The sequence below is a fragment of the Carya illinoinensis genome, chromosome 1, assembly GCF_018687715.1.
Source record: "Carya illinoinensis cultivar Pawnee chromosome 1, C.illinoinensisPawnee_v1, whole genome shotgun sequence".
In the NCBI taxonomy this organism is placed as follows: Eukaryota; Viridiplantae; Streptophyta; class Magnoliopsida; order Fagales; family Juglandaceae; genus Carya; species Carya illinoinensis.
The window spans coordinates 16,991,251-17,063,339 of NC_056752.1; the positions used below are offsets into that span (position 1 = coordinate 16,991,251).

General features: G+C 36.1%; 2 protein-coding genes and 1 long non-coding RNA gene across 7 annotated transcripts; 2 read left to right on the forward strand and 1 right to left on the reverse strand.

The window, feature by feature from the left end:
- The first annotated feature begins 25,926 nt into the window (after positions 1-25,926).
- LOC122302002 lies at positions 25,927-29,891 on the forward strand. The gene is made up of 3 exons (XR_006240257.1): positions 25,927-26,133; positions 26,314-26,393; positions 29,518-29,891. It is a non-coding gene; the product is annotated as an uncharacterized LOC122302002 (long non-coding RNA).
- Positions 29,892-30,361: 470 nt separating this feature from the next.
- LOC122313244 lies at positions 30,362-30,850 on the forward strand. Its single transcript, XM_043128108.1, has one exon. The coding sequence runs from the start codon at positions 30,362-30,364 to the stop codon at positions 30,848-30,850; it is 489 nt and encodes a 162-aa protein (XP_042984042.1).
- Positions 30,851-39,699: 8,849 nt separating this feature from the next.
- LOC122312336 (ankyrin repeat-containing protein ITN1-like) lies at positions 39,700-44,196 on the reverse strand. 5 transcript variants are annotated; one of them, XM_043126924.1, is made up of 4 exons: positions 43,954-44,196; positions 42,771-43,484; positions 41,681-42,213; positions 39,700-40,389 (listed from the first exon to the last, which is right to left on the reverse strand). In XM_043126924.1, exons 2-4 carry the CDS (start codon positions 43,432-43,434, stop codon positions 39,772-39,774), a joined length of 1,815 nt encoding a protein of 604 aa, XP_042982858.1. In that variant the 5' UTR covers positions 43,435-43,484; positions 43,954-44,196; the 3' UTR covers positions 39,700-39,771. The 5 variants fall into 5 exon arrangements, with proteins under 5 accessions (XP_042982858.1, XP_042982851.1, XP_042982871.1 ...); XM_043126917.1 differs by having other exon boundaries at positions 43,949-44,196; XM_043126937.1 differs by having other exon boundaries at positions 42,771-43,236; positions 43,954-44,193.
- Positions 44,197-72,089: the final 27,893 nt, after the last annotated feature.

The following is a 72,089-nucleotide window of genomic DNA, read 5'->3' on the forward strand; positions in this document are numbered from 1 at the left end:
GCTGAAATGATGATGGGTGAGAGGGGAGAGGGATGAATGATGTGCCAAATTTTCATGTTTGGCACTTTGTTCAAATGTTGGGCTGTTCAACTGTAAGTCATAAGTTGTGTCACTTGTAACCCAGATTTGTTTTTTTTATTTTGTAGTACTTTTATTTATTTGTTTGTGCATGATTTTCTTTCTTCCTTGATCTTGGAAATGCAAAGTTTTATTCTTCTTGTTCAAATATATTGTCATTTGTATCTGGTTTATCCAAATTACAGTTCAAGCTCTGAGGAAGGAAAAAGAAATAGTGTTTCTGGGTATGATTTTTCTGTGTACTGGTTAGTTTGTAAATGTTGATGGAATTGTAGTATTGTAACAAGGAACTGATGAAATGTAAATGGAAGTCTCTGTGATGAAAGGAAAGTAATGCAATGAAGGTGTTTGATGAAAACCTTCAAAGAGTCATACGGCTCATACCCTTTGCTCACCTCCCTCTCATATACGCAGCTTCCCTATAACTAACTATAGAAGATCAAGGTGCATGAACTATCGCAGACTTCCCTCTTCAATTTCCATTTTTTGTGTTTTGGTTTTTTGGTAAAATCATCTAAGGAAAATACAAGAAGTCAAGTCTTCAACACAAGCATTTCTAAAGAAGCGCTCTCAGTCAACCAACCAACCATCAGAACCTATGGTAATGTTATATATGTCGTTCCGCTCATTTTTAACATTGCTATTATGGATGTTTTTGTTCTCTCTATCATCAGCTTTAGATAATGAAGTGAATGTTGTTTATTAAATGAATAATATATATATATATATATATATGTGTATATTTATTTTGACTTTTTTTTTCATTCTTCAGGATCAGATGCCAAATACACTTATGATCATTTCCCTCAAACATTAGAACAGAAGGGCAAGAAGAAAAGTGGAGGCAGATTCTTGCAGCAACAAGTGGAGCCTTTCAATACTCTTTGTTTGATATATCGTATACAGATCATCATATTTAAGATTGTAACATTAATATTATTACAATGTGTGTTTATCAAATTTGGGGTTGTTGGGATTTTAATTTCAATATATTTATTATTTAGATTGTAATTTTATATTTGTAGTTAAGTTTTATTTGATTTTTATAAGTATTATGATTTTAATATTTATATAAAATTAATCAGGTCAAATGGGTTAATGGGTCGTGTTCGTGTCCAAATGGGTCGTGTTCGTTTCAACATAAACGGGTTGAAACGGGTCGTGTCGTGTCAACCCATTATCTTAATGGGTCGTGTTAGGGTTTAGAATTTTGACACAAAACCCTTAACGGATCGTGTTCATGTTGACTGATTAAGTGTAATGTACATGCTTTGACACGACACGAACACGACCCGTTGACACGATTTGCCACCCTTAGAGAAAGTATTTGCTTGCCCTGTTGAATAATGAGGACAAAAGGTGTCTCTTAGATGTTGCACTAGAGCTTAAAGGGAAAGGATTAGTGGAAGATTTGAGTCTGTTCATTTTACTAGCATGAGGCTTCTAGTTTAGGAGAAACAAGATGATGCTTGATAAGATCAACCTTAGTCCTAAGCAGATTGTAGCTCATGCTTTGTCTATAAAGAAATATTCTCAAGATTAGATGACTTATTCCAAATCTAAGCTGAAGACTCAATGCAGTTGGCAACCCCCTCCTCCTAGTTTTCTCAAACTCAATGTTGATGGAGTCATGTTTTCTAACCAACAAAGGGCAGCGGTATTGGCAATACTAAGAGACCAGAAAGGGGAGGTGCTTCTAGCTGTTAGTAAAGCAGAACAAGATGCTGTAGAACCTAAAGCAGTGGAACTCTTGGCAATGTTCTAAGGTCTACAATTGAAACATGGAATTTATCATATTATCTTAGAGAGTGATTGCTTGATGATGATAAAGGTACTCAAAGAAGCAAAAACAACATTCTTCTCAATTTTACATCATCTGGTACAGGAAACACAAGGCTTAATGAGGATGTTTAATTTGTGTAATGTCTAACATGTCCATAGACTTGGTAATGAGGTTGTGCATGGCTTGGCTCGTTATGCTTGGCAAATAGATGATGTAGTTATGTGGGAGGCAGTTACTCCTATGCCCATCTCCCAAGTTGTTTGGGTGGACAAGAATTATTTGTAATTCTTAGTTCTTAATGAAGTTTTCCTATATATATATATATATAAACTATACTTCAATCACAATGCTCCATGGCACCCTTGGCCACCACACATATTCACAACTAGATTGCATGATTCACATTTTCATAGTTTTCCAATGGTAGTTATTTTAAAGGTTAGTTTGAGTAGGTAGGAATTTTGGATGATAGAGGCATCTTGAGCATTGTTGTTGGCTGTGGTCATTCTCGACAGTGGGTTAGGCCATGGTCTTTAGGGTGGTTATGTGGTTTCTTGGGTAGAAAGAGAAATAATGTGTGTGTGTGTGTTGCTGGATAGTGAGCTGGGAGTGAGATAGAGAGCACGGGAGTGGAGCCAGAAGATGGAAAGCCCATCATAGCAGCGCCAGACAGGGAGGAGCATGCTGGAGATGGCAATAAAAGCTAAGGTTTAAGCTTTGGGTTTTAGTGATGGACAACACATGGTGGTTGTTGTTAGGTGGTTTAGTCGTGTGTGAAGGGAAGGGGAAAAAGGGTTCAGCTTCATAATTTGTGACGACCCGCTTTTACGTGTATTTTCACTAAAGGGTTGTTTTTAATTTAATTAATATATTGGTTTATTTATTTTAAATTATTGCGTTTTAATTGGTTTTTAATTTATTGGATGTTGTGTTTTATTTATTTAGTCGTTTTACGGTTTTTAATATCGTTTTCGGCGGATCTGTTTTGGTTTCCGGAGTGAGGATTGGATCTCATTTCTTTTCTTCTCTCTTTTTCTTTTTCCCTTTTTCCTTTTCTTTTTCTTCTTTTCTTTCTTTTCTTTCTCTTTCTTCTTCTTTTCTTCCCGTTTTCTCTCTCCCCGCGAGCTACTCTCTTCTCCCTCTCCTTTCCGTCGCCCCCCTTTGACCGCCCAGTTCTCCGCCGTCCGGCCACCGTTTAGTGCACCACCACCACCATTCTCTTCCCCTCCCACCAGAGATCATCCCCACCAATTTTCAGAGCCATCGGACCAGCCGTTAGCCGCCACGAGCCCCTGGAAGTCACGGCACCTGCCCTGTTTTTCTCCCCTGTCGCCGGTTTCTTTCGCAGCCCAGAACCGCCGCTCGCAGGCGGCGTGGCCTACACCACCCACCCAGTTTTCTTCCCCTCTCACCGGTGAACATCCCCACCAAGTTTCACCTCCATCCGAGCTACCGTTAGCCACCACGAGCTCCTCCAAGCCACACGGTTTTTCACAGATTCCGGCGCCGTCGCACCACCTCCAGCCACCATCTCTTCACAGCTTCTTCCCCTACCTCTTGTCGACCTAACCCACCTAATTTCGGCCTCGATCCGTTGCCGGAGCAGCTCCCACGAGCTCAACTCCGTTCAGCCCATTTTTGGCCTTCGACCGCCGTATCCACCACCACCCACGGCCAAAACTCGTTTCCTTTAGCTTCATAAATATCTCAAGACCTTTCCCTATCAATTTCGTGCCTTGGTTTGTCCCCGTTCGAAAGTGGGTAATTTATTACCCACGGCCACAGTGTAAAATTACACTGTTACGTTGCTTTTCCTCCACCGTTTGCAACGCTGCGAGCTTTCGAAAAATACCATATAGCGCTGTAAGTATTTTCCAAACCCTACTTTCAGATTTAAATATATTTTGCTCATTCAATAAATATTTTCTGTTGGTTGGTTGATTCCGGACTGAGTCCGAGGAGTTCGGGGGTCGGATGGATGAGGACGGAGTTGCTTGGATTGTTGTTTTGTGCATTGTGGTTGCTTTTACATGGTTCATGCACGTGCATTTTATTTATTTGAGAAAATCCTGTTTTATTGGAGTAAATGGATTTTCGAGTGCGTGTGTATCACGAGCCCAAGCCGGGATGGGTTATTATCTCGGTGGAGCTCCTCTGGTCACTCGGGAGCGTAATATACTGAGTGACGTCCCCTGAGTTGTCGCTGGGCGACGACGGGAGCGGGACTAGAGGATGCTTGGCTACGAACGTGCCGGGCGCGGAACTGGGCATCGCTCTACTCATCGACTCCGTGGCCCTTCGCTGGCGAGGGCTAGAGGATGCTTGGCTACGAACGCGTGGGGCGCGAAACTGGGCATCGCTCGTTTAGGTGTCACATGCGTAGTTGTTACCTGCGGTGTGGCACTGGAGCCAGGGTGTGCGGATGACCCCTAGGGGAGGTCATGGTGCATACGGTTTAATTGGTTTGATTCAGAGGCACGTGTAGGGATGGTGGTAAGCAGGGATGGTGGTAGAGTCCCGCCTGGGATTCCCACCTACGGTGCACGCGGCGTAGGGATGGTGGTAAGCAGGGATGGTGGTAGAGTCCCGCCTGTGATTCCCGCCTACGGTGCACGCGTAGGGATGGTGGTAGAGTCCCGCCTGCGATTCCCGCCTACAGTGCTCTGATGGTTTGGTTAATGGTTTGAGTTGATTATGGGCCAAATGGTTTCTTTTGGCGTGATATTTGGAAAGGTTATGTTTTTGGGCCAAATGGGTTTTTTGGCGTGCGTGAAAAATTATGATTTTATGGGACATGTGCATTGCATTCTTTCATACATGTTGTGTGAGTTTTATATGTTTTTATCTGGTGGTGTTTGGATTTTACTTACCTGCGGCACCATTTTTGGTACCGTAGATTTTGATGCAGATTTCGAGGGAGAGGAGGAGGCTGAGCCCGGGGATGCGGCTCCGCCGGAGTTCTGAGTTGGAGTTATGCTTTATTGTTGGCTTTGAAACTATGTTTGTATCTTGTAATATTTTAATATGTATGTTTGAACAGCTTTGTATTTAAATTAAGAGAAATTCTGGTACTTAGTTGTGACTTTCGTTATCCGCTACGTTTTCTTCGTACACATTTGTTGCTTTTGCACACACTTGGCACACGTCGTTAGGGTGGTGACCCGTGATGTCATCATACGGACGTCTCGATTTTCCCGTGTCTGTGCGTGGGGATTAGGGGGCGTCACAGGTGGTATCAGAGCGGTTTGGCTCTGGGTAAAACCACATGTCCCGTAGGTAGTACCAGAATGTTTTTAAGGTTGTGTTTTGAAATTTATTTTAAGTATAATTTCTATTTGACATGTTTTATTTGTTTTATTTATTTGAGCTTGTTTGCTTGTTTTTATTTATTTAGTTATGTTATTGCATGCTGGTTTCTTTCGTTTCTTGCCATGTGGTTTTGGGTTTTTGATTTTATGTTGTTGGTTTTATTTTTTTTCTTAAAGGGGGTCAAAGGTTGTGTTGTGGCAGGAAGGCGGTATAATCGAGGATACTATTATTAGGCATGAACATTTAGTGTAGTAGGTTTGAATTTTTAGCAATGTGGTTTGCTTGTATGATGTTGAGGTCTGAAGGGACTATCATGGTTTAGGCAATCTTTGTAAGGTGGGAACTCACGTAGCAATGAGGAGAGGAATTAGCTTTAAGTCGCTTAAGATGATTGAGGTCAAGGTTTTGTAGAATTTATGTAACGGGGCTATAGTATAGGAGAGTGTAGGTTCAACGAACTTTAAGGATATGTTTAAGGGAATTTTATTTAAGGTTTGGGGTCTTTCTCGCTGTGACCTGGCAGCGCTTTAAGAAAGAGTTTAATGATCGCTTCTTTCCCGCTTCCGTGAGGCGGCAAAAAAGGCAAGAGAGTTCTCAAGCCTGGTCCAAGGGAGCATGACAGTGGAACAGTACGCCCGAAGATTTATAGAACTTGGGTGATTTGCTCCCCACCTCATCGCCTCGGAGGAAATGCAGGCCGAGCGTTTCCAGGAGGGTCTGCGTCCTGATATACGCAGAATGGTGGTTGGCCACAGGATTTCCACTTTTCAGGATTTAGTGGATTTGGCCACTCTAGCAGAGCGTGAGGTTAGTTTGAGTGTGGGCTCCCCTCTAGGACATGAGAGGCGGAGTTTTTCTGGTGAAGGAAGTAGTTCGGGTTCGCCTCAGAAATTTGTTCAGCGGATCGGGACCCGACCACAAGCAGCCTCAGGTGTATGTATGGGAGGACAGGTGCCAATTTGCAAAATATGTAATAGAGCTCACGGAGGCGAGTGTCGTCTGGGCAGTAACAAGTGTTTTGAATGCGGTCAGACTGGGCATTTTGCTTGTGAGTGCCCTAGTCGAGTTCAAGAAAGCCGTGGAGCTCGTCACAGTGGTAGAACTAACCAGAGGCATTTAGCTCGGGCTCGAATGTACGCAGTGACTCTTGGTACTGTTGGAGGCGAGGTTACGGAGACTCAGAATGCTGGAGTCATGGCAGGTGGGGTCTAATCTAATCTTTAGTGATGAACGCCTTGTGTGGTTTGTTTTTTTTTTATATTATCGAGGCTTAGAGAGAGTGGCATGATCTGGGTGATCTTTTAGGGAAGTAGAATAATTGAGTTCTTTGGTTCCGTGGAGTTTATGAAGTGGTCTATAACGTAGTAGGTTGTAAGTTCAACAAATTTCGATGTTAGATTTTATGAAATTTCAGCAAAGTTTTAAAGTTTGGGGCCTTATAGATTTTAGGAAAATAAGTTTATGGTAATTAAGGTGTTAGGTTCAACAAGCTTTGGGGGGAAATAATTCAATTTTGAGTTTTAGATTTCGTGATTTGGATGAGTAATTTGGTAGCAATTGGGGCTTTAAATTTTACAAGCTTTTAAGGTGAATGTTTTGGATTAAAGCCACCAATATTGAGAATTTCAAAAAATGATTTATTATCTAGTAATGTTTTAGAATTTGAAAGATTTGGGAGTCGATTGTCCTATTAAGGGATGTAAGTTCTTTGATCTTAGGAGTTCCGGAAGATGATTCCTATTTGATTTAAGGTTTTAGAATTGCAGAGTTGATGAACTGATTTATAATAAGAATTGAGTTCTTAGTTTTACAGACTTAGTGTTGTAGCTTGATCTACTCTAGTGAGTGATTAGTTTGTAACCTTTAAAATGGGGTTGATTGGAGTTGAGTTATTGATATGAGAATTTTTCTAGAGTAGATTTCTTTGAGGATTGGAGGTAATGATCTAGTTTGTGTATTTCTTTGAGGATTGAAGATATCGAGCTAGTTTAGAAAATAATTATTGTTAACTCGAGGTTGTAGTGGCAAATTTTAGGAAATGATTCTATCGATTCGAAATATATAGGTCCATTAGGGTGTTGGAAATAATAGATTTTGTGTTGGTATTGAATACGATTGAATTTGAGGCTATATGATCCGTAGACTTTTGGGAATGGATTCTTAGTAGGTTTAAGGTCATTCTCGGTACCAAACTTTAAGCAATGGCTAGTTGCTGATTTAAGGATATAAGTTGAGTAGATTCAGGAATGATTCTTGTTGAGTTGAGGATATAAGTCCAGGTGATGGAAATGTGATGATGGATCATTTGTACGTTTGAATGATTTGTGGTGTTGGCTAAGAGTACATGAGATTGATAAGTAGTAATGGGAAGTGCGTATGGATTCCGGGGAGTGCTGGTCCTAGTCTCATCTATTTTTGGCTTGGTAGGAGTTGAAGAGGAATCTGTGTAGTAATATTAAATTCAAGAGATTTTGGCTCTGAGTCGTTTGGTAAGTTGAACGGAATGTACAGTCGAATCGGGTTACCCATTGGGATGATGGTTTGAAACGACTGTTGTGTTTATCTTGAGAATTAATTGTAACTTGAAGTCATAGGAATTTAAATTGGTGAGGCTATACTTTTTTTTGGAGATCAAGTATCTAGTTGGGAGAATTGGGGATATGGTTATTTAACTTGAAAGGAGATCGTTAGTCACCATGTGTGGTGTATGAAGTAATAAATCTTGGAAGTTGAAACTTGTGCATCAACGGTGGGTAGCATAATCATATGTATGATGTAATAAAGCAATAGGATCCATGAGTGTTGTTTAATAGTTTTGATGGATTGAAGATTTAAACAGTGTGGCCTGTCTTGAGATTTATTTGTGAAGTGCTATTGAAGGAATTAGTTGTGCTAAAACTAGAGTTTTTGAGAGTATAAGTAGGTGGGTGAGTTACCAAGAGCGTTTCGATTATGTCTAGGTGAAGTCAATGGTAGTTTATAGTGAGTTTGTTATTGCAAGATTAGATGTTATTCAAAATATAGGTAATGAGCTTGAAGTGTGGGATATCAGATAGAGGTTATAGGCGCTCTCGTTGGTTGGCTGGGAAGGACTTGGGCCTTTTGGAGATGTTCCTTATCTTCAGGAGAGACAGGTGTATTTTGGGATGAAGCTATGTGTTTTTCAAATTGGGGCCTAGAGGTTGATTAGTACTGGTTTCCGTCATCAATCAATGGATGTATTTTTGGGAAATGTTGGTTTTCGTTTAGGGCAGCGATGGCCAACTGAGGAATGAGTGGAGATTTGTGGTTTTTTGGAGGTATATGATTTTCTATGGAAATGTGGTAAAATTTTTCTTGTGATTAGGTGTGGATTGAGCTTGTTCTTCATGATATTAATTTTTGAGGATATAGCCTTTATGTATTTTGGTGAGTTATCAGAGTGCGCGCGAAAGCATGGTTTTTGGAGATTCTTAGAAATTCAAATTTTGTGTTGATTTTGAGGAATTAGTAGTGATTCGAAGTTTTAATGGGAGATTAATCTTTTGGTCATGCAATTTGGTTTATGGATGGTTAACTTTGGAAGTGGCTGTTAGGTTACCAAAGCTGGAATGGGATGAAAGTTTGGAAGGAGCAACAGTTGAGGTCCAAGACGATACCTTTGGTTAAGGTGGCATGGGGAGATCCGTTAGCTCAAGATTTCTCTTGGGAGCGAGTTGCGGACATGAGGGACCAGTACCCATACTTGTTTGAGTAATGACGGTACGTTTCTTAATCTTGGTCACAGGTGGTTTTATGTGGAATTAAGTGGCTTGTTTCACGTTGGTGTTTGATCTTGCAAATTTCGAGAACGAAATTTGTTTTTAAGGGGGGAGGATGTGACGACCCGCTTTTACGTGTATTTTCACTAAAGGGTTGTTTTTAATTTAATTAATATATTGGTTTATTTATTTTAAATTATTGCGTTTTAATTGGTTTTTAATTTCTTGGATGTTGTGTTTTATTTATTTAGTCGTTTTATGGTTTTTAATATCGTTTTCGGCGGATCTGTTTTGGTTTCCGGAGTGAGGATTGGACCTCATTTCTTTTCTTCTCTCTTTTTCTTTTTCCCTTTTTCCTTTTCTTTTTCTTCTTTTCTTTCTTTTCTTTCTCTTTCTTCTTCTTTTCTTCCCGTTTTCTCTCTCCCCGCGAGCTGCTCTCTTCTCCCTCTCCTTTCCGTCGCCCCCCTTTGACCGCCCAGTTCTCCGCCGTCCAGCCACCGTTTAGTGCACCACCACCACCATTCTCTTCCCCTCCCACCAGAGATCATCCCCACCAATTTTCAGAGCCATCGGACCAGCCGTTAGCCGCCACGAGCCCCTGGAAGTCACGGCACCTGCCCTGTTTTTCTCCCCTGTCGCCGGTTTCTTTCGCAGCCCAGAACCGCCGCTCGCCGGCGGCGTGGCCTACACCACCCACCCAGTTTTCTTCCCCTCTCACCGGTAAACATCCCCACCAAGTTTCACCTCCATCCGAGCCACCGTTAGCCACCACGAGCTCCTCCAAGCCACACGGTTTTTCACCGATTCCGGCGCCGTCGCACCACCTCCGGCCACCATCTCTTCATAGCTTCTTCCCCTACCTCTTGCCGACGTAACCCACCTAATTTCGGCCTCGATCCATTGCCGGAGCAGCTCCCACGAGCTCAACTCCGTTCAGCCCATTTTTGGCCTTCGACCGCCGTATCCACCACCACCCACGGCCAAAACTCGTTTCCTTTAGTTTCATAAATATCTCAAGACCTTTCCCTATCAATTTCGTGCCTTGGTTTGTCCCCGTTCGAAAGTGGGTAATTTATTACCCACGGCCACAGTGTAAAATTACACTATTACGTTGCTTTTCCTCCGCCGTTTGCAACGCCGCGAGCTTTCGAAAAATACCATATAGCGCTGTAAGTATTTTCCAAACCATACTTTTAGATTTAAATATATTTTGCTCATTCAATAAATATTTTCTGTTGGTTGGTTGATTCCAGACTGAGTCCGAGGAGTTCGGGGGTCAGATGGATGAGGACGGAGTTGCTTGGATTGTTGTTTTGTGCATTGTGGTTGCTTTTACATGGTGCATGCACGTGCATTTTATTTATTTGAGAAAATCCTGTTTTATTGGCGTAAATGGATTTTCGAGTGCGTGTGTATCACGAGCCCAAGCCGGGATGGGTTATTATCTCGGTGGAGCTCCTCTGGTCACTCGGGAGCGTAATATACTGAGTGACGTCCCCTGAGTTGTCGCTGGGCGACGACGGGAGCGGGACTAGAGGATGCTTGGCTACGAACGCGCCGGGCGCGGAACTGGGCATCGCTCTACTCACCGACTCCGTGGCCCTTCGCTGGCGAGGGCTAGAAGATGCTTGGCTACGAACGCGTGGGGCGCGGAACTGGGCATTGCTCGTTTAGGTGTCACATGCGTAGTCGTTACCTGCGGTGTGGCACTGGAGCCAGGGTGTGCGGATGACCCCTAGGGGAGGTCATGGTGCATACGGTTTAATTGGTTTGATTCAGAGGCACGTGTAGGGATGGTGGTAAGCAGGGATGGTGGTAGAGTCCTGCCTGCGATTCCCGCCTACGGTGCACGCGGCGTAGGGATGGTGGTAAGCAGGGATGGTGGTAGAGTCCCGCCTGTGATTCCCGCCTACGGTGCACGCGTAGGGATGGTGGTGAGCAGGGATGGTGGTAGAGTCCCGCCTGCGATTCCCGCCTACAGTGCTCTGATGGTTTGGTTAATGGTTTGAGTTGGTTATGGGCCAAATGGTTTCTTTTGGCGTGATATTTGGAAAGGTTATGTTTTTGGGCCAAATGGGTTTTTTGGCGTGCGTGAAAAATTATGGTTTTATGGGACATGTGCATTGCATTCTTTCATACATGTTGTGTGAGTTTTATATGTTTTTATCTGGTGGTGTTTGGATTTTACTTACCTGCGGCACCATTTTTGGTACCGTAGATTTTGATGCAGATTTCGAGGGAGAGGAGGAGGCTGAACCCGGGGATGCGGTTCCGCCGGAGTTCTAAGTTGGAGTTATGCTTTATAGTTGGCTTTGAAACTATGTTTGTATCTTGTAATATTTTAATATGTATGTTTGAACAGCTTTGTATTTAAATTAAGAAAAATTCTGGTACTTAGTTGTGACTTTCGTTATCCGCTGCGTTTTCTTCGTACACATTTGTTGCTTTTGCACACACTTGGCACACGTCGTTAGGGTGGTGACCCGTGATGTCATCATCCGGACGTCTCGATTTCCCCGTGTCCGTGCGTGGGGATTTGGGGGCGTCACACAATTCATATGGTAGTGGGACTAGGTGGGTGGGGGTGGAGGTAGAGGTTGCTGTGGTTGTGGGCAGGTGCAGCTAGGGCTGATTCTCTTCTTGCCTTGGCTCGAGGCCATGCATGTGTGGTGGTTCTTGGCAGTAGACATGTAGAGGCTAGCCATGAGGTTTGGGTGCAGGGGCTTCCGATGGGTGGTGTTGTAGCTCATAGAGGAGCAATGGTGGTGTGGGCTTGGGTGCCCAAAAGTGTGAGAGAGAGAAAGGGGAGGTTGCGCGGTGGCGTGACACTAGAAATTAAAGCTAGGGCTAGGAGCTCATGTCAGGTCTCTTTCGGGCCTAAGTAAATATTGGATTAATAGCCCCAGTGCCCATATAGTTCTAAACTTTTTTTCTTAGAGGCTTATTACCCTACCTTTTGGAATCAATGGCCGACCAAGCCCATTAAGGTTTTAGGCCCTTGTGATCTTCAGACAACAAGTGTAAGGAGACACATGGCATTCATGCCACATATCCCATAGAGTCAATAAAGCAATTATGAGGTTGATGGAAGGGGACCCACAGGTGGCACAAGAAAACCCACCATATTAGAATTTCACCAAGCCCAATAAGTAATATAAGATGAAGTGAGGTTTGATTAAAGGGAAGGAGTAGAGGCACACAGATGACACACCCCCTTTACACGTCATGACACCATCCATGCCTTAAAGATGCCATGTGACACCCCCAGATCTCTGTTTGGGATCGGATGGACATCTGAACAGTCGGGACATGCAACACAAGGTTATCTACCCCCGTTCATGATATATAAGATGCAATATTCCTAACATGCATATAGCATTATGCAATATTCGCAGCGGATAATTTTTTTTTTCTTGAGCAATACTATGTACCAAACTTATAATATCTCAAATAGTTAAATCGTAATCCAAGCATATTTAACAAAATAAACATCCACGATTTCAGTACGAGTCTCAGAAGACTGTAATCTCAAAAACATGGGAGAGCAGACTCCATATTTACATTATCAAAGTACACTATTGAGGAAGTTCATCGAGTAACTCATGTAACTCGACTAAAGAGGCCAGAATATTGTCCAAAAACTAACTATGGAAGCTATAAGCTTCGCGTCATGTCTGTGGCGTCTAGTCAACCTCCTCCAGTCTACCAATGTCCACTCCCTGCTCTGATCCTAACACATCGCCTACCATTCGAGGGGAATGGTAGTTGGGACTACCACGGTAATATTTGATTACAAATCTCAGTAAGTTAACAGGAAACTCCCACACAGGTTAATGATGCATTCATGATAGTAAAAGCATGAATACATAATTAAAGTCGTAAGTAAGTGTAGCATAACTTGACATATAGCATGACATAACTGACATAACTTGAACTAAAACGGGAAGTGAACTTGACTTAACATGACATGAACTTGACCTTAAAACATAACATGGCCTAGCAACATAACATGAACGTGAACTTGAAACATAGAATGAACGTGAACATATATAACATAAACATGAACTTGAACTTAACATAAACCTGAGCATAACATGACATAAACGTGAACTTGAGACATAATGTGAATGTGAACATAACATAACATGAACGTGAACTTGAACATATCATGTACGTGAACATAACATGACATGAACGTAAACTTGAAACATAACATGTACGTGAACATAACATGACATGAATGTAAACTTGAAACATAACGTAACCGTGAATATAACATGATATGAACATAAACTTGAAACTTAACATGAACATGAACATAACATGTACGTGAGCATAACATAACATGAACTTGATCTGAAACTTGACTTAACATGGACTTGGTCTGAAACTTATTCTTATCTCATGGGGTCACCATGATTGCTTATTCTTATCTTATGGGGTCACCGTGATTGCTTATTCTTATCTGATGAGGTTGCCATGATGGTGTATTCTTATCTCATGGAGTTACCATAATTGCTTATTCTTATCTTTTTGACATGAACTTGGACTTGAATTCTTACAATAAAAAAGATTCCGCCAGTCGTTTTGTTAGGAATAGTGAACAATTAGAATGATTCTGCCCAACAAATTCTATTAGAGATACTCAGAAAATCAGAATGATTCCATCATGAGTATTGAAAAAAAAAACACGTACCCTAGCAATCAAAATGATTACACCAAGAGTACCTAGTAATACTCTAACAATCAGAATGATTATACCTGGAGTACCTAGTAATACTCTGACAATCAGAATGATTACATCATGAGTATTTTAAAAAAATCACGTACCCTAGCAATCAGAATGATTACACCTAGAGTACCTAGTAATACTCTGACAATCAGAATGATTACATCACAAGTATTTTAAATAAGATACCCTAACAATCAGAATGATTACGCTAGGAGTATCTGCATAATTGAACTTGAACTGCATTCTGACAATCAAAATGATTTAGTCAAAAGTACCTTGTGTGAATTACAAATGGAGATGCTCGGACAATCATAATGATTACATCAAGAGTATCCTAGACATAACTGACTTGAACGTAACTCGAAAGACATGACTTACTTAAGATGGAAACATTTCGTAACATGACTGAACATGTAACAGATATCATACTTAATATGACATACTTGAAACAGTGAATATTACATGATATGACATACATATAACATATGACATACTTAACTTGGCATACTTATAACATATAACAATACATGACAAAATAGATTGTGTAACAGATAAATATTTGTGGCAGAATAAATCATGCATAACAGATAAACATGTAATGACGTGGCATGGCATGGCATATATGGTAAAATACATATATAAACTTTAGTTCCCTTACCCATCTCACATACATAATAAACTGATAGTAAGTTAAGAGCTAACTTACTTCGATCGTCTCGATCTACGATAAAAAGCGCAAAACACGAGAAACTGTAAGAGGGTATTTTGAAAGTTAAAAATTTAATTACTAACAATTAAAAATGTGTAAAAGAGACAACTTAGAGTACAATTACCATTTTACCCTCTACATGTAGGAAAATGACTATTTTACCCATAACTTAAGGATTTCACATCCTAATTCTAAAAATTTTCAAAATTTACATTCCTCATGTAAATTTTGTCCTAAACTCAAATATCAACTCAGAAAAATTTAAAATAAATCACAACTATGGAAAACACACTATGACCGAAACATCCATAGGCCATTTCTCTTGATTTTTGTTGCAATTCCTTCCAACTTCAAAACTCATGCTTAAACCAAAATTGTTCAACAAAGATCTTCCTATCCTAAGTTTAAAACCATATTAAAAGCATCCATTTATAAAAATCCAATAATCAACGCCAAACTTTTTTTTGAAAAGATCCAAACACTTGAATCACAAGCTTTGACCCTAAATCAAAACATTTCCAAGAATTCCAAAAAATCAAATCTTACTTCTTACATATTCATAACATCATCCTAATTTCAACCATCCTTTAAATAATCAAACTAAAGTCACCAAAATCACAAAATAACACTTGGAGTTTTTGGTTTTACACTTAGTCCGAAAATAGAAACTTTTTTCTCAACTAGTTTTAATCAATTTCTTGATCCATGGCTTAAAAAGATGAGATCTTCAAGCTAAAACATCACATGGTTTAAAAATGTATCCTAAAGAATATCCAACCATAAAACTTAAAATCACATGGCTAAAAGTCAATAAAACATGGATCTAACCCAAAAATATCAAATCTTAGGCCTAACCGGAATCCTCTTGCATAGAAAAATCATATCTTTGAAACTAATACTAAATATCTTCAAAATAATATTCTAAAATGAAAAATAAGAGACTTAGGATCATCATATAAAGATATCAAAGTCTTTAGAGTAAGATCAAGCCACGAAATATTCAAACTTTCTCCAAATAAAAACTGTTTTTCCACATCTAGTTTTCAAGTTTCTAGATCTAAGAAAATCTATCATCGAAAGCTTTATTCATGCAACAAAACCTCAATTAAAACTCTTAAAAACATGCTAAAAACACTCCATAAAATTTTTGGACCAAGACATGTCCATTAGCTTGGTCAAAAATTTCAAAACATAACATACTCTCTAGTTTCTCGCCCAGAATGACCTTTCCATGGTTAAAAATAGTTTTGACTAACCAAATGACCATGGAATGATACGTATAATATATCTACAGAAACTATACTCCAAGAGAAACAACTTTTATGAAGGACTCATTGTGTGAAAAAACTTAAAATGGTTCAAACATCTCCATGCAAAGAGACCCAGAAATCTACCCGAGATAGCTCTTTTGGGTTTCTATCTAAGAATGGGGTGAAGAAGTGATTAAAGGGAAAGAAGTGTGTCTTGTACGACTCTAGACTTCTGGAGGGAGAAGATATGGGCTTGAATGACCCTTGATTGGAGGTGGCTATGTGACATAAAGTGGAGAATAATGAGGGGAAAGGACCTCTTGCCGAAACTGTGAGGTATGGAGGTTGATGATGTGGGTTTCTCCATCACATCAAGGCACTATTGGGTGCAACCAAGGGTAGTGGATGGTCTGCCATGTGGGGGAGGAAAATTCATCAAGAAGCTTTGCCAAGGTGGCCAAATTCGTGGGCCATGGTGGGCCTTAACCAGGTTGGCTTCAATTTGGGGTTTAAAGGGGGTTTGGTTAGGGTTTGAGATGGTATCAAGCCCAAATCCAATTTTTCAAGGCCCAATCAAATTTTAAAGGTTTAAAAGGTTGGATAATGATGTCATAACAAGGATTTTATGAATTAATAGCATGTGGAAGTGATTTAATCAAGTGATTAAACACAATGCTAGAAATCGGATCAAAAAGGGTTTGAATGCCAACTTTAGGGTTTGGGGAAACCGTTTAGGATTTTGGTTTCAACCAATCTTTTAGGGTTTCAATTGGATTTCAACCCTTTAGGGTTTCACTAGGGTTGAAATCCTCTTTGATTTGGCTCAATTTGGTTGATCAGATGAATAAAAGTTTTGCTTAGGTGGCATGATCTCACACATTGATTTCCTTCACAAATCCATCTAATGGTTCCTCTTTGTACTAAGTGTGTAATACTATTCACTATATGTGACTAAGATCTTGCCAAGTGTCCATATAAAAGTTCTCTAACCTAATTTGGATATTCCACAGTGTGATTTTGAAAATACTGCACTTAGTAACCTTATCGAGGTTACTATTCACTCCAAAAAAGCATAATAAACTTTGTATAGAAAAAATCTAAATATTCATATTAACCTACAATGAAAATCGTTTACCAAAACTCAACCTCAAAGTGCCCCTAAAAATTATTTCACAGTTTCGAACATGCATTTCATCTAAAATTATGAAAATTGATTATTGCGCTATAAAATCCCAAATAATCAATTGAGTCTAGTGGCGCAGATCATAACGTATTCTGACACTTCTAACTACATTTAACAATTAAAATCGCATTTCCGGCACCATCTCGAGTGATAACACTGACTATGTTGACATGCTAAAACCTTTGCGATTAGTCGATTCGTGAAAACTTGAGGAGTTTTCACAAGGTTTCTAAAGTCTGTAGAAATTCTACCATTGAATTTCTAGCGAGCTGTTACACGCCACTTAGCACTCATGCACAGATGGCTCAAGTGTCTCTTAGTTTTCCAAAGTTTTGAAATCATGAGGGATATCAAAAATAAGAATCTAAGCAATAATAAAGAAAGAGGATTTGAAGATTGGCCCCATGGGGATGGAGATACTTGGCCACAATAAGAAGGTGCCAATTGGCAACCATGCATGTGTCCCTTGAGTTTTCAAGAAGGATTTGATGATGGGAAGCATGGAAGGTCTGGCACCAAGAAAAGGTGCCACATGGCACCCATGAATGGATGTTTCTTACATTTTCAAGGAGGCAATGATGGAGTAAGAGAGAATTTTCAGTAATGGCAGAGCATGCCACTTGGTGCCATATGCATGTTAGACTCTTAGGTTTCCAATGAGAATAATCATAAAGAAGACATTGATGGGTTTCAACTAGTGCAACTTGGCACACATGCAAGGTGTTCTTGCGTTTCCAAGGAGAGCAATTATGTGGAAGATGAAAAGGAGTTTGTATTTCTAAGGACCAGCTCCACTTGGCAAAATGATTCTTTTCAAAAACACTCTTTCAGCTTGGTGTTTCACATACTATATCTAGGTGTGCCGCCCCTCTCCTCCAATGATGATCATTTTCTTTGTCCAATCATCCTAATCATTATTGATTAGATACTTGAAGGGGCTTTAGGGCATCCTTTTGGGTCGAGGGAGTTGAGGAAAAATCAAGTGAAAGAGTGACTTGAAAGCCATAGTCAAAGGGCCTCCATTTTCATAATTTTCTTGTCTTTCTTTTCTGCACAATGTCACCCATACACACAAGAATAGTGAGAACCAAGAGTTGTTGGTTAGAGTAGTGCAAACCGAGCCTCATCTTCAAGGTTTTCAACTTGGTGAGTAATATTCCTCTACATATTTTCTTAATAGATGTTAGAGGGTTGTGTTATTGTTCTAACAGAAATATTTTCTAGAAGAAAGAAGTCGATTTGTGGTGTTTATGATGGCTCTAAGTTTCGGCCGGCAGCAATGTGTTAAGTGTTGTTAGTTTGAGCTTAAGCTTGACAAAAGTTAGATTTCCATGAATTCAATGGTGTATTTAGATCTTTGTATAATCTTGGTAATTGAGTTGTTGTTTGGATGAAAGGTTCTTGCATGAAATTCAAGGTATTTGGGTTTATAATGCCACCTAGATTCAATACATGTCACAATTAGTATCTTGGTGATTGAATATTGTTGATTTAAGGTTGATCTCCTAAATGTTGAATTTTTATGAATAATATGTGGCTTAAGGAATCTGACTAGGCTTATAAATTATTTGCTTGGTCCAGACCTATGAGGAATTCAAGTATAGACATGTTATATGTTCAAAAGCATCAAGTGCATGTCTCGGGTTAGCCTTAGAGTGTATGGTTTTCTCTCTAAAGGTAATATGGCTTATTTGTAATTGTTACCCTTATGAAGTGATCTTGATCAAACTATCTAGTTTTTCTAAACATAATCATCATCAAACTACAAAGGAAGCAAGGCATATTAGATCAAGTCCCAATTTCAACGTTTGAGGTTCAAACATGTGCTGGATGATGTTCTCTCTTAAATCTGGTCATAAGTTGCATGAATCAAAAGGAAAAACTCATTTTTTGAGGTTTTGTTCTAGATTTAGAGTTCAAGTACTTAATTTCGGGTAAGGTGATTTCAAGTGTGACATTAGGCCCAATTACTTTTAGTGAATGATTGAGATCAAAGGTTTTTTATCTGCTATTTTCTTTGTTTTAATGTGTGAGGAAACATATTTTGAGGTCGTGCATGGGTCTAGAATAGAGACTACATGAAGTTTGTTAAGCTTGGAGAAATCTAGGGTCAAATTGCAATATTGAGAGTTTAGGACTTATGGTGCAATTTTTGAGAGTTAAGGGGTTAAAGTGTAACTTTCTCTAGATTTTAGAAGTTTAAAACTTTGTAATCCTTTTTGTTTCGATTGAGGACTTCTCTAAGATCAGTATACTCTTATTTTAGCCCATGGAGATTATAATTTTTGTAAGCAAGGAAAAGTTTGTAAGTTAGCCTCTAACTTACTCTTGGATAATATACTTATGTTTTTGTGTAAACTTTGCATCTGTATTGTTGATATTGTTTGATGAATTGGTTACTCTAAAAATATCACATGATATGATTGGTTTCCACCATGGTATAGTTAATTCTTCATGATATGTGTGAACGACGCTTGCTAGAATTTTTGTTAAAATGACATGCTCGGAGATTGTAAGTATTGTTATATGCCATATTAAATCATCATATGTTATGTCCATGTATATGTATTCGGATGTTCTAATTATTTCATGACATTCACATGTTGCATTAACTGCATACTGAGTACAAGTACATGCCATGATTGCATGAAAAGTTTACTTGATTTCATAAAAAGTTTACTTGATTTCATAAAAAGTTTACATGTCACATGCTTTTAGGTTATTCGTTACAAGAAAATGTTTTGTCACTATCCCAATGCTAGGATGGGGGAATATCCTAGTGGAACACAACTGTCTACTTTGGAGTGATTAAATTATAGTGGTAACCCTTAGGTTGATAAAATAAAGTCAACAAACTTTGAATAGGTCTTTTTAAATGATTCTAAAGCAGCACCTAGCACCAGTGAGTGCTACACATTGTAAATATGAAGGTGTTACGATTTGTCATATTATATTGTATACTTTTGTTGAAGGCAACTCAATATGCCAAAAGTTAAAATGAACTCATGGTGAAGGCATTCCGATTTGTCTTGCTTATTGTAAGCTTGTGGTGAAGGCATTTTGATCTGCTCAAGAATCTCTGTATATGACGTACTCACACCTGGTCAAAGGACAGGTAATGTGATGCGGTAACTAGCAACGAGCCCATGGTTCATAGGGGTATCCGTGATGTGTCCATATATTGTTATACAGAATAAGTGTATCAGTGATTGAGAAAGAAAAGGCACATTGTTACCTTGTTCCAAGTTCAGTGTTTTTGGAAAAGGAGTTTGGATGGAAGAAAAAAATGTGTTTTGGCAAAATTGCATATTCATCCTCATGCGTTCATGTTCATAATGACCTTATACATTCTTATGTTATCTCTGTGTACGTTTGTGGTATAACTTACTAATATTTCATAGAATCTCACTACGGTAGTGCCAACTACAATTCCCGTCTCCCTCCTCCCCGTAATGGTGGAACTTTCAACGGGGCTGGAAGTAGCTAGTGAGGATAATGATCAAGGCTAAGGACGACCCTGACCCAAAGAAGAGAATGGAGCTAGCCATGATTTAATTGGAGATTGTAAATATTTAGTATCAAAACTTCAAAAGAAGCTTAAATGATTTCCATTTTAGTTCAAGGCTTTTGAAGACAATAATTGTTGTTATGTTGAGGTGTATCAAGATGTTCAATACTACGTTATTATAATGTACAATTCAGTTTATGCCTTACTTGATAAATTTTGAATAAGTAAGGTGTGATTTAAAGTTATGATTTACTTGGAGATTACAAATATTCAGTATCAAAACTTCAAAAGAAGCTTAAATGATTTCCGTTTTAGTTCAAGGCTTTTGAAGACAACAATTGTTAAGTTGAGATGTATCAAGGTGTTCGATACTCTGTCACTACGATGTACAATTCAGTTTATGCCTTACTTGAAAAATTTTGAATAAGTAAGGTATGTTAAAGTTATTAATGAAGTTGAGTTAGTAATTTATTCTGGTATAACATTATATGAAATGATTTATTCTACTGCGATTATCTCATATTACTAGAATGCATGTTAGGTGCATTGTGTGTTAATCACCATGTACAGGGTATGTAACCCAGTGTTGCATGTCCTGATACTTCAATCACTGTTAAATCCCAAGTGGGGGGATTGGGGGTCTCACTGGTGGGGTGGGCTATGAAGTGAAGCCCTAACAAAGAGAAACAGAGAGTGAGACAAAGATGAGGGAAAGAGGGTGCATGAGAGCAAGAAATCAGAGTCAGGGAAGCAGCACTTAAGGCATGAGAGAGAAAGCTTTCTAGTGATGTGAGGTGGCAAGACATCGAGGAGGATGGCAGCGGTGGTTGCTAGAATAGCAATGAAACAGAGAGAAAAGGATAGAGGAGAGAGAGTGTGATGGGGTGACATGGAGAGAGAGAGAGAGAGAGAGAGAGAGAGAGAGAGAGAGAGAGAGAGAGAGAGAGAGACGAAGGAGCAAATGTACCAGAGAGAGGGGGAAAGAAATTAGGGTTTGGATTTTCCTAGCGTCCAAAACAACATCATTTTGATAAGGATGGGCTACTTTTTTTTGTTTCTAAATCTTTAGGCCTTCCTATTGGCTATGGCTGTGTTTCACAACAACCTGAAAATTTGAAGGTATAGATGGGATTGTTTATCAACAGTTATTGTTGTTCAAGCTTTCAGACCATAAGATCGCTCGTAATGTCATGGTCATGAGCCTAGAGAGGCACCAGTAGAATTTGCGACGAGTGAGTTGCCAGAGATTTTCATAATAGCTCAAGAAGCTATAAGGATTTTACTTTTTTTTTTAACTACTATTCTTTCATTATAAGGGAAGTTGTGAATTGGTTCATTTTTTTGAGCAGTGGGGAAAGTATGTAGTGATTTCACTTCCAATTTGTTGGTGCATTTTTCTATGAATGCATGATAGTACCAACTTACTAGCAGTATACAGATGTATACATGACAGTAAATGTGACATGACTTGGCAAATAGCATGACATGAATTGAACATGAACTTGGTATTTTGTTCAACATATACGTGGTTAATTCAACTAACATGAATTGAATACTAACAATAACTAAAAATGAACTTGGAATCTTGTTCAACATATACGTGGGTGATTCAACATGAATATGTGGATGCAACACAAGTCCCCTTAAGCCTTGTGCTCCTACCACTACCGCATCACAACACAGGCATCTGCGCAAGCTGTAAGTACATCAGGATAATTGAACTAATTAAAAATTGATAAACATGAGGTTTTCACCACCGTCATTGGGTGCCTGACTTCACTCCATCAACCAATTACTTAGGTCCCATTTGGAGTCTACTGACGCTACTTTGTCAACTTAGGGAATTTCACACTAATTTAAATATGCTAGCATAGACAATGGAGTTCCACTAGGATAATATTTCAAGATAAAAATAAGACTCCACTTACATGGTATTATTTTTCATGACATACTCTATGCATGAGACATGTCATGATGTGTAGCAATGACCTTGTAACAGATTACATGGCATAACATGCCATGTAACATACAAGCATGTACTTGAAATAATTGACATTGTAGGACATAATAGAACATTTATAATAATCATAAGTGACAATAATGACATTTATGGACTTACCACCGTACATACAAAATTACATCAGGAGTAAGTTAGAGGCTAACATATAACGATTGTTGCGTAACATATGTAAACAGACGTGAACTAAAATGTGATATTTTTCTAAAGCTAGAATATCTCACTAAAGCTCAAAAAAAAAAAAAAAAAAAAAAGACTCACTAACTTGGGTCTAAATTCTAAAGTTACTCCACTACATATGAGAAATTATAATTTTGCCCCTAAAATAAGGATTTTGCATTCTAACTCCAAGTCCCACCAAAATTTATATTTCTCATGTAAAGTTTTTCATAAATCCAAATATGCAATCAAAATAATTTAAATGAAAAAACAACTATACAAAATGCTTGGCCGAACCATATATAAGCCAAAAACAAGGTTTTTGTTGCATCCAGACCTAACCTCCATCTAACATGCTTAGACCAATTTTTGTAACATACAAAAATCACATCCTAGTTTTTAAAAGTATGCTAAGACATCAACCTATACAAACTATAACAATCCAACTCATTATAGAAACACAACGCCAAAAACATCAAGTTCCAAGTCAAATAGAACTATCTCTTGAGGTTTTAGGTCTAACATCTTCCAAACAATTCAAGGACTCCAAGAGTCCATAAATAACTCTCCTAACAAGTTTAACATTAAAACCTTAATCACAAAACATTACATAGCACAATCGGTTTACACTAAAACATCAAAATCGAGTATCACAAGCTTTTGATTTTGGAATAAAATATTAGATCCTTGATTTTCATGCAGTAAAACTACAAGAAATACGATCATATACTTAACATTCAAGTTATAACTTGTTTATAGCTTCAAACCTAGCATCACATGGCAAGAATCATATCAACACAACCGTCAACCCAAAAGCTTCAAGCTTGAGTTCCAATCAAAAGTTTGCACGTAAAACATGTTTCCAACAAAGATTTCAACCAAGTTTCTTCAAAGACAAACTCTTAACACAAATGAAAGCCTTTAGAAAAACATATTTGAATTTCATAGACATTGGACTAGGTTTCTAGAACCAACAAATATCACAACCATAAATCAGAAACTGTTTTGTGTGTTCCAGTTTCAACTTCGAAGAAATGTATAAACTCTTTAATAAAAATGCTAACATGCTTTGTATGAATGCATAACGTGTATAAAAATGTGTTACATTTTATCCTATCAATATCTACCCCTAACTTTAATAAAAACTTGATCTAAACACTAGCAGTGAAAAAACAACCAATAAACTGGACTGCACTGGTGGATTTGGTACGGTTTCGGGTTTGGTTCGGTTCAGTTCGGTACCAGATTCATTTTTCTTAAAATTGGTAAAAATCGGCCCAGTTCCAATTTTCTTTTTTCTAATACCGGACCGAACTGGTTCATATATATATATTTTAAATTTTTATATTGTATAAAATATTTCTATATGATTTTTTATATTATATATAATTTTTATATATAATATATAATTATATATAAAATAATTTTGTATTATATGATAAATTACTAATTAATATAATATTAAATTTTAAGATCCTATATTACTATAGTCTATTGTATTAATAGTTATATTAATACTATATCACTATATATTATAATATCCTATAATATATCACTATATTATATATTATAACATATCATTATAGTGTATAATACAATTATAATATATATTATAATATGCTACAATATATTATCACTATATTATTATATATACAATATAATATTCCAGAAAATCCAGATTGAAACTAGTAAAACTGGAGGTACCGATTTAGGGGTGTAAACAGTGCAGTATATACCAATACATACCGGTTTGGTTATTTGAATCTCAAAACCGGTATATACCGGTTTGGTTCTAAAACATATCCAAAATCGGACCAAACCAAACCAGTTACATCCCTACTAAACACCAAGATTTCACACCATCATCCAAATTGTTGCCCAACATGACCTTTGAATGTTCAAACTCAATTTTCACAAATCAATACTCCACAAATAATTACTCAAAATATAGCAATGAAGACTAGACTCAAATAGGAAAAACATATGAAGGAAGTTTCGTGAGAATATTCTTAAAAAGAGCTGGAAAATGAAATGAAAAAATTGCCAGGAAAATTGTCACCTCAGTTCTCTCCAAAAAAGTGAATGAAAAATGACCAAAGGGTGAAGGAAATGCATGGGACATCCTTTATAGAGAGAAAGGGTTGACATGAGGGGTTGAATAACATCTTGATGGGGGGTTTTACAGCCTAAAACAGTGAGCAAAACCAAGGGCTACTCAACCCATGGTATCGAGCTACTGTAGTCGAGAGGGGTGGGCAAATTTGGGTGGCTTTTTTGCCACCAATACATGCACTATCAGGGCTGACATGTTAGCAATAGGACTGCCGAATGGGCCTCAACTTAGGGCATATATGGAGTTTGGTTTAGGGTTTCGGTTGGATCAAGCCCAAATCTGATTTTTCTAGGCACAATGAAGTTACCAAGGTATAAAGGAATTAAATTAATCACTTAAACAAAACCTGGTCATTTAGGATTTGGGACACCATTTAGAATTTATGTTTCCTCCATGGATTTTGGGGTATCACTAGGGTTTAAACCCTCTTTTGGTTAGCCAAAAAGTGTTTGGTTGGCTAGAATAGTGTTTGGCTTAGGTGACATGATCACATAGCTTGATTTGCCTTCTATTCCCTCACATTTACATCTCATGGTTTCTCCTTGTGCCAAGTGCCCTACACTAATCACCAAGTGTGGCGAGGATCTTGCCAGGTATTCAACAAATACTTGTCAAGACTGTTTTGGACAATCCATATAGCGATTTCATAATCGTCTAAATCGGGTGCCACATGGTGCTATCCAAAGAGTTACTATTCATCCAAAAATTCCAATAATTAATATTGCACCATAAGGTAAATAATCATGCAAGATTAGTGGTGCATTTAGTTTCACAAAATTTGAGTCCTAAGTGCCTCGATTAAATCAAAAGACGTTCTTGAGTATTATTCACTCAGGAAACATGAAACGTAACGTTGCAACCTAAAATACTAAAGTTAAAGAGTGTCGGCTGTTAGATAGTTGGAATGTGGATCTTCTTGAGACCATAGTTGGCTAGGAAAATGTTGATGATATTTTAGTCTCTTTATCTGGGCATAATTCAGGTAAAGATGTACTGGTCTGGACTCAGACAGAGACAAGTATGTTCTCTACCAAATCTGCATGGCATTGTATTAGAATCAGAGGTTCCTCTCTTGATTGGCACTCTTGGATTTGGCATAAAAGTCTTCCTTTAAAAATGTATATTCATTTTTGGAAGGCTTGGCATATGGCCTTGAGTGCAGTGTTTTTGATACCGTACCGGTACGGCCGGTACATATCGTACCGGTATCTAGACCGGTACAGAAAAATATGTATTTCGTACCGGTCAAAATATCGGGTGTACCGGCCGGTATTCCGGATTTCGGCCGGAATAGGTGTTTCGGCCGGTACACAATTTTGAATTTCTGAAGAAAGTTTCAGCCGGTTTTGTTATTATGGCAATTTTGTAATTTATGTGAAAGGCCAAGGTTATTTATGTCATTTAGGCATTTAGGTTTACTTTTAGTTGCTTTTACTTTTAGTCTTTACTGATTCCTCTCCTCTTCCCCGTGAATTGCCTTCTCCTTTGCGCCGTGCAGCTGCAGCCCGTCCTCCTGGAGTCCATCTGCATCATCTCCAATTCTCCATTACAGGTAGCAATAGCATAGATAAAAAGATAATAAATTAATAATTACTACTCATTAAATTGATTAGTTGTTTTTTATATTTTGGCCTATTTCTTTTATTTATTTTTTTTTTTCTCTTCTCTGATGATCTGCTTGTTGCCGGCACTGTAATTTTTTTTTTTTTTTCCTTCTCTTCTTGGCATGCAGTACACTTGCTGGTTTGCTTATCCCATTTTACTTGCTGATTTGCTATTGTTTTGGTTGGCCATTCGGATTTGATGATGAAGGTATTTTACATTTTTTTTTTTTCAAGTTTTAACTTCTTGAATTTTTTTTTTAATCTTTATAAGAAATAAAAAAATAATATTTCATGATTTAGCAATAAGAATTAGCAATAAGTATATAAATTTGATATTTAAAAACAAATTATTTTTTAATGACAAATCTTTTTTTAAAAAAAAGAGTGCAAAATTTACATGTGTTAGAATTATAATTTATATCTAACATTATTCTTATAAAATATAATTTAAATATTAAATTTATTTCTAAAATCAATCGTTAATATCTCTATGATGGATCAAGCTAGCCTATTTTATATTTGCATGCAATGCCAATATATAAAAGAATGTTTATGAAAAGCTCTGTACGTGTTAAAAAAAGAAAGCATATATTATAGTTGACTAAACTACAGCAGACAAACAAAAAGAGTAGGTTTAATTTTGTTATTTAAATATCAAATAACAAAAAAAAATTATTGTTACTCTTTTAGGTTTTACAACTATATAAATCTATAAGTTATAACAGTTATATTGGTATTCATATGCAGAAATCATGATCATCACCACTCTCATGATCACAGTCATGATCCTAGCGTTTCTTCTATCAGCATAGTTTGTGAAGGGAGCTTAGACTTTGAAAAGGTTGGATCTCTCTCTCTCTCTCTCTCTCTCTCTCTCTCTCTCTCTCTCTCTCTCTCTCTCTCTCTCTCTCTCTCTCTCTCTCTCTCTCTCTCTCTCTCTCTCTCTCTCTCTCTCTCTCTATATATATATATATATATACGCATGCATGCATGTATAGAAACTTGAATTTATTGAGGCTAATTAATTTACAAATGACAGCAGTATTTTTTAATCCATTTGATAAATTATGTTAAGTTTCAATCTATTAAGTGTTGAACACTTAAATTTGAATAAGTGTTGAATTATGAGGTTGTTTTATAGGAGTATAAAAATGTCTAGTTGTCAATCAACCGGTGCTACATCTACAACACTTGCTCCTGTAAGATCAAAAGATCCAGCATGGGCCCATGCACGTGCAGTGCCAGGGGCAAGAAATAATACTGAATGTTTATACTGTAATAAAGTAATTAGAGGTGGCGGGATCACTCGATTGAAGTATCATCTAGCTGGGATTCCAGGCAATGTAGAGGCATGTAAAAAGGTCTCTGAAGATGTAAAATGGCAAATGAAGGAGTTGCTTGATGAAATGAAAAGAAGCAAAGAGAAGAAAAGAAAAATAAGCTCAGAGATTGGAGGTGATATAGATTTAACATCTAATGATATTGATGATAGTAATAGTATGGAGGGTCAATCTCAGCTTTCAAAAGGTAAGGGGAAGTCAGGAGAATCTGGAACTGGAAAGTCAGTGGGGGGATTAAGTAGATTTTTTGCTCCAAGAACAACTCCTGGGGCCCAACCTTCAATTAAGAGTTCTATGTGTTCGAATGAGATGCTTGTACAATCAAAGATGGCTGTAGCACGCTGATGGTATGATTCTAATCTGCCTTTCAATGCGGCTTAATCCAAGTTTTATCAATCAGCTATCGATGCCATGACTGCTATCGGGCCAGGATTTAAGTGCCCTTCTTTATATGAGTTGAGAGGAAATTTGTTAAAGATGGCTGTGAATGAGGTTCAAGATTATTTGCAACAAATTAAGAAGGTTTGGAATGACACCGGTTGTACACTAATGGCAGATGGTTGGACAAATCAGAAGCAACAATCAATAATCAACTTTTTAGTTTATTGTCCGAAAGGTACAATGTTCTTGAAGTCTGTTGATACATCTGGCCTTAGAAAAGATGCTGAAACATTGTTTAATATCTTTGATGAGGTTGTTCAAGAAATTGGAGCTGAGAATCTTGTGCAATTCATAACGGACAATGATGCAAGTTATAAAGCTGCAGGAAAAAAGTTACAGTAGAAGTATGGCTCTTTCTACTGGTCCCCTTGTGCAGCTCATTGCATAGACTTGATGTTGGAGAATTTTTCTGATCCAAGATATTTTCCCCTTATTGATGATACTATAAAAAAGGCAAAACAGATAACAAAGTTCATCTATAACCATGGTTGGGTTTTGGCATTGATGAGACAAGAGTTCACCAAAGGTCATGATTTGTGTCGTCCTGCAATTACAAGGTTTGCGACAAATTTTTTAAGTATCCAATGCTTGCTCTTGTTTAAGAAAGAACTGAGACAAATGTTTACTTGTGATAAATGGATTGCATCAAGTCATTCTAAAAGCATCATAGGGAAAGAGATAGCTGGGATTGTTTTAGAAGATAAAGAGTTTTGGGCTCAATGTCAATTTATTGTTAAAATTAGTGAGCCTTTGGTTCGTGTTCTACGACTTGTTGACGGGGATGAGAAGCTTGCAATGGGATACTTGTATGATGCAATGGAAAGAGCCAAAGAGAACATAAAAGCAAGATGTAATAACAAAGTTAGTATATTCAGTCCATTCACCAGGATCATTGATTCTAGATGGGATAAGCAGCTTCACAGTCCATTACATGCGGCGGGTTGTCTTCTTAACCCTGGAATTTTCTATAGCCCCAGCTTTAAAAAAAAAAAAAATGATGTTATAAAAGGCTTCAACAGTTGTGTTATGAAGATGGCACTTGATCCTGATGATCAAGACAAGATCATTGAAGAACTTGACTCGTATAATAATGCAGTAGGTGAGTTTGGACATGCTTTAGCAATCTGCCAGCGTGATAAGCTTAATCCAGGTATTATCATTTATTAATATCATTTGTTAAATACTGTGACTTTGTACTTTAAATTTTATCTTATTTTATTTTACTTGCATTTAATTAATAATTTATAATTGCATTATTGTTATAGTTGCATGGTGGACCCAATTTGGTTGCGAGGTTCCAACGCTTCAAAGGTTTGCTGTTCAAGTACTAAGTCAATGTTGTAGTACAACTGGATGTGAGAGAAACTGGAGTACATTTGATTTTATTCATTCGAAGAAGAGAAATAGATTAGGACATAAACGTTTGAATGACTTAGTATTTGTTCGTTATAACTTGAAGCTGCGAGAGAGGTAAATTTTTTTAATATTAATGTCTTTCACTTTTGAAAATATATATAATATTTTCAATTATGTTTGATTTTATTTTGACAGGAGCATAAAAAAGGGAAGAGATGCTTTAAATCCAATCAATCTTGAAAATATTGACTTGATGGAAGAATGGGTGAGTGAAGAATCTGAGCTTCTTGATGGAGAAGATTTGAATTGGGCAAGTATTGAGGAGCCATTAATCTCACTAAATGAGGAAAACGTTGATAATGTTGGTGTTGATGTTGATGATGGTGGTGACATTGATGAAAATATTTTGATTAACATGTCGAATCTTGATCCTTATTGTCTTTTTGATGAGGATGAGTGATTTTATTTTAATAGTTGGATTAAGAACTTATTTAGTTTGTAACTTAAAACTTAAGACTTGTATTGAGAAGTATTGAGTTTATGACTTATTTTGTTATTATTTTGGAATATAGTTAATGCTTATATATATATAATTTATTCAGATATAAACTATTCCGAAACGGTACACGAAACGGTACCGGTACCGAAATATTTCGTTCCAGTGCCTTGACCGGTACAACATCCGGTACGGTATTCAAAACTTTGCTTGAGTGTGGATGATAGATTGCATCGTGTTGGTATTCCTCTTGTTTCCAAATGTGATTGTTGTATTGCAGGCCATTATGAAGATATTAATCATGTTCTCTTTGAGGGTGATTTTCCTCAAAAAGTCTAGTCATTTTTTGGAAACTATTTTGGAATTCCTTTTGGTAGGTCTTGGAAATATAATGTCTCAACTTGGTTTAGTCGTGCTAGCTCTTCCTCCCAAGTGGAGTCGGTATTATGCCTATCATTGTTACTTGGAGACTTTGAAGGAGAAGATGCCTAGCTCGAATGGAGGCCACATTGGAAACTCATGAAGTTGTTGTTCAATCTATCTATGTGTGAATCGGTTCACTTTGTCATGTGGTTAAGACCCACACTAAATGGGAGCCTTGATGGCATGATCCAAGAGGCCCTGCGAATTAAACTAGTTGCTCTAAAAGGTAGATGTTGCAAAGTGGTTAAATGGCATAAACCTCCATCGGGGTGGTTCAAGTTGAACACGGATGACAGTAGTCTTGGTAACTCGGGCTCTTGTGGCATTGGTGTTGTTATTCGCAATAATCTAGGTCGGCTAGCTCAAGCTTTTGCCTCTCCAATTGGTTTCAGCTCTAACAATAAAGCGGAGCTTCTTGTGCTCCTTAAAGAACTGAGGCTTTGTAAATCACTTAACATTTCAAATGTGATAGTGGAGATGGATTCGATGATGATTATTTCTTGGTGGATTAGAGGGCATTATGGTGTTTGGTACTTGGAGGATCATTGGGAGGAGCTTGTTGGATTGACTCGTATTATTAATTGTCATTTTCAGCATGTTTTCCGATAAGGTAATAAGGTGGTGAATTGGTTAGCTAAGAAAGGTGCCTCAAGTGCATATTTGGTTTACCCTAATAATTGTAACATGCCTCGGATTCTTAGAGGTATGTTCCGCTTGGACTTCTCTAGCCTTCCCTTTTTAAGGTGTCAATAGTCTTTTTTTTGTTTTTTGGTTATCATGTTCTGGTTCATAGGCTTGTTTAGTATTTTTTTGGTTTTTGGTCTTGTTGGGCTTTTTATCCCATGGGCCTTTTTTGTTACCATGTTTTTCCTCCACTATAAGTGAGGGCTTTATTAATAAACTCAGGAGGGGGTCAATCGTAGATTTGTGACTTTCCACTGTTTTAAAGAAAAAAGATGGTACCATCATTAAAAGTCATCAAAACATATCCTTTCATCTATTGTCTCTATGATCCCTTGTCAAAATGCTAACTAACTAGGTCATTCCTAATTGGCCTTATCTTTGTTCAAGATCCTCCTTAGCTCTTCAAAGAGCTGCAACACTTCAATTATAAACTGGTTGGCGGCTTCCAACCTATCCAAAACGGATGGCTTCGATGAGCTCTCACGGCACTTCAGGGTCTCCCTAGGTGTCTGGAGAGCTGGCCTCTTGCACTTTCCCATGGTCTCCTTCTTGCATTCCTATTACAACTTTTACCTTTCTAGGTAGGGAATGGTAATGGAAACTACTACAGTGAGATTTCAAGAAATCTTAGTAAGTAAACAAGTAACATACAATAGATATCTTAAGCATGTGAGAGCAAACCATAATGAATGCATGGACATATACTTTACTTATGCAACTTTGACTTTTCAAAAGATAACATGTAACAGAGACCTTTTTGACCTTTTCAGAAAACATCTTTTCAATTTTTTCATTTCTTGGTTCTTAAACAATGTATGAGCTCGAATTCTTGATCATATAACATATCTTGGAGCTCAAGGCTTTATTCCTAACTTAAACATATGATTGGATACCTCACAGCTCTCCTATGCACCATGTGTTACCCGCTAGTTACCGCATCAACCAACTGCTCATTTTGACCAAGGAGACTATGTCTTATTCTTAAACATACATAGTACGATAGTTCACATTTTCATCTGCACGGTATGGCACCCACTAGCTTTAGGTGCAACCCAGCTCTGGTATCCTTTCCCTTTTAAGAACCATTTGAGATCCGTCGACTGTACTTCATCGACCTATGGGCTACCACTATATTTTAATCACCCACGAGTGGATAGAGGAGTTCCACTAGGACATTTCCCCGTCCTAGCAATTGAGGGAGTGACAAAACTTTTAATGACTCTTTTCTTTTTTTAAAACAATTTCACAAACCCAATGCATGTAACATGGACTATGATACCTTACACTTTACATGAAACATGTACACACGTATGCCAAGACTTAATGCAAAGCATATATCATGTGATCAAGTGCAACCATATACATTCCACGTTACGGCTTGAAAATATAAGAAATTTAGAACATGCGACCATGTTCCAATTCAATTAAACAAAGACATTTAACCAACAAACAAGGAACAAAGCAACTACAGTACTCCCACATATACTATGCATGGTCGAAACATGCAAACCCTAATATACACGGATATTCATTTATTTTATGCACTTAGAGCCTCAAGCATACATTGATAATGCATCACTCATACGCATAGCCGAAACATATCAACAATTGTAATGCACAAATATTCAATCTTTTCATGAACTTGGAATCATCTAATGCACTTGTTTAAGAATCACTAATAAACATACACATGGACGAATCATGCATGTAAATATACATGTGAATATGCAATCATTTCATGGACTCAAAACTTGAAATAAGCTCAGTTAAGCATCCAATATCAACATGTGCATTATAGCATGTGAATCTAAATACTGAATGTAGCATCACAACTCGTTTGCATGGTATAAATCAAATAGCAACAAACCAATCAAATAACATAGTAACAAATACTCAAAGATCTGAATATAAGATATGTTAAAGTATCCTTAAATCGAAAACAACCAAACAAGTTTACATATCATATACTTGCAATATTCAAGAGTAAGTTAAAGGTCTACTTACAAAAGTCTAGAATCCAACAATAAGCAAGCTAAAAATATAGTTTAAGACTCATAAGAATCAATCATTTAAAAACCCTAATTCGAGTGTATGAGTGAGTGTTGTGTTCTTGGCTTTTCTTCAAGACAAGAAGATCTCCAATTTTCAATACCCTTCCATAGGTTCAAAAATTTTATAAAATAAAAACCCCCTAGTTTCAAACAAGTGTTTAGGCTGTGGCCCTTCTCCCTCTCCAAGACAATCATTCTCATAAGCTTTAAGTAAAAGAGGTTTAGATTTTCATTAATTAGAGAAGAAAACCCTAAGTACCTGAGGTTGTGTGTGTGTGCATTCCTAGTACCACGGTTCCTCTCTAGGCTGTTTACTGAGGAACGGGGCATCGTAGTTATGATATGGCTCTGTCCCTCTCTCACAAGATTGGATAGCATTCAGTAGGTTTAATAGGACAAGTGGACATTAAAGTTACAATGAATTGAGGATTTAAGGTCACGTGATTACATTTTAAGGTTTACAATAGCAAGGCGTTCAAGACATGGGTTGGTTGCACAGGTTATAGTATGTGGTCGTGATATGTAGACCTAAGTTGTTAGGTATGTGGTCAACTGAGCATATATCTTGGGTTCAATAATTGTTACGGGTTTAAGTTATAGTTGAGTTATTTCATGAATATATAAGGTTTAGTTGAATATGATTTTCATTTGAATTGAGAGATGAATTAACTTGGAGACATGATAGGTTATGAGTTCGCAACTGCTATAAGATCAATTTCCGGATTTAATGTGGTTTTAAGGCATATGCATGCAGTGGATTAATTTGTTATAGGCATGTAGGTGTGATTCAGTTAGAATATCATGATTTTAGAGTTTCATGAAATTAGGATGAACCGTCTGAAGAAAAAAACTGAGGATTTAGTTATTTTGGTGTTACATGGAAATTAATTTTAAGAATATAAATTATGTTGAGGTTTTAATGATTAGTTTAAATACTTCAAGAAACGATGATTACATGGCGAATATTGGTTATGATAGGCCATGGAATTAAACTAGGTTTTAGCATTATGGACTTGCATGAAATTATGAAGTTAGGTAAATCACGGATTTGTAAGTGCGAGGTATATGCTTAATATGTTAGGTTAGGTTTGATAGATTTGAGATAAATATGTGATATAAATCAATTTTATGGGCTTAATGTTGATTACAAAAGAAAACGACGATCAAGGATTTGGCATTGTGTCACCAGTTGGATACTTGAGTAATTCCAAGGTCAAGTGGGAATTATTTAAGGATGTATTATGGGTCTAAGGTCAAGGATAGTCTCATTAAGTTGAGTTCTAAGCCTTTTTATTAATGGTGCACTTATCAAGAAAATTGGCATGGCACCGACGTGAATGAGATTTGATTGTAAGGGAGGTGATTTTGCACAAGCTTTCGGTAAATGACTGTGTAAAAGACTCTTGGGAGACATTCAGAATGTAATTATCTAACTTAGCCCCAGATGGTGTAATCAATATGGACTGGCTAAAAGCAATGTTTTGAATGAAGAGATGAGAAGAAAATCAAAAGGTTCCTCTTCGTAGTCAGAGGTCTTGGTTACAAAAAAGGTGGGGAGAAGTAAAAGCAGAAGTCCGAAGAACAGAGATAAAGGCATAAGCAAGTCAAACAAGTTTGCTAATGTTGAGTGCTATCACTATGGCATGAAATGGCATATCAAGAAATATTGTAGAAAATTGATGAGAATACAAGGAGAAAGGGAATGAGAAGAAGGACGTTGATAAAAAGAAGGATGATCAAGTTGCCACCACTACTACTTGAGACTTCTTCATTGTTTATGATGATAATGATGTTGTAAACATTGTTTCTCATGAAAGTAGCTGGGTGATTGATAGTGGTGCCTCAATTCATGCTACATCCAGAAATGATTTATTCACAAACTATGTACCCGGTGACTTTGGCACTATAAAGATGGGCAATGGTGGCTTGGCTAAAATTATTGGCATTGGAGATGTGTGCTTGGAAACTAATAATAGCACAATGCTCGTTCTTAGAGATGTGAAGCACATTCCTGATATTCGTTTGAACTTGATTTCTACAAGTAAACTTGATGATGAGGGGTATTGCAACACCTTTTGTAACGGGCAATGGAAGCTTATGAGGGGTGATATGGTTATAGCTCGAGGCAAGAAGGTTTCAACTTTGTACATGCTACAAGCAAGGCTCTCCAACAACATTATTAATGTTATGAAGAATGAGCTCACAGTACAATTGTGGCATAAGAGACTTGCCCACATGAGTGAGAAAGGCTTGGCAATATTAGTTAAAAAGAACTTTCTGTCTAGAATGAAGAGTGCATCTTTGAAAAAGTGTACTCACTGTTTGGTAGGGAAGCAGAATAAAGTTTCCTTCAAAATTTCTCATCCTTCAAGAAAATCAGGTATATTTGATCTAGGTCATTCAGATGTTTGTGGTCCCATGAAGACAAGAACACTTGGCGGTTCTTTGTATTTTGTGAACTTCATAATTGATCATTCAAGAAAGTATTGGGTTTATACCTTGAAAAGAAAGGATCAAGCATTAGAAATGTTTAAACAGTTTCATGCCTTAGTTGAGAGGCAGACTGGAAAGAAGCTGAAGTGCATTCGAATTGATAACGGGGGAGAGTATTTAGGCCCATTTGATTATTATTGCAGATAGCAAGGTATTCGGTATCAAAAGACACCCCTGAAGACTCCTCAGTTGAATGGTTTAGCTGAGAGAATGAATAGAATACTAATTAAGAGAGTGAGATGTTTGCTTTCACAGGCACAATTGCCTGGATCTTTTTAGGGTGAGACTTTGACTACAGTTGTACATGTTCTTAATATGACACCATGTGTTCCTTTTTGGTTTGATGTACCAGACAGAGTTTGGATTGGTAAGGATGTTACCTATGATCACTTACGTGTCTTTGGTTGTAAAGCATATGTGCATATTCCAAAGAATGAGAGATCGAAGCTCGATGTGAAGACCCAGCAATGCATCTTTCTAGGTTATGGCTTAGATGAGTTTGGGTATAGATTATATGATCTAGTTGATAAGAAACTAGTGAGAAGTCGAGCCATTGTGTTTATTGAAGATCAAACCATACGAGATATTGAGAAGACAGATAAAGTAGTGATCCGGTGTAATGATGGTTCGATTGACTTGGAGCCGGTGCCATTGATAGATTTGCCAACGCAGGTTGAACATGCTACTCAAGATGACCAATAGAGTTTAAGTGATGCAGATGCTCCATTGCAGAATGAGACCCTTGATCAATTGCCAGAAGCAGAGATGACACCAAATGCTCCACTCAGGAGGTCTATCAGAGGCCGACATCCTTCCACTCTGTATTCTACAGATGAGTATGTGTTAATGACTGATGGGGGAGAGCCCGAGTGTTATGCAGAAGCCATGGAAGATGAACATAAGGTAGAGTGGGTTGATGCCATGCAAGATGAGATGCAGTCATTGCATGACAATCACACTTTTGAACTGGTAAAGTTGCCCAAAGGCAAAAAAGCTTTGAAGAATAAGTGGGTTTATAGATTGAAGCAAGATGAACACACGTCTCGGCCACGATACAAAGCTAGACTTGTTGTTAAGGGATTTAGTCAATGAAAAGGTATCGACCTTGATGAGATCTTCTCTCTAGTTGTGAAGATGTCCTCCATTCGTGTGGTTCTTGGTTTAGCAGCTAGCCTAGACTTAGAAATTGAACAGATAAATGTAAAAACTGCCTTCCTACATGGTGATTTAGAGGAAGAGATTTATATGGAGCAACAAGAGGGTTGAAGGTGAAAGGCAAAGAAGATTGTATATTTCGGCTAAAGAAAAGTTTATATGGTCTAAAGCAAGTGCCCAGACAATGTTATAAGAAATTTGAGTTAGTTATGGAAGAGTAAGGCTACAAGAAGACCACCTCTGACCATTGTGTATTTGTGCAGAAATTTTGTGATGATGACTTCATAATATTACTACTTTATGTTGATAACATGTTGATTGTTGCCAGGAATTCTTCAAGAATTGAAAATCTGAAGAAGCAGTTAAATCGGTCCTTTTTCGTGAAGGACTTGGGGCTAGCAAAGCAAATTCTTGGTATTCGAATCCACCAAGATAGAAAAGAGAAGAAGTTGCGTATGTCACAGGAGTGATATAATGAAAAAGTACTTGATAGATTCAATATGAATAAAGCTAAGATAGTTAGCTCTCCTCTTGCTACTCATTTTAAGTTAAGCACAAGGAAGATATGGAAAGAGTCCCATATGCCTCAGTAGTGAGTAGCTTAATGTACGCAATGGTATGCATGAGGCCAGATATAGCTCATGCAGTTGGAGTAGTCAGCTGTTTTCTCTCAAATCCAGAAAAAGGGCATTGGAATGCAGTTAAGTGGATTTTGAGATACCTCAGAGGGACTACCAAATTGTGTTTGTGCTTTGGAAAATGGTAAACCTACACTTGAAGTGTTTACAGATGCAAATATGACTGGTGGCATTGATTCCAGAAAGTCCACTTTAGGGTATTTGATTACTTATTCAGGGGGAGTTGTGTCATGGCAATCCAAACTATAGAAATGTGTTGTTTTGTCTACCACAGAAGCTGGGTATATTGCTTAATTGAAGCAAGCAAAGACTTGATACAGATGAAGAAGTTCTTAGAAGAATTGGGTTAGAAACAAGAGAAGTATACTCTCTATTGTGACAGTCAGAGTGCCAGCCATCTCAGCAAGAACTCAACCTTTCATTTAAGATCCAAGCATATTGATGTAAAGTATCATTGGATTCGTAATGCACTGGATGTGAAGTTGTTACAGATTGAAAAAATCCATACCGATGAGAATTGGTCAGATATGATGACAAAACTACTACCTATGCAAAAACTCAAAGTATGCAGAGCAAAAACAGGTATGGTGAGTCACCTCACTTAGTCAGGAAAGGGGAGATTTGTTGTGTGGGTTCCCTCTTATATGGAAGATGGCCCATGTGGGTCCATTAAGCCCACATGGAGAGAGGGTTTAGGCCCAGTTTAATTAGCTTTATTAAAACCTAAGTACTGCTGCTGCAATTAACAGGAGAGAGAGTGTGTGAAAAAAGGAGATAAATGTGTGAGAGATTGGGGAGAGGAAGAGACAGCTAAAAACAGAGGAGTTCGTACACTTTCAATCAAATGCTTTGATCGCAGTCGTCTGTGGTTCGATTGAGTTGAAATTTTTTAGGCACGTTCAAAACTCAAGGTTCTATAGTTTGAACGGTGGGGATCAGATTTGAAGTAGTATTTATCGTATTTGTGATCGTGAACAGTAATACATCCCTTTGGTAAAATCTCTTCTATCACACTATTTGGTTGCCAAGAAAGTGTTTTCTTAAGATTATTGTTGATTGTATGCCTCTAGTATTATCTAGAGAGAACATTTGTGTACACATCATTGTTGATAGTTGAAGGTTTAACTTGACTAGGTCTCGTGGTTTTTCCCTTTGTATTGAAGGGTTTTCCACGTAAAACATTCTTGGCTCTTTGTGTGTGTGTGATTTTGTTTTAGATTATTCTCTATTAAATTACTTCATAGCAGATTCACACAAAGTGGGAAAGAATTATTTTTGCTATTTGGTAATTGATTTGGTTATTTGAAGTTGCTATTAAGATTTCTCCCAACAATGTATACATACCGATTAATGTGACTGAATGTGATTGTGAAAGTTCTTGTGAAAACCTATGTTTTTTTATGTTTACTATATGAAGTTGTTCTTGTTGAGTATTCAACTCGTTTTTGTTTTAATTAATGGATGTTAGAAGAAATGCTTAAACTAAGGTTTGAAGCCATAAGACGGGACTTAGCTCAGGGAGAAGATGCAGATGCCCAAATTATGTGCATATGTTTTCATTTATGAATTTAATAGAATAAGATTTGAGAAAAATTCTAAATCATTTTTCATTCAAATCATTTTATCTTATGAAAGCAGATATTTTATACTTGATGCTTCATTAAGAGAAAACTCTTTTGAAGTCGAGTTTCATTTGGGTCCCTATTTTATCTAAAATAACTTATTCTTAAACTTAGGGCACTCTCAATTAACATACTCATCTATGTATCATTCTTTATTAATATTTTAATTTTCCTAATTTTTTTTATATATATTTCTCAAATTTACACTTTTATTTATAAAAACATGCAAATGTCAAAATATTATTAGAATATTTTATCTTAATAAAAGGAAAAATACTTATATTAACAATTGTGCAAGACATGATAAAAGGATAAAAAGATCGCCAAAAATAGAATGAATGAGTTTTTTTCTTCTATTTTTTTTTTAGTTTTTTATTGAGTGATTGATATCATTTTGTCAACAGAGAGATATTGCGTTCATATTATTACATGAAAAATTTTGAAAAAATCTGAAAATATTACAAATTTAACGGTAGATATAAAAAATATTTAAAATGAAAAAGGAAAAAATCAAGAGTATTTAAATGATACATAAAAAGAATAGTTAAATTGATGTTTGGTGTATTGTAAAAGTGGTTAACTAAAAAAAAAAAAAAAATGAATTTTAGTTAGTTATTTCATATGAAAATTTGGATAAGCTATTGGGAATGCTCAAAGGAGGACAAGAGCGTTACATGCCATGTGGCAAAAAGTTCGTCACGGGAGATCCACGGAAGTTGCGAGTTGTAAAAGTTTGAAATTACAGGTATAAAAGTTTGGAAACCGGCGAAAACTAAGTTACTAAATTTTTTGTTTAAACCCTATATGCACTGATATTTATCTTGAAAAGAAAGTCGTGTACTCGTAATATTTTTATTGATTAGATCAAAAACCTCTTTACATAGCGGCTAAATCATTGCCCTCCACCTTATTCTTCGAAATATACAAAGAAGGATGGGAACAAAGGATAAGCAAATAATACAAGTGGGAATGGCAATATTTGAATGCGCTAATACAGCATATGTACCTGTGACAAATGCCAAAACCATTGGTGCCATGGAGGAAAGAAGGAACCAAAAGGCTATTTGAATAAAATTTGTGCGCTTTCTGGATATGCCTTCAAAAGGGATAAGCGGAATAAATAGGTGGATAAAAACAGCAGAGCTAGATAGCATCAATGATAGGGCATTTGTAATGATGAATACTTGGAAAGCAGCACTTTTTCTCAAAACTGCAGAGCCTGGATCATGTCGATGATCATCTCCACCAACGAAGCCCCCGGGCATGGTAATGCCTGCAGCAAAGGTCACAGTTGTAATGAGTGCAGCAACTACCAAATGAGCTTGAGCCGCTTTATCCTCCTCCTCCATCTTCTTCTTCCTTCTAATCTCCCTCTCCTGCCCATCCAGCCCCCGTTTCCACTTCGGCTTCTTCTTCTCAATTTCATCATACCCGACTTCTACTACTCGTCCACTGTGATGGAAACTATAATTTTCCCAGCCTCCAAAAGTAGATACAAACTTCATCTGTAAAATATTTATTGGGTTGAATCTTGAGTATTCCGTATTTTTCTATAGATAGAAAAAAGCGAGAAAATAAAACAAATCCAAAGAATATTTGTTTTAGAAAGCAAGGCAACTGGGTATAAAATAAGGCCTAAAATCAGAATATATAAAGAAAGTTAACTTCGTATTTAAATGTATCTTATAAAAAAAAACATTTGTTACTTATAAAATGAATTTTGAAATAGGTTATATATGCTTAGAATTATACGAACATGTTCTTGAAAGTTGTTAGCTAGGTTTATAATTATTGTTTTCGCATAATATTGAGAAAACGGTACAGTTTACAACAAAGAAAAGGTTGTGATTTTTTTGTCTCATCATCTTCAAATTGAAGTCATAAGCTAAAAGAACAGGGCTTGGATGGAATTGGACTGGGTCCAGTTACTATTGGAATTGGACCCACACCCTAAAACCCGAAACAAGTACCACACAATACGAAAGAAAAATTGAATACTACTAAAACCCGATTCTGCTTGGCCATTTAGATTTTTCATATGAGAATTTTGAATTTTAAGATTAAATATTAAAATATTATATTTTAATATTATTATTATTTTCAAATTTGAAAAAGTTAAGAAAAAGTTGAATTGTTTATTATATTTTGTATGGAGATTTGGAAAAATTGTAATGATGAGATGACTATTTTTTATTAGTCTACCTTGGTTGCAATTAACATGACCTTGTGCTTGAAGTGGAAAAAAAAAGTTGTGCTCGATGAATTAAATAGCTATCAAAATTCTTGAAGTATGGCTTAAAAATTTTGATAAAAGAGAGAAAAAGAGTATATATTTTATATATGGGAGAAAATGTAAATAAATAAAAAATAAAAATAAAAAAGGTCCCAATCGATAGTTTAAAAAAAAGAATAGTTTTTTTTATAAGAAAATTTCATTAATATTTATTACAAAAGACAGAGTATTTATTTTCTTTCTACAAAGCATCGAAGGAAAAAAAAAAAAAAAAAGACTTTTATTTTTTTTTATCAAAATAATTTTCTACAGAAATAAAATTACAGAACGGCATTTTGTTTAGTTTATATATTCTTCAAAGGTCGATCGTAAGAGTGAAATCTCCATGGGTTGGAAAGCGAAGCTAAGCTAGCTAAGTTTCAGTGGCAAATTAACACATGAAAATGATTCTATGAATATCTTTGGTTTCGGTATTCCTTAGCATATCTTATTGAAAAGAACTAAATATTCAAATATTAGGTATATAATTTTATTTTTTGAAGAAAGATAAAAGATTACTTTACCTGAAAATCAAAGAACGGTAAGTTTTTACTTTCTAAGATTTGATAAGCATTCTGGTTCTTTTTGTTGAAGACCATTCTGTCAACTCTTGGAGAATTCAGGACACGATGCTGGTCATAAACAAAATTGGAATTGCAATAGTGATGGAGAGGTGTATTCCCGTCGTTGTCCTTCTGATTCAAAAGATTCCGAAGAGACGAATTATCTTGGATGATTAGCGCTGCATCTGGCCATCTGTTGTTCACGGCGAGATGGAGTGCATTGCGGCCTTCATTGTCAACCACTTCGCAACAATCCGGACACATTGATATAATCGCTCTTGTTATCCCGCGCACGTTGCAATGGGCTGCAATGTGAAGAGCTGTCCTACCCTCTGCGTCTTTCATATATGCTACCTCTCTATCACATTCCAGCAATAGTTTTGTTGCCTCAATGTTTTCCATGTATGCAGCCATGTGAAGCGGAGTCCAACCATTTTGGTCTGCTTGTTTACATAGATCGTGTCCATATCTTTCCAAAATGTTTTTGGTCATTCCTAAAAGAATTTAAATGTGCTAAATTAATGTAATAATTTTCTAAAGGACAAAATGGAAGACGTTAGGAGATAGAAAAAATACTATTCAGGTGATCATTTATATCAATTTACAAGAAGTGTTTCATTTTATCTCATTTCATTATTACAAATTTTTCAAATTTTCATACATAATATAAACAATTCAATTTTTTCAAATCTCAAAATAATAATAATATTAAAAAATAATATTCAAATAATATTTTATTCAACTTTCAACTTTTATCTCAACTCATCTTATCTCAACTCATTATTCAAATGGCACCTTAATGTGGAAGCATTGTTTAGCAATCAGTCCTTTATCATAAAATAAAATTTGTATGTACAAAAGGCAAATGCAGGACAAGGCAGACATCAGTCTTTATTTACCAATATGGTAAAAAAAATAAAAAATTATTTGCAAGCTTGTTAAGCACGAAATTAATCTAAAACCGGCCCTGTGCATATCAAACATCTTTATATTTCATGAATGCTTAACCAAATCATATTCTAGAATGCGGAAAAGATAAAATAGGCAATACCTTCATTATTCCTAAGTGCTGCAGCATGCAAAGCCGTTCTACCCAAGTGGCCTTCATAAGCTGGTGACTTCAATTTGTCTAAAATTTCTGACACCACTTCAGGAAAACATCTCTCGGCAGCCAAGTAAAGTGGGGTCTCACCAGCAACATTAGCACCAAACGGAAATTCTGGATCTACCTCCATTAGTAACTGTTTTACCACTTCAATATGATTGTGACGTACAGCCTCATGTAAAGCCGTGTCTCTCTCTTTGTTCAGCTTCCCAATCATCTCCGTAGTAGCTTCAACAACTCCACTTTCGAGATCTTGGTGTTGGGATTTTTGATGATCAATCAGGACTTCGACGATGGAAGCATGTCCATACCTTGCCGCCACATGTAACGGAGTATCGTCTTCCGCATTGGCTTTCAATAACACTGGCGGACACTTGTCCAATAAAACTTTCACAAAATTTGCCGCAGAGACCTGGTGGGTTCCTCCAACAGCGTGAGAGTCTTCTTCAACGAGGATACTTGAAATGCAAATATGTATGATTGTATTTTTATTAACGGTTAAAAACCCATCTAGTGGATCGGAGATATATTGTTCGGAGATACGTTGTTCTAAGGCCTCCAGGTTGCCTTTTGCCGCTGCTTCATAGATAATAGGATCCATTCCAGTCATTACTAACTGTGGAGCCCTCAATGCAAAGCAACAGAGTACTCCAGAAAATCCTATTTCAGCAACAATCATTCATGTAGTTGATCTCACATTGAACATTTCTCTATTAATGTGCAAATCCTATATATATATATATAGAGAGAGAGAGAGAGAGAGAGAGAGAGATTATAGAGTATATAGATTCGTCTTGAAACACGACTAAATGATCAACGACTAAACACGATTAAATTACATGGTTTTCACATATTCTAGTAACAACTAAACAATGACGAAAACTGTTCATGATCAATTCAGATATGACCCGGTTAATATCCGATTAATATCCTATTAGATTCAATTTGACCCGAATTAATCCAATCTAGAAGAAATCAAATAGATAAAATTTTCAAAGCAACCACTGTTCAAATAATAAAGCATACCCATATAATTAAGACAAATTCATCATCACCACAACTACGAACGAGACATTTCACCATTCATGAACTATTTTTAGATTAGAGCACAAATGAAAGCGAACCTTACTTCCAAGGAGTTAGGAAGTAATGGAACCAGCTCCTTTAATTTCGCTGAAATAACCTTCCTTCTCGATCGACCTGACCTGAATCCCAATGAAGCACAATTTAATCAGTAAACTCTACAATAACGACGTAAAGGCAGAGAAGAAGAGAAGGGGCGGTGTTAAAGGGTAGTGGTGGAGCTACAAGCTTGGAAACTGGAGAGATGGAGGTGAGATATTTATATACAGGTCTTGACCATTAGGCGTCATTGTAAACGTGATCATTAGGCGTCATGGTGGTAAAAGAGGAAGACCATCGTCTCCATGTGCGTTTAGTCAACGCGGGCTTTCTCAACTTTTTAAATTTAAAATGTCAGTTTTTACTGGATGGAAAGGAAAAAAAAAAATGGCGAACCAAAACTTTTTGAGAAAGACAATAAAATCCAGACATACGGTGGAAATCTTGCGAGATAGGGCTTTATGTGCAAATTTTCGAATTCAGAAACAAAAATAGAGGCTATGTTTAACCAAGTTGTGTATATCTGCTGTTAGTCAAAAAGACCATAAACCACTTTGTCTCTAAAGTGAGTCTACTCAGAAGTAAGGCATTTTTCACCTTGTGCTGGGATTTGTTTGCTCAACTTTCTACAAAGTATTTGCTCGCTCATGTACTGGACTAGCTGTACATGCAACTACTTTTTACCAAACCAATGGAGTGTTTCTCATTTTTGCCTTCCACTCACACTTGATTGGTGGTATGTCCCATTGTGCTGCCACAATCCTCACATCCAACCACTTTACAAGGAATTTCGTACTCCAAATTTGGTTGGTTCCTCCGATGGCGAGAAATTTTTCTTCAATGAGGATACTTGAAATGCAAATATATAGGATTGTATTCTTATTAACTATTAAAAACCCATAAAGTGGATCGGAGATGTCATGTTCTAAGGTCTCCAGGTTGCCTTGTGCCACCGCTTTATAGATAATAGGACCCAATCCAGTGATGGCCTCTGTATGCTGCACAGCCGTCATTACTAGCTGCAAAGGCCTCAATGCAAAGCAAATGAGTACTTTAGAAAATCCTATGTTAGCCAAAGGCATTGTAGTTGATGTCACATTCAACATTTTTCTATTAACGCGTAAATCCTATCCATATTATGACAAAACCCCTTTTTGACAATTGTCTCCACCATTCATATGAGGAACATGGTGTTGGGTTGTATGTGGAGCCTAATTTGTGAGCACAAAATACGCAAAAAGAGAGAGTTCGTCTACTGTTGCTAGACCTTGGCTTGAGTGAAACTCAACTGGTTAGTTAGCTTGACAACGGGCTTGAGCAAAAGCGAGATAGATTGTTCACTCAAGGTTTGCATGATGCTAGGCTCGAGCGAAGCCCAAACCGTAGTGTTTACTCAAGTAGCTCTCAATATACCACTCTAGCCAATGTTCAATAGGTTGTTCGCTCAAGGCATGCTTGACATGCCACTAGAGCGAAGAACTCGATTTTTTTCATTTAGTGTTTCCTGAGGCCATTTTTTATATATGTATATATATATATATGTAATGTTTTGACCTCTAGACACGAAATTCATCAGTTTTCAGGAAGAACAAAGAGAGGTAAAGTGTGAGAGCATATTTTGAGAGAGAGAGAGAGTTGAGATTTTGTAAGTAGAGTGTGCGCTCTTGTAACTCACTGTGTGGTTGTAATATCCTCTAGAATAAAATCCTCTTGTAATACCCCATATCCAGAGGGGTCAAAAAGTTACTACCTACCTCTGCTATCGCTGCCACATTTACCAACTCTTGGTAATTCTCTATTCTAAAGCAAGCTACTTGACTTCGGATCCTAGGTTGAAGTCCTGCTTGAAACTTCTGCGCCTGCATCCTTTGAGTAGAAATCAAGTGGAGTGCAAACCTTCCTAACGCCATGAACTTAGCGGCATACTGCTCTATAGTCGAACTACCTTGAGCTAAGTACACAAACTCATGGGCCTTTAGTTGTTTGATAGAGTCTGGGAAGAATCTATTGTCGAACTCTTCCTTAAACCTCTCCCATGAAAATGCAGCCAGACTTCCTAGTTCCCTAACTAGAGACTGCCTACGTGTATCTCACCATATTTCAGCTTCTCCTTGGAATAGATATCCAGCATATAGGACCTTCTAGTCCTTAGTACATCAACAAATCTCGTACGTCCTCTCAAGATTTATAATCCATTTCTCAGCTCTCAGTGGCCCTTCATGACCAGAAAAATTAGGGTAACGGTGAATCAAAAACTTCTCATATGGACAACCCCTAACTTCGGGTCTGGGTACGTGCACTAGCTGCTATTGTTGATGTCTAAGCACGCCAGTAAGCATACGTACAGCTTCAGCTAATCCTCCATCCATCGGGGGATTCTAATTCTCTTGATTGCTATCTCCTTCAGGGTTTCGAGGTATTCTACCACGAGTCATGTGTCCCTTCCGGAAACACACAAGTGTATCACAACCACGTACTACCTTTCATACTTCAAGAAATTCAAGTCTCACAAAGACTAAGATTTCAAGCCTAATGTTTGGTGCATTTCCTAAGGATATGTGGATTTACAACTCAGAGACGTATTGCTCTGATACTACCATGTGACGGCTCCAAATTTCCTCTTGGGATGGGACGGAAATTTGAAGCGTCGAGACATGCAACAAAAGGTTACCTACCTCCATTCATGACATATAAGATGCAATATTCCTAACATACATATAGCATTATGCAATATTCGTAGCGGATAATTTATTTCTTTAGTAATACTATGCACCAAACTGAAAATATCCCAAATAGTTAAAATATACTTCATATATAATGACATATTAAACAACTGAGATCACAACACTAGTCCAGATCGGATGTGATCAAAAGAGTACTGGAGATTCAACTCCATAGATACAAGTAGTAATTTAAGTTAGCTACTATACTATTATCGACTTTTCACTGTCGCTTAGTCGACCGTTTCCAGTTGGTTGACTCCTGGCTCTCCTTCAGATCCTATAACAAGATCTATCATTCAGGAGGAATGGTAGTTGAGACTACCACAGTGAGATTTGACTACAAATCTCAGCAAGTTAACAGAAAACCTCCACACATGTTAATAATTCATGCATGTCAGTAAAAGTATGAATGCATAATCACAGTCATAAGCAAGCATAGCATAACTTAATATAAAGGAAAGCATAATTTCACATATGACATAGTATCACTTCGCATCTGACATAGTATAATTTCACATCTAACATAGCATAACATAACATAACTTGACATAAAGTGTAACATAACTTCACATATGACATAGCATAATTGACATAACTTAAACTGAAATGTGAACTAAACTTGACTTGCTTGACATGAACTTGATCTGAAACTTGACTTAACATGCTCTTGATCTGAAACTTGACTTAACATGAACTTGATCTGAAACTTATTCTTATTTCATGGGGTCTCCATGATTGCTTATTCTTATCTCATGGGGTCACCATGATTGCTTACTCTTATCTCATGGGGTTACCATGATAGTATATTCTTATCTCATGAGGTTACTATGATTGCTTATTCTTATCTCATTAGTTCACCATGATTGCTTATTCTTATCTCATAGGTTCACCATGATTGCTTATCTTTATCTCATGGGATTACCATGATGGTATATGCTTATCTTATCTCATGAGGTTACCATGATTGCTTATTCTTATCTCATTGGTTCACCATGATTGCTTATTCTTATCTCATGGGTTTATCATGATTGCTTATTTTTATCTCATGGGTTTACCACGATGGTGTATTCTTATCTCATGGGGCCACCATGATTACTTCTTTTTATCTCGTGGGATTACCATAATGGTGTAGTCACAATAAACTGTACAATAACTCAACTGCACAAGGACACATATGGGACAGAAATATTTCATAACTTGACATGGCATGCAACAGACAACATTTTGTGACATGGCATACTTGCAATAGTGAACTTTACATGACATGACTTACATGTAACAATTGGCATACTTAACATGATATACTTGCATTGTATAGCAATACGTGACAGAATATCTTGTGTAACAGATGAATAATTCATGACAAAATAAATTATGTGTAACAGAAAAATATGTGAGAACTTGACATGGCATAGCATATATGATAATATACATACATACACTGTAGTTCCTTTACTTATCACCCATACACAATAAACTGCTAGTAAGTCAAAGAATAACTTATCTCGGTCTTTGCGTTTTCTAATCAATTTCAAGTGCGATTACAAGGAACTGAAAATAGTAATTTCTAAAAGTTAGAAATTAATCACTAACAATTAGAAATATGGAAAAATATTAACTTAGAGTAAAATTACCATTTTATCCTCTACATGTAGAAAATGACCATTTACCCCTAACTTAAGGATTTTGCATATTAACTCCAAAAATCACCAAAATTTACATACATCATGTAAATTTCATCCTAAACTCAAATATCAAATTAGAAAAATTTAATACTCAACAAAACCATAAAAACTCTATCGGGGCCGAAACTTGCATAGTCTTTTTCCTTGATTTTTGTTACAATTCTTCCAATTTCAAAACTCATTATCAAATCAAATTTTTGCAACAAAGATCTTTCTATCCTAAGTTTAAAAATATACTTAAAACACTCACTAAAATATGCTAATCATCAACACCAAACTTTTAGAAAAATGATTCAAACTTTTTAACTAAAAGGGCAAACCATTGAATCAAATGTTTTGATCTATTTCCAAGCATCTCCAAGAACTTCAAAAATCTAAATCTTTCTTCTAACATATTCATAACATATTTCTGAGAATAATCATGTTTTGAATCATCAATAAAAGTCATCAAAATCACTAAAACAATAATTGGAATTGTTTTGGTTTCTTTCTAAGTTCTAAAAATAGATTTTTGTTTCTAACTTGTTTTGATCAACCTTTTGATCCATGACTTATAAAGATGTGATCTTCAAACCAAAACATCACATGATTTAAAAATGTGTCATAAAATAGATCTAAGTTTCTAATTCAAGATCACATGTTTAAAAATCAACCAAAACATAAATTTAGTCAAGAATATCCACACTTTGGCCTATCCTAATATCTCTTTGCATAAAATTTCATATCTTTGAAACTAACATCAAATATCTTCAAAATAATATTCTAACATGTATATAAGAGGTTTAGGATCCTCCAATAAAATTATCAAAGCCATTGGAATAGGTTTAAACTACCAAAGATTTAAACTTTCTCAAAACAGAAACTGTTTTTTTCCTCTTCCAGTTTCTAAGTTTATAGGTTTAAGAAAATCTTTCACAAAACCTTTAATCATGCAAGACATCCTCAACCAATAAACATATACACAAGTTAAAAATACTCCATAAAAGTTTTGGACCAAGATCTATCCATTAGCTTGGTCAAAAACTCTAAAATATAATATCCTCTCCAGTTTATCGCTCAGAATGACCTTTCTAGGGTTTAAACAACATTTGACTAACCAAATGATCTTGAACAAATAAGATATCCATGCAAACTAGACTAAAAAATGAACAACTTTTATGAAGAAAACTTTGTGAGAAAGCATTTACAAAAGCTTCAAAATTGTGTGCAAAAGAACTCTTAAAAGCTGTCCGAGAGAGTATTTGGCTTTCTTTCTAAGGAATGTGGGAACAAGATGTGGGATGATTGTGAAATGAGCTGGGCGACTTCTTGGATAAGTGAGGGATGAAGCTGAGAGGGCTGAGAGTGAGCTTAAGTGTTGCTCTTGATAACCCAAAAAAGTGGACAAAACTATCCCAAGATATTTTCTCATGGTGGAGTATTGAGTTGAAAGAGTAAGGTGGCCCCTTTAGCTTATCCCTTCTAGAACCTTCTAGGCCCCTTTTTGAAAGATCTAGTCAGCCAAGTGAGGGTGCAAAACTGACCTAAAAAGCAATGCAAATGAGGCCAAATTCATGGGCCTTAATGGGTCTAAACCAAATGGGCCTCAATTTGGGGTTTTAAAAGGATTTAGATTGCTATTAAGCCCAAATTCAATTTCTCTTGGTTCAATTAAATATCCAAGGTTCAAAAGTTTGGACAATGATGTTCTAACATAAATTTGAAGGATTAATAGCATATGAAAGTAATTTAATTAAGCTATTAAACACAATACTAGAAACTGATTCAGTTAGGATTTTGAGGTCAACTTTAGGATTTGGATAAAACCGTTTAAGATTTCGGTTTCAACCATGCTTTTGGATTCTTAGTTTGATTCTAACCATATAGGGTTTTACTAAGGTATAAATCCTCTTTGGTTTAGCACAATTTGCTTAGTCGGATGGAATAAGTTTTTTTTTTTTTTTTTGCTTAGGTGGCATGATCTCACACCTTGATTCCTTCAAATCCATCAAATGTTCCTCATGGTGCCATGTGTCTACTACTATTCATCATGCGTGGCTAAAATCTTGCCAGGTGTCCAAAAATAACTTCTTTAACCTAATTTGGACATTTCATACTGTAATTTTGAAAACACTGTATTTGGTGCACTTATCAAGGTTACTATTCACTTCAAAAAATTAGATGATAAAAATTGTACCAAAAAATCATAAATATTCATATGGAGCTACAATGAAAACCAAAATTTGACCCCGAAGTGCCCCTAAAAATAAATTCACAGTTTTGAATAAGCCTTCCGTCAGAAAATATGAAAATTGGTTATTGTGCAATAAAATCCTAAATAATCCACCAAGTCTAATGTCATAGACCATAATGCATTTGACACTTCTAACTATCTCAAATAATTAAAATCACATTTCTGGCACCATAGTGAGTGATAACACTAACTATGTGGTTAGACTAAAACTTATACGATTGGTTGATTTGTGAAAACTTATTGGATCTTCATGAGGTTCCTAAAGCCAATAGAAATTCTACCATTGAATTTCTAGTGAGCTGTTACATCTACACCTACAGTTGATGCTCGCAGAGTTGTCAGGACGTCCAGGCATCCACAATGGACACCTACGTTGAATCATTTCTGCTGACAAAAGGTGGTGAACTACAGAAGAACTAGAAATTCTTGCAAGATGAGAGATCTATCATGTAGGAGTTGGCTGAGGTTGGAGGTTGGCAGGCTCGATTTGAGACCAGATATTCTCGATGCAGTGGAAGAGTCACCCAGTGATTGTGTTGATTAAGGGCAATTTACATGAGAGGCTCGACTTCAATATGTCTTTTGGCTTGTAGACAGGAGCTGTGAGCTACAGAGGTGATAGGACTTAGGCTTGAAATAGTGGCTTGCATGTGGAGAACTACTCTCCAAGTGGGAGATTATTGGGTTGCATGCAAAGCCTAGTTTGTGAGTAGAAAACGGGAAGACAAAGAGTTAGCTTAATTCTCACACAACCTTGGCTCAAGTGAAACTCAACCCATGAGTTCGCTCGAGGTTCGCTCAATAGTGGGCTCGAGTAAAGGTTGGACAGATTGTTTGCTTAAGGTTCGCATGTTGCTAGGCATATATATGTAATGTTTTGACCTCTGCACACACAAAATCTAGCAATTTACATAGAGAACAAAGAGAGGCAAAGTATGAGAGCATATTTTGTGTGTGTGTGTGTGTGAGAGAGAGAGAGAGAGAGAGAGAGAGAGAAGCCCCAGAGAGAGCGAGTTGAGATTGTGTGAGTATAGTGTGCTCATGTAACTCACTGTATGGTTGTGGTTAAAATCATCTGCAACGCTATGGACATATGGACATTGCCAAACTACTTTAAATTCTATGTGTCGTGTGTGATTTCTTGATTCCTGTGTTTCCACAGTTATTTCACTATGTGTCTCGATATCGTTGTATGTGGGTATGGTGTTTATACCACAACACATAGGTCTTGAATTCTGGATAACACTGCTGTTTAATTTTCTTAATGACTAAATTGAAATAGATGCACTTGAAAATTTGAAGACAAAGTTTGAGTATAAAACAGAGTAGTAATCAAAATCATCCTACTTTATGTTTCTAATATGATCTATGCAATGAATACTTTTATATCTTCTCCAAATCAAAGATTTGGGATTGAAGATTGTTGATGACGTGCTTTGTACACAAAGTATTGGGCTCAAATACCTGCAACATAGAAACTAGGGGCTTAGGATTGTTCTAGGGAACCTCCGATACCAAAGTTAGTATATCTTATTCAAAATAATTCCTTTAGAACAAGAGAATGTGTTCCTATTTCTACCTAGCATCCGACTTTTATACTAGGTATCAGGGGGACATTCTGCACCCTGTGTCAGGGTCAACATCTCGTGTACAGGTACCATGCCATGGTCTGTAATGCAACGTGGCCCCCTAGGTAGGGGTGCTACCCGCACCATACGGTGCGGGGTAGACCCCCCCCCCCCCCGCCGCCCCCCGCCCCCGCATGGGGCGGATGGGGTAAATAACCCCCGTCCCCCGCCCCCGGTGTGCGGGGGCGGGGTACCCCGTCCGGCCCCCCGCACCCCCCTTCTGGGCCTTGGGCCCAGGAGCATTTTCTGGGCCTTGGGCCCAGGTGCATCTTCTGGGCCTTGGGCCCAGAATCAATTTCTGGGCCGAAAATGGCCCAGAAGCAATTTCTGGGCCATTTTGAGCCCAGAAACGGTTTCTGGGCCCAAAATGGCCCAGAAATTGCTATTTTTGGCCCAAAAAAAGCAATTTCTAGGCCATTTTCAATTTTTCAGCCCATAAAATTATAAGTAAAAAGGAAAAGAAAAGTTAAAAAACCAGATTAAAAAAAAAAAAAGTGTTATGAATGGTAAAATAATAATAACTAAGCTATTACAAAATTGAAAGGCTAAACAATTACAAAATTACAAACATAAAAGTGTCCAAGGGACATTGTATCAACATTACAAATTATTGAATACAAAATTCGAACAAATAATTAAGAAATAAATATTCTAAAGAGGTTTGTCAGCTGTGGCTTGTCTTTGAGTGAAGGGGTGTGACAATTGGGGCGGCCCGGGCTTCAGCACGTTGCAGAGGTGCTAGACGTCTCATGTGTTACTACAAAAATTAATATTAAAATTAATAACGATGAAATTTAAATGAATATAAATAAATTAAAATAATAGAATAAAAAACATTTACCAGGTGGTCCAAATCCAGACTGATCACCACCCTCATCGGTCTCCTTAAAATCTAAAATATCCGGAACATGAATATCCTTTCCTATCGTCCAACTCTGTGTGCATATCAATGCCTCTACAGTTGTAGGAGACAATGAACTACGGAAAGGATCCAATGTACGACCTCCGGTACTAAAGGCTGACTCTAAGGCAACGGTGCTAATAGGGATGGCCAAAATACAGCAGGCAATCTCAGAAATGATGGGATATTTCTTTGAGGCATTCTTCCACCATCCTAATATATCGAAATGATCATTATCATCTTGGACCATATCCGCTGACAAATAGTTGTCTAACTCAGAAACGACCTCCGTAGATTGATGGACTAGTGTGGGATTCTGTGCGAGGGTCTTAGTCCACGGCATTCTGCGCTTCTTTGTAGGAGGCCCGGTGACGGTGTCTGTAGAAGGCGTTGGGGTCGGTGTATGTGTCTTCGATGTAGTACCACCCTTAATTGCCATAAACTCGTCATACAATTTTTTCAGGGTCTCTCGGGCCAATTCACCAATAATTTCAGTCCATACCTGATCGTGAACAAGTCCCGACTCCCAACCCATATAACAAGCCTGAAACTTTCAGACGGGGATCAAGAATAACAGCCACATATAAGAAAATATTCATTCTAGTCAAATCTCCCCAATACTTGTCATATTTTAGCATCATGCTCACTGCCATCCCCCTCATCCTTTCATTGGAACCCCTACGCATATCTTCTAATTCTTCTTTTACCCTACATATTTGTTGACAAAACCCATGGGATGTAGGGTACAAAGAACCAGATATATTCAATGTGACATCATAAAATAATCCAAGAAAATCAACGAAAGTAGAAACTACCACCCAGTCATCATCATTAGGCTTTCGTGATCCACCGTGCTCATCAAAGTATTTGACATATTGGATGTCTTCATCACCCAATAATTGAAAGGCTGCCTTATATTCTTGGGCCACCTCCAACATCAAGAAGGTTGAGTTCCATCTAGTAGGCACATCAGTACAAAGACCCTTCTTCGATGTTATGCCCGCAGCCTTTGCAGCAACTTTGAATTTCTCCAATCTAGAAGGAGAAGACCTCACCCATTTCACAGCCATTCTAACTCGTGCCACTGAGTCATCAACATCTTTCAACCCCTCAGTCACAATTAAATTCAAAATATGTGCAGCACATCTAACATGCAAGTATTCACCACCCAAGAATGTCTTATTTGAATCTTTAAGATAATTCTTTAGATACCCCAATGCGACATCATTAGACGACGCATTATCAACTGACACAGACAAAACTTTTTCCAACCCCCACTCCTTTATTGCGGCCTCCAATGCCTTCCCAATCGTCTCACCCTTATGATCAGTTATTTGACAAAATTTAATAATTTTTTTGTGCAGAACCCAATCAGCATCAACAAAATGCACAGTCAACGACATGTAATTCATATTTTGGATTGAAGTCCAAGTATCGGTAGTGAGGCAAACTACCAAACCCACCAATTGGCCCCTCAAAACATCTTTGTCACGGAGGTACATCTTCTTAATATCCTTTGCCACAGTGTGACGAGAAGGAAGTACAAATCTCGGTTCCAACTCTTGGACAAACTCTTGGAACCCTTTACCCTCCACAAACTGAAAAGGCAGCTCTTCCATGACAATCATACGAGCTAACCTTCTTCTACACTCATCGGGGTTATATTTCGTATACCCCTTCAATGTTGGCCCCCCGGCCCCACTACTCCCATCCGCCATTTTAAAATCTAGTCTAGATTGACCCTTCTCTACTAAGGATTTTAAAATTGGACTCTTCTTGCATTGTTCCTCTAGATGGACCTTCAGCTGGGATGTACCATGTTTCCTATAGTGACATCCATACATTTTCCCACAGTGATTACATTTAGCTTGTGGGTTGTTGGGGTCACCACCCTCTAGTTTGGTAAAGTGTTGCCAAACTATGGATACAGGTTTCTTGCCCTGTGTGGGCTTCGGAGCAGGGCAAGGTGTACTCGTTATAGGGGTAGGAGTAGGGTTAGTTTCTGGGGTAGGGGTGTTGGCTAGGGAAGGCGAGCTATCACTGAAATCCGAAGACATTCCTGGTTCTCCAACAAAAAAGGATAAAAATAAAATTCAAAGTGCAATCCAACACAATCAGGGCAAAAATGCATACAAACAGAACAAGTCAAACAGAATATTTTTTTTTTTTTGATAATTAACAAGTCAAACAGAATATTATAAAAGGAATCAGACTAGAAGGAATAAATCCAACACAAGATAGTCTTGTTAAGAAATGGCATGGCAGTTATGCTGATTTTGCAAGTTTGTGGTCTGATTTAAATTAAGGAATCAGACTAGACGGAATAAATTCAGTTTTGATAACCAGTAGTGACAGTTTGGAAAACTTTTGCTACTAATTAATGAAGTTCTATCTGCATAAAATTGTATGAAGAAGTTTGCATATATATTTTCCAAACATAAGACTTGGCTCTTAGCTAGAGCCAATCACCTTAAATAATTTTGTAGCATTAATTACTAGGAATGTTTACACTTATGTCATTCCATTTATATATTATGTAATGCTTGTAAGAAGGCTGTAAGAATATATAATATTCTCCCACTTGACTAAAAACCTATGTGTTACAAATTAACCGATTGGTTTAGTAGGCTGTAAGAATATATAATATTTTGATTATCTAAGACTAATCCAGTGGGTGTTTTGGTGCCATGGAGAATAGTAAAAGGAACTGAAAGACAAAATCTGAGGCATGGAAAAGGACGTTGGAGGAGCTCAAAACTGGGATATTTTATTTTTTTGTTTCTTTTATCAATATTCTCTTATCCTGGACTGCTTCCACAGATTTTAATGTGTTAAACATACATGACTTTCTTGTATCTTTATCTTATTCATAGAAATTTATTTATACATTTTTGTGTACTTGTTTGCTTATTAATGAATTACTGCTTATTAAAAAAGATAATGAAAGGGTACAATGGCAGGGCACGCCTATTGTCCATTTCGGATGATTGACATTGGCCTCCAATGACCACATGTTTAGTCGATTTATTTGCTCATTGTTTGTATGTTGGCCTTGCACATTCTTCTTGATATTTTCTGAAACAGTTTCAGTAGTATTTTTTTTTTTTTTAATTTTGAAATTAGTTAATAGGAATGTATACACTCATGTTACTTCCATTAATAGAGTATCGCATTCTTAAGATTAATTACATCAATGATGGACAAATCCAATCATAAATTGATTTATGATTTAGGGGCTAGGGTTTCAATGAAACCCCTAAATCAAATTAGGGGGCTAGGGTCCCAATCCGAAACCCTAACCCCTAAATTGATTTAGGGGTTTCAATCATGAAACCCCTAAATCAATTTAGGGGTTAGGGTTTCAATGAAACCCCTAAATCAAATTAGGGTTTCGGATTGGAACCCTAATTTAATTTAGGGTCCCAATCCGAAACCCTAACCCCTAAATTGATTTAGGGGTTTCAATCATGAAACCCCTAAATCAATTTAGGGGTCCGAATCACAATGAAATTTACAAAAAAAAAAAAAACAATCCATTGAATCCAGATTCCAAACAATCACACAATCCGAAGAATCCACAGCACACAATCCAAACAATCCCATTCTCCATCTCCGATTCAACCCCATCCTACCTCCAATCTCCGATCAAAACTAAAATAAAAAATAAAAAATAATAACCAAACGGAGAAAATCAAAAGGGGAGGAGAAATGTTACCGTGCGGCGTGCGGCATGCGTCCGGCCTCGTGCGTCGTGCGAGAGAGAGGGATGATGGAATACGTGCGGCGGCCGGACTGGTTGCCGGTGGGAGGAGGGAACACCGAACACGGGGGCTAGGCAAAAGGGATTAGGCCGAAGGGGGGGAAGGGACTCGGGAGGAGGGGAGGGGAATCAGGGGATCCGGGGGGGGGGGGGTTGGGTTATGGGTTAGGGTACTAATTGAAACGGCGCCGTTTTGTGGTTAACAAAACGGCGCCGTTTCAATTAGTGGGTTAATAATAAAACCCACTAATTGAAACGGCGCCGTTTTGTCCCCCACAAAACGGCGCCGTTTCTCTTATATATCCGGTTATAAACTATATATATATAATATATAATATATTATATATTTATATTATATATATATATATATAACGGTGCGGGGCGGGGGAAAAACGGACCAGGGGGGGTCCGTTTCCGTCACCCGCCCCTGCTGGGGGTTGGCATACGGGCCGGGGGCCCCCGCCCCGGCCCTAACGGTGCGGGGCGCCCCGCCCCGCCCTATGCGGGGGAGGGGCGAACGGGGCGGGGCAGCGGGTTCCGGGGCCCCGCTGTCCACCCCTACACATAGAATCCCAACTGTGTTGTATTTTTTTAACGTAGTGGTTAAGAAAATATTTTTTAATAATATTATAATTTAAAAAAAAAATCCATTTAAAAGCACTAACAAATATATATATATATATATATATATATATATATATATATATAAATATAAAAGTAAAAAAGAGCAAAAATAATTGCATTGTGGGATCCGCATTCGGGACCCTATGTTCGGTTGTAGAGCACTCATTATAAATTAATTGTCAGTTTATCATTTGTACGTAAGAATCCTCGAGTCAATACAACATATAATATAAATAGTGCATCGACCCATGAAAGTTTGTCGGGAAGAATCTAATCTCGTGTTAGGTAAATGCACTTTTTAATTGGTGGCTCCTGAAAGTTACTATTAAGATTTTTTTATAATTTTTTATTTAATAATTAAATAAATATTTTTTAATAATAGTGTCAATTTCTTTTTTTAATATTTAAAAATATTTAAATATATATATAAATATTAAAAAAAATATACAAAACAACTGGCGAGACCTCGCTACAGCTCCCACAGGTGATGAAAGTAGCACCATCCCTTGTGTTATTACTTTTCTGCAAACTAAGGTTTTCGGTTTGAAAAAGTATAGTTGCAAGTATAATTGTGCATTAATGTGATGTGATTGGTCAAAAAATAGATTTTATTAATAACAGTATTAATTTAAATTTTAAATATGAATAAATTAGTGTTGGTACACATATTAGTGCGCAACTGCACTTCTATGTAGCAAAACTCTTTCGGTTTTCAAACCTTAGTGCGCAGAAAACCAGAGTCTTGGTCTACAACTTCTTCACGTCTTGGTCTAAGATTTCTCACCCAACATGAGTCTGTCAATTGAGCCTTAAACTAGTGTTGAAACTATATATATACTATATATATAATAAGAGAAATACTATTTTTTTTTAATTTTTTCTTTTGACTTAATGACTAAGAAAACATTTTATAATAATTTTCTAGATTTTTTTTATTTTTTTAAAATAGTTAAAATGATTTAAAAAATATATAAATAAAAAAGAAGAAAAAATAAAAATATTATTTACACTATTCCGTACCAAATCTTATGTAAGCGTAGCAGTGCTCATCTATAAATAAAGAGAAATAATTTATATAAAATTCAAATAAACTAATCTCATGTAAGTTCTTATATAAAAAAAAAAAAAACGAGTTTACTTTTAAAATATATTAAAAAAATTATTCTTTATTAGTGGGACTTACTTTTTTATTAAAGATTTGTATGGAATTATCTATTTAAGATTTGTGCCTAACATTACTTGTAAATATATTTGTGTGATTTAAATCTTCATGTATTCCGTATTTCTTAAACCAAAATAACTTGTTTTCGAGATGAGAAATCTAGCATGTTGGAGTTGGCTGAGGTTGCCAAGCTCGGTTCGAAACCGGATATTTTCAATGCAATGGGAGAATCACCTAGTGAATGTGTTGATTAAAGGCGACGTACATGAGACCAACTTCAGTATGTCTTTTGGCATAAAGGCAGGAGCTGTGAGCAGCAATGGTGATAGGGCTTCGGCTAGAAACAATAGCTTGTATATGGAGAACTAGTCTTTAAGTGGGAGATTATTGAATTGCATGCGAAGCCTAGTTTGTGAATAGAAAATGGGTAGACAAAGTGTTCGCTTGACTCTCGCTCAACATTGACTCAAGCAAAACACAACTCCTGATTTTGCTTAAGGATTGCTTGATAATAGGCTCGAGCGAAGGTTGGACAGATTGTTTGTTCAAGATTCGCATGTTGTTTGGTTTGAGTGGAGCACAAACCCTAGTGTTCACTCGAGCATCGCTCAACATACCGCTCGAGCCAATGTTCAATTGGTTGTTTACTTGACACGCTGCTCGAGTGAAGAACCCAATTTTTGCCATTTAGGATTTCGAGCACTTTTCTATATATATATATATATATATATATATATGTAATGTTTTAATCTCTAGAGACATGAAATTCAGCAGTTGCATAGAGAACCAAGAGATGCAAAATGTGAGAGAGACTATACAAAATGTAATAAACAATCCAAATTTTTTAAATGTAAAAATAAAAATAATATTTTATTAATTAAGTTTTAACTTTTATCTCATTTTTTCTCAATTCAACTTACAATTCAAATCAGTCTGTAATTTTACAATCTAACATATTCTAACAATCTAATAGTCACTTTCTTAATCATTAAGGAAAAGAAAATTTTTTAAAAAATTAAAAGAAGTAGAAGAGTAGTAGAATAGTGGTAAGGCTATCATTATTCATACTATATATATAATAAGAGAAATACCATTTTTTTATTTTTTCTTTTGACTTAATGATTAAGAAAACATTTTATAATAATTTTTTTTATTTTTTTTAATAGTTAAAATGATTTAAAAAATATATAAATAAAAAAGAAGAAAAAATAAAAATATTATTTACACTATTCAGTACCAAATCTTCTGTAAACGTAGCAGCACTCATCTATAAATAAAGAGAAATAATTTATATAAACTTCAAATAAACTAATCTCATGTAAGTTCTTATAAAAAAAATAGATTTTACTTAAAATAATATTAAAATTTATTAGTGGGATTTACTTTTTTATTAAAGATTTGTATGGAATTGTCTATTTAAGATTTGTACCTAACATTACTAGTAAATATATTTGTGTGATTTAAATCTTCATGTATACCAGTCCGTATTTCATAAACCAAAATAACTTGTTTTCGAGACGAGAAATCTAGCGTGTTGGAGTTGGCTGAGGTTGCCAGGCTCGGTTCGAAACCGGATATTTCCAATGCAATGGGAGAGTCACTTAGTGAATGTGTTGATTAAGGGTGATGTACATGAGACCAACTTTAGTATGTCTTTTAGTGTAACAGCCCGCTAGAAATTCAATTGTGGAATTTCTATTGACTTTAGGAATCTCGTGAAGACTCTATAAGCTTTCACGAATCCACTAATCGCATATGTTTTAGCCTGTCAACATAGTTAGTGTTATCACTCACTATGGTGCCAGAAATGCGATTTTAATTATTTGAGATAGTTAAAAGTGTCAGAATACATTATAGTCTACACCACTAGGCTTAATTGAATATTTAGGATTTTTCAGTACTAAGTTTATTACGTTTATTTTTGGAGTGAATAGTAACTTCGGTAAACGTACTAAGCGCAGTGTTTTCAAAATCACAGTGTGAAATGTCCAAATTAGGTTAGCGATATTTTATTTGGACACTTGGCAAGATCTTAACCACACATAATGAATAGTATTAGATACTTGGCACAAAGAGAAACCATTAGATGAAATTGTGAAGGAAATCAAGGTGTGAGATCATGACACCTAAGTAAAATACACATTTGGAAAATATCTTAAGAATAGAGATTTAAAATACACATGGAAAGATTTTAGCCACCTTACTCTTCCAAGTCTACTCCACATTTGGAAAATATCTTAAGCTGATTTTTTGTAGATATTATTGGATAGAATATTTTGAGATAATCTTTTATAGATATTTTGGGTAGGAGAAAACTACACTCAACTCTCAACTCCAGCCTTATCATCTTCCTTATCTCGTCCATAAGCATCTCCAGCCATCACCCACGAACTTATCTTCATTTACACGTTCCTTTAAAAGAATATCAAACACTTTCTCTCGGACAGCTTTTAGGAGTTCTTTTGCACGCCCATTTCGAAGCTTTTGTAAGTGTTTTATCATAAAGTCTTCTTCATATAAGTTGTTCCTTTTTGAGTCTAGTTTACATGGATATCTTATTTGTCCCATTTGAAGATCATTTGGTCAGTCAAATATTATGTAAACTATAGAAAGGTCATTCTAGGAGATAAACTGGAGAATATGTTATAGTTTGGAGTTTTTGACCAAGCTAATGGATAGATATTGGTCCGAAATTTTTATGGAGTATTGTTAACATGTATATATGACTATTGGTTGAGGATTTTTGCATGATTAAAGGTTTTTATGAAATATTTTCTTAGATTTAGAAACTTAGAAACTGGAAGAGGAAAAACAGTTTTTGTTTTGAGAAAGTTTAACTCTTTGGTGGTCTAAACCTATTCTAATGACTTTGATAATTTTATTGGAGGATCCTAAGCATCTTATATACATGTTATATTATTATTTTGAAGATATTTGATGTTAGTTTCAAAGATATGAAATTTTATGTAAAGAGATATTCAGATAAGCCAAAGTGTGGATGTTCTTGGCTAAATTTATGTTTTGGTTAATTTTTAACCATGTGATCTTGAATTAGAAGCTTATATATGTTTTAGGACATCTTTTTAAACCATGTGATGGTTTGGTTTGAAAATCACATATTTATAAGTCATAGATCAAAAGGTTGATCAAAACAAGTTGGAAACAAAAATCAATAGAAATAGCATATGAGAATTTCGGCCCTATGGAGTTTTAATAGTTGTGATTAGTTTTAAATTTTTCTAAATTGATATTTGAATTGAGGATAAAATTTACATGAGGCATGTAAATTTTGATGACTTTTGGAGTTAGTATGCAAAATCCTTAAGTTATGGGTAAAACGGTCATTTTCCTACATGCAGAGAATAAAATAGAAATTTTACTCTTTAAGTTAGTATTTTCCATATTTCAATTTATTAGTGATTTAGTGCTAACTTTTAGAATCACTAATTACAGTTCCTTGTGATCGCGCTTAAGATTTTGTAAGAAATGCGGAGATCGAGGTAAGTTAGCTTTTAACTTACTAGCAGTCTACTGTGTATGTGTGCTAAGTAAAGGAACTACAGTGTATGTATGTGTGTTATCATATATGTCATGCCATGCCAAGTTAGCACGTAATTGTCTATTATACAGAATTTATTCTGTCATCAATTTTTATCTGTTACATAATATATTCTGTCATGTATTACTGTACATTACAAGTATGTCATGTTAAATATGCGGTCTATTATATGTTATGCCATGTTACGAAATGTTTTTATCTCAAGTTGGTCATGTATTTCAAGTTATGTTAAGTCAAGTTTGTGTAGAATACATGGGGCCACAACGACTGTGGAGTATGTATTTACACGTAGAATACATGGGGCCACAACAACTGTGGAGTATGTATTTTTCATGTTAAGTCAAGTTTATGTAGGATACATGGGGCCACAACAACTGTGGAGTATGTATTTAACTGCATTGTGATGTGTAGAATACATGGGGCCATAACAACTGTGGAGTATGTATTTTTCATGTTAAGTCCAGTTTGTGTAGAATACATGGAGCCACAACAACTGTGGAATATGTATTTACACATAGAATACATGAGGCCACAACAACTGTGGAATATGTATTTTTCATGTTAAGTCAAGTTTCAGAACAAGTTCATGATAAGTCAAGTTTCAGATCAAGTTCATGTCAAGTCAAGTTCAGTTCATGTTTCAATTTAAGTTATGTCAATTATGCTATGTTGTATGCCAAGTTATACTTTAATTACTTATGAATTTGATTATACATTTATACTTTTACTGTCATCCATGCATCATTAGCCTGTGTGGAAGTTTTTTTTGTTAACTTGCTGAGATTTGTAATCAAATCTCACTGTGGTAGTCCCAACTACCATTCCCCCCGAATGGTAGATCTTGTTACAGGACCTGAAGGAGAATCAGGAGCTGACCAACTAGACACAGTTGACTGAGCGACGAGGCGACGTCAATGTTAATATAGTAGTTAACGTAAATTACTACTTGTACGATGGAATTGCATCTCCAGTACTTTTTGGATCATAATCATTTTGGACTAGTGTTATGATCTTAGTTGTTCAATGGTTCTTTATATATCAAGTATGTTTTAAGCATTTGAGATATTTTCAATTTGGTGCATAGTATTGCTAAAGAAATAATTTATCCGCTGCGAATATTGCATAATGTTAGATGCATGTTAGGAACATTGCATCTTATATGTCATGAACGGGGGCAGGTAACCTTGTGTTGCATGTCTTGACGCTTCAAATGTCCGTCCAATCCCAAACGGAATTTGGGGGCGTCACAGGGTGGTATCAGAGCAATACGTCTCTGGGCAGTAAATCCACATGTCCTTAGGAAATGCACCAAACATTAGGCTTGAAATTTTAGTCATCATTAGGCTTGAATTTCTTAAGGTATGAAAGGTAGTATGTGGTTTTAATACGTATACTCGTGTGTTTCAAGAAATGACACATGACTCGTAGTAGAATACCTCAGAATCCTAAGGGAGATAACAATCAAGAGGATCAGAATTCCTCGATGGATGAAGGATTAGCTGAGGTGGTAAGTTTGTTGACCAACGTGTTTAGACATCCACAATTACGGCAAGTGCACATACCCATTAGAGTATATGATGTCACTCAGAGAGACGTAGATACTGGCGCTCCAGGAACTGCAGGAGCTGGTATTGTCACTGGTATTTTACTAGGACCTATGTATGGTTAAACGTAATTAAGGTTGATCTGATTGCAATTGATGGTAGTATTGCATTATTGTTATTTTGGAGTAGGTCAAGTCAATGGGGTTGGTAAAGTGTACATTGTTTGATTCAAACGAATCTTTGTTTCTAGTAATTGTGGTAGTTCTTGAGAATTCAGATTAGAAGCTAAATTGTTACCCTAGTGGTAAGAGTAACAATTTTCATTAGAAGTATTATTGTTCATACCAATGTAGATATAGAATACCTTTTAGTAATATGAGAAAGGATATTTAGGATTGATGAATAGTATTCCACATATTTGGAGAATTGTTTTGATTCTGAGAATACGATGGAAATTGTGTTTGGAAGAATAATTTGATTAGGAGAAGCTTTAGCCTTAGTAGGATTCATTTATGATAATAGTATTACCACGTCACCAGTAAATGATTTCTGGCAAAGCACTATCTTTATGGATACATAGATCGATCTTCTTTTGGAGACTATTATATGGAGAGTAAAATCTTGGTCTTGAGGATTTATGTGGACATTTGGAACAAATCATTTAGAGTTAGAATAAGTGATAGCTCATGATGGATAGAAGAGTTATGACAATCATAAGAGAGAAAGTCTCAAGTTTAAGTTATTAACTGATCAGTTATCGAAGTACCACCTAGGAAGAGGACTGATTGTTGCGATTATAAAGAAGTAAGCTAGTCCTAGACCAATAGAACTCCTTGAGGTTTTTATTAACTTGAAGATTACTGAGAGTTTGGATATGTATGATTAAATGCATATTTATATGAGTTATTGGATCATGTCATATATATGAAAATCCCTGAAAGAAATAAAATGGAGCACATAAAACATCTACCAGAAGATAGAAACACAAATATTTATTCTCAGAAATCAAACATTCTCCAAATATGTGGAATACTATTCATCAATCCCTAAATATCCTTTCTCATATTAATAAAAGGAGTCATTCTCTATCTACAATGGTCACTTGAAACATAATACTTCTAATGAAATTTGTTATCTCTTACCACTAGGGTAACAATTTAGCTTCTAATCTGAATTCTCAAGAACTACCACAATTACTAGAAACAAAGATTCGTTTGAATCAAACAATGTACTCTTTACCAACCCCACCAGTCCTGGGATTGTAGTCGTTGAGAATATGCGTCAATGGCTGATGAGTATCGGGTACCCGAGACTCACAAGCTCATAGATAAGTTCATTATCTGACTTATTAGTCAGATCATTATTGGATTGCATTATAGCACCTACGGAAGAAGCATAAACAACTGGTGAACGAGGTGCAGAATACCTCATATTTTGGTAATGAGAAGATTGCTGAGTCATTGCAAAGTGAGTAAGCAGAAAAAGATTGCAGAGTAAGAATGCAGACTAATTTCAGAAAAGTGAAGAAGATGAGATGTGAAAGAAGATGAACTGAATAATTCTTTTATAGAGAAAATTATGACGAATCATCTCTCGTGAAGCATTTCTGTACAAGAGACAAGAGCAATGTAGTATCATAGCTGCGGTGACTGACAACTACAGAAGAACAAAGTAGTGTCATAGCTATGCAGCGCCTGACAACTACAGAAGAGTAATGTAGTATCATAGCTGCGGCGCCTGACAACTACAGAAGAGCAAAGTAGTGTCATAGCTATGCGGCGCCTGACAACTACAGAAAACCTATAAAAATCATGTGAATCAGAGTTGTCTGGTCTAAAACAGAGTGCCACCGATTTTGTTAAAAGAGAGAGAGAGAGAGAGAGAGAGAGAGAGAGAGGGGTTAACGGCTTAATTTTGATGAATACTCTACTAACTTTGGTATTTACAAGAACACTTAAAGTATATCGCCTATGTTTTTCTAAACAAGAGTTTCAGAAGATTATTTACTTGAAGTTTTAGGTTTGGAGAGTATGTCGATACAACTTGGCCAACCTTGTGGAAAGAAGTATAATATAATTGTTGATTAAAGTAAGAGAGTTAAGGAGTGACATAATCTCAAAGGCAAATATATACGGGATAGACAGCAGGTTGGTAAGCAACACCTCTTCATTAAATTATTATTTCTTACTTACTTCGATTTCGAGGATGAAATCTTTTTTTTAGGAGGGGAGATTGTAACAGCCCGCTAGAAATTCAATTGTGGAATTTCTATTGACTTTAGGAATCTTGTGAAGACTCTATAAGCTTTCACGAATCCACTAATCGCATAGGTTTTAGCCTGTCAACATAGTTAGTGTTATCACTCACTATGGTGCCAAAAATGCGATTTTAATTATTTGAGATAGTTAAAAGTGTCAGAATACATTATAGTCTACACCACTAGGCTTAATTGAATATTTAGGATTTTTCAGTACTAAGTTTATTACGTTTATTTTTGGAGTGAATAGTAACTTCGGTAAACGTACTAGCGCAGTGTTTTCAAAATCACAGTGTGAAATGTCCAAATTAGGTTAGCGATATTTTATTTGGACACTTGGCAAGATCTTAACCACACATAATGAATAGTATTAGATACTTGGCACAAAGAGAAACCATTAGATGGAATTGTGAAGGAAATCAAGGTGTGAGATCATGACACCTAAGCAAAATACACATTTGAAAAATATCTTAAGAATAGAGATTTAAAATACACATGGAAAGATTTTAGCCACCTTACTCTTCCAAGTCTACTCCACATTTGGAAAATATCTTAAGCTGATTTTTTGTAGATATTATTGGATAGAATATTTTGAGATAATCTTTTATAGATATTTTGGGTAGGAGAAAACTACACTCAACTCTCAACTCCAGCCTTATCATCTTCCTTATCTCGTCCATAAGCATCTCCAGCCATCACCCACGAACTTATCTTCATTTACACGTTCCTTTAAAAGAATATCAAACACTTTCTCTCGGACAGCTTTTAGGAGTTCTTTTGCACGCCCATTTCGAAGCTTTTTTAAGTGTTTTATCATAAAGTCTTCTTCATATAAGTTGTTCCTTTTTGAGTCTAGTTTACATGGATATCTTATTTGTCCCATTTGAAGATCATTTGGTCAGTCAAATATTATGTAAACTATAGAAAGGTCATTCTAGGAGATAAACTGGAGAATATGTTATAGTTTGGAGTTTTTGACCAAGCTAATGGATAGATATTGGTCCGAAATTTTTATGGAGTATTGTTAACATGTATATATGACTATTGGTTGAGGATTTTTGCATGATTAAAGGTTTTGATGAAATATTTTCTTAGATTTAGAAACTTAGAAACTGGAAGAGGAAAAACAGTTTTTGTTTTGAGAAAGTTTAACTCTTTGGTGGTCTAAACCTATTCTAATGACTTTGATAATTTTATTGGAGGATCCTAAGCATCTTATATACATGTTATATTATTATTTTGAAGATATTTGATGTTAGTTTCAAAGATATGAAATTTTATGTAAAGAGATATTCAGATAAGCCAAAGTGTGGATGTTCTTGGCTAAATTTATGTTTTGGTTAATTTTTAACCATGTGATCTTGAATTAGAAGCTTATATATGTTTTAGGACATCTTTTTAAACCATGTGATGGTTTGGTTTGAAGATCACATATTTATAAGTCATAGATCAAAAGGTTGATCAAAACAAGTTGGAAACAAAAATCAATAGAAATAGCATATGAGAATTTCGGCCCTATGGAGTTTTAATAGTTGTGATTAGTTTTAAATTTTTCTAAATTGATATTTGAATTGAGGATAAAATTTACATGAGGCATGTAAATTTTGATGACTTTTTGAGTTAGTATGCAAAATCCTTAAGTTATGGGTAAAACGGTCATTTTCCTACATGCAGAGAGTAAAATAGAAATTTTACTCTTTAAGTTAGTATTTTCCATATTTCAATTTATTAGTGATTTAGTGTTAACTTTTAGAATCACTAATTACAGTTCCTTGTGATCGCGCTTAAGATTTTGTAAGAAACGCGGAGATCGAGGTAAGTTAGCTTTTAACTTACTAGCAGTTTACTGTGTATGTGTGCTAAGTAAAGGAACTACAGTGTATGTATGTGTGTTATCATATATGTCATGCCATGCCAAGTTAGCACGTAATTGTCTATTATACAGAATTTATTCTGTCATCAATTTTTATCTGTTACATAATATATTCTGTCATGTATTACTGTACATTACAAGTATGTCATGTTAAATATGCGGTCTATTATATGTTATGCCATGTTACGAAATGTTTTTATCTCAAGTTGGTCATATATTTCAAGTTATGTTAAGTCAAGTTTGTGTAGAATACATGGGGCCACAACAACTGTGGAGTATGTATTTACACGTAGAATACATGGGGCCACAACAACTGTGGAGTATGTATTTTTCATGTTAAGTCAAGTTTATGTAGGATACATGGGGCCACAACAACTGTGGAGTATGTATTTAACTGCATTGTGATGTGTAGAATACATGGGGCCACAACAACTGTGGAGTATGTATTTACACATAGAATACATGGGGCCACAACAACTGTGGAGTATGTATTTTTCATGTTAAGTCCAGTTTGTGTAGAATACATGGGGCCACAACAACTGTGGAGTATGTATTTACACATAGAATACATGGGGCCACAACAACTGTGGAGTATGTATTTTTCATGTTAAGTCAAGTTTCAGAACAAGTTCATGATAAGTCAAGTTTCAGATCAAGTTCATGTCAAGTCAAGTTCAGTTCATGTTTCAATTTAAGTTATGTCAATTATGCTATGTTGTATGCCAAGTTATGCTTTAATTACTTATGAATTTGATTATGCAATTATGCTTTTACTGTCATCCATGCATCATTAGCCTGTGTGGAAGTTTTTTTTGTTAACTTGCTGAGATTTGTAATTAAATCTCACTGTGGTAGTCCCAACTACCATTCCTCCCGAATGGTAGATCTTGTTACAGGACCTGAAGGAGAATCAGGTGCTGACCAACTAGACATAGTTGACTGAGCGACGATGCGACGTCAATGTTAATATAGTAGTTAACGTAAATTACTACTTGTACGATGGAGTTGCATCTCCAGTACTTTTTGGATCATAATCATTTTGGACTAGTGTTATGATCTTAGTTGTTCAATGGTTCTTTATATATCAAGTATGTTTTAAACATTTGGGATATTTTCAATTTGGTGCATAGTATTGCTAAAGAAATAATTTATCCGCTGCGAATATTGCATAATGTTAGATGCATGTTAGGAACATTGCATCTTATATGTCATGAACGGGGGCAGGTAACCTTGTGTTGCATGTCTTGACGCTTCAAATGTCCGTCCAATCCCAAACGGAATTTGGGGGCGTCACATTTAGCATGAAGGCAGGAGCTGTGAGCAGCAATGGTGATTGGGTTTGGGCTAGAAACAATGGCTTGCATATGGAGAACTAATATTTAAGTGGGAGATTATTGGATTGCATGTGGAGCCTAGTTTGTGAAAAGAAAATGGGCAGACAAAGTGTTCGCTTGACTCTCGCTCAATATTGACTCGAGCAAAACGCAACCCTTGATTTCTCTTAAGGATTGCTTGATAGTAGGCTCGAACGAAGGTTGGATAGATTGTTTGCTCAAGATTCGCGTGTTGCTTGGCTTGAGTAGAGCACAAACCCTAGTGTTCACTCGAGCATCGCTCAACATACCGCCCAAGCCAATGTTCAATTGGTTGTTTACTTGACACGTTGCTCGAGTGAAGAACCCAATTTTTGCCATTTAGGATTTCCAGCACTTTTCTATATATATATATATATATATGTGTGTGTGTGTAATGTTTTAACCTCTAGAGACATGAAATTCAGCAGTTGCATAGAGAACCAAGAGATGCAAAATGTGAGAGAGACTATGTAAAATATAATAAACAATCTAACTTTTTCAAATGCAAAAATAAAAATAATATTTTAATAATATTTTATTAATTAAGTTTTAACTTTGATCTTATTTCTTTTCAACTCCACTCATAATTCAAATCAGTCTATAATTTTACAATCTAACATATTACAACAAATTAAATCAATTTATAAATTTATTTTTATAGAATTTTTTTATAACTAAAACATGTTTTGTTAGAGTATCCTCATCCGGTTCTGCATCTCCTGATTTTTCTTATAATTTGATAAAAATTATAGGATTTTTGATAAAATCATCACTCCATCCGGTTCCTTATAATGCGGTGCTTGTTTACCAGGTGTACAGAAAATCCCCATCTTTGGGAACTGACTGTACATCCCTAAATCAGTTTTCGTTTCCCTGTCCCGCGTGCTTTGTTCTTAATGGTCAGTGCCCTTGTCCATCGCCTCTCCTGCTGAACGACTGTAACTCTTCCTCTCTCTGTGCGAAGCCTCTTCCTTTGAGTGTTTGATATGTGCGAGTCCAATTATTCTTGGAATGCATTTGGGATCTGTTTTTTTTTTTTTTTGGATATATTTTTTTCTACTGCTTGGCTGCTGGGAAATCTGTTCACATTCTCATTTTGGAGCCGCTGTTTGGTTGTTGCAAAAATGTTGATTATGAAAGCTTTAATTTTCTCAACGATGTCTAATTGCTATGAAAATTTTGATACTTTTCGAGTGTCTATTTTCCTGAGTAAACTATTTGATTGGTACGAAAATGTTGGAGATTTTGCTGTTTTGATTTTCCTATCGGCGTCTGTTTGGTTGCTATGAAAATGTTGGAAAAAAATATTACCGTTGGAAAAAGAACAAAAAATATTACCATCAATACGTGACTACGGATCCCTATTAGTGAAACTAATAAAGAGTACTAAATAAAAAAAAATGCCCCATCATGTTAGAAAATGTACTAACTAAAAATAAAAAATTACTATTTTTATAATACGAATTTTGATTTGAAAAAAAATATTGTTTTGGATAGTCAAAATCATAAAAATATTTAGTAGAAAGTGATTTGAAAAAATGATAATAAGATAAAAGAGTTAGTAGTTAAGATTGTAAATGGAAGAGAGAGAAAAAAGTAATAAAAAAAGAATAAAAAAATATTATTTAATAGAATAGAGATAGGGATGAGGAATGAGATGTAGGAGGTTTTTAAAAGATGAATAAAATTTAAAAATAAATTTAAAAAAATATGATTTTGAATTAAATTATAAAAATAAAGATGAAGATGCTCTTAGACCATTTTATTTCATTCCTAAATCTAAATGTGCCGCAACCTCTTTCTTTATATTTCGTTTTCCTCGTCTTTTTTTATTCTCTTCTGAGCTCACGCAAGTCGCAAGTTGCAAGCCTCTCTTTTCCTTCTCCCGTTTCATTTCTTTTATTATCTTTCTTTCTTTTGTCTTCCTAATACCATCATCCCCTGTCTTACTCTTTCTTCTCATCTCTTCTTTTCTCCTTCTGCCATTTCTTTATTCTTTTCTTTCCATTTGCTTATTGTTATTTTTTACTTATTGGTCGATTTTGATTCTCGAGTTATTGGTTGAGTTTGCTTTGATTTTAGTTTATATTTTTTATTTTATACTTTTTTTTATTATTAAATTGTTTAGGAGTGGACTAATCTCTCCCTCAAGAGTTCCAGACAAAGGTTGCAGGAAGGGCTCCAACCCATCCATAAAGCATAAAGCGTAGGTAGCGGTCCCGTCCATGCCTACTTGAAATGACTGTTTACTAAATCACTATAATTTATTATTTTTATAATTCATAAAGAATCCTCGAGCAAATACAACCGCAAATCACGTAAGGGAGGCTAATATATTAAAAGATATAATTTTATCATGAAATAATATTATCTTAAAGAGATTTATTATGTATCAGTCACTATTTATGTTACAAACTACACACTTATAAGTTTTTATAGAATATAAGAATACTTTTTATAAAATATATAAATATTTTTTATAGGATATATGGTGTACAGTGATAAATAGTGACTGTTCCTAATATTTTCTATATCTTAAAAGATATGATACTTTTACATTTTTTTTAATTATTTTATTATTCAATTTTTTTTGCCTTTTAATCTTTGAATCTAAATAAAAAATTTTAAAACGTGACCTTCTTGTATAATTTATAAATAAATAAATTTAATCGACTAATGTAATCATGTAAATTAATTAAAAATAAATTCAATTTTATAAAACTTAACATTCTTTTACCCTTTGAATCAAATTTTATAAAATTATTTTTAATTAATTTGAATGATTATTAAATTTATTTATTTTTTAAATTATACAAGAATGTTATATTTTAAAATTTTT

Bases quoted from the DNA above. Each gene is read 5' to 3' on its own strand.
- LOC122313244 (XM_043128108.1), top strand. From the start codon at position 30,362: ATGTGTGAATCGGTTCACTTTGTCATGTGGTTAAGACCCACACTAAAT.
- LOC122312336 (XM_043126909.1), bottom strand. From the start codon at position 43,503: ATGATTGTTGCTGAAATAGGATTTTCTGGAGTACTCTGTTGCTTTGCA. The intron at 42,214-42,770 runs GTATTGCCTATT...AAATTCTTTTAG, and splicing joins AGCACTTAGGAATAATGAAG to GAATGACCAAAAACATTTTG. The intron at 40,390-41,680 runs GTAAAGTAATCT...AATATTTTACAG, and splicing joins TACCGTTCTTTGATTTTCAG to ATGAAGTTTGTATCTACTTT.